Source organism: Salvelinus sp. IW2-2015, linkage group LG9 (genome assembly GCF_002910315.2).
Source record: "Salvelinus sp. IW2-2015 linkage group LG9, ASM291031v2, whole genome shotgun sequence".
NCBI lineage: Eukaryota > Metazoa > Chordata > Actinopteri > Salmoniformes > Salmonidae > Salvelinus > Salvelinus sp. IW2-2015.
This window is the reverse complement of record NC_036849.1, coordinates 15,800,265-15,872,353: the sequence shown is the minus strand read 5'-3', so window position 1 is coordinate 15,872,353 and position 72,089 is coordinate 15,800,265. Positions and strand designations below refer to the sequence as shown.

General features: G+C 42.5%; 3 protein-coding genes across 5 annotated transcripts in view; 2 read left to right on the top strand and 1 right to left on the bottom strand.

Moving 5' to 3' along the window:
* The window catches only part of pcnx4 (pecanex 4), an 8,184-nt gene extending 2,914 nt beyond the window's left edge, over window positions 1–5,270 (top strand). For both annotated transcript variants that reach the window (XM_023994440.3, XM_023994441.3), the window contains exons 6-11: window positions 60–182; window positions 395–755; window positions 2,392–2,495; window positions 2,591–3,699; window positions 3,842–4,028; window positions 4,214–5,270. In XM_023994440.3, the coding sequence (XP_023850208.1) occupies window positions 60–182; window positions 395–755; window positions 2,392–2,495; window positions 2,591–3,699; window positions 3,842–4,028; window positions 4,214–4,465 (2,136 nt within the window). In that variant the 3' untranslated portion in view covers window positions 4,466–5,270. The remainder of the gene's footprint in view (window positions 1–59; window positions 183–394; window positions 756–2,391; window positions 2,496–2,590; window positions 3,700–3,841; window positions 4,029–4,213) is intronic.
* Window positions 5,271–5,556: 286 nt separating this feature from the next.
* LOC111969007 (dehydrogenase/reductase SDR family member 7) lies at window positions 5,557–12,282 on the bottom strand. The gene is given in 9 exon segments (XM_070445271.1): window positions 5,557–5,598; window positions 6,501–6,611; window positions 7,308–7,430; window positions 7,696–7,778; window positions 7,781–7,805; window positions 7,884–7,912; window positions 7,915–8,104; window positions 11,150–11,274; window positions 12,096–12,282. Coding segments are annotated over 9 exon segments (915 nt in total).
* A 32,063-nt stretch (window positions 12,283–44,345) lies between these two features.
* On the top strand, window positions 44,346–69,827 carry ppm1aa (protein phosphatase, Mg2+/Mn2+ dependent, 1Aa). Of its 2 annotated transcripts, none has more exons than XM_023994438.3 (6): window positions 44,346–44,671; window positions 45,669–46,514; window positions 46,711–46,828; window positions 46,967–47,078; window positions 47,391–47,448; window positions 69,216–69,827. In XM_023994438.3, the coding sequence occupies exons 2-6, from the start codon at window positions 45,684–45,686 to the stop codon at window positions 69,243–69,245; spliced, it is 1,149 nt and encodes a 382-aa protein (XP_023850206.1). In that variant the 5' UTR covers window positions 44,346–44,671; window positions 45,669–45,683; the 3' UTR covers window positions 69,246–69,827. The 2 variants fall into 2 exon arrangements, with proteins under 2 accessions (XP_023850206.1, XP_023850205.1); XM_023994437.3 differs by lacking the exon at window positions 69,216–69,827 and adding an exon at window positions 52,230–52,402.
* Window positions 69,828–72,089: the final 2,262 nt, after the last annotated feature.

Sequence of the window (72,089 nt, the reverse complement as noted above, 5' to 3'; positions counted from 1 at the left end):
ACTGTTATTAATATGATTTAGGTCATGATGATTGAGTCGTGGGTCTCTGTGTTGTGCAGGTGTGGCAGAGCTCTGAAGATGCCCTGCTCCAGATGGTGGTGGTGGTGTCAGTGAGGCTGGCTGCAGGGGACACCAGACTGCCTGGGTGGGACAGCGTGGGCACAGGGGTCCAGCTCCTTCTAGTAATAACATATTCCATGACTTCTGGCATAGAGCTAGTTAGGCATGACATTTAGTAAGGTCACAGGTTAAACATTGTCATGCTTAAGTCATTGATTCATTGTCTAGTTGTTGTTTTCCCCAGAATGTTTTTCTCCACTGAAAATAAAATCAAAGCAGTACTACTGAGTCATGGTTCAATCACACTCTTTACATCCCTCTTTGCCCTACCCAGGTGGGCCTGCTGAGTGATAGGCTGCTCCAGTTCCTGTCCAAGCTGAAGTTTGCCCTGGCCGTGCTGGTGACCTCCTGGACAGAGAAGAAACAGCGGCGCCAGTCGGCCGGGACCCTCCTGGTCCTGAACGCCTCCCTGTGTCCTCTGCTGCTCTCTGTGGTGGTCCTGTCAGCCATGCTCTCTGCTCCTTTGCTGCCCCTCTTCACCCTGCCCATCTTTCTGGTGGGCTTCCCCAGGCCTCAGCGCAGTTGGCCTGGGCCCGTGGGCACCGCCTGCCCCTGTCCAGACTCCATCTACTACCAGCAGATGAGTGGGAGCCTGGCCTGTGCTCTGAGGAGCGCCTTTGCCAGGGGATCACTTGGTTAGTGGGTCTCACTCTTTAGTTTTCTCCCTCTTACTTTCTCACGGTCTGTTTTTCTTCTTGAAGGTTTTTCCCATTCATTGGTGCCGTTAAAGTGCTTTGATATAACTGTTTAATCATTTCTAGACATGGCTTTGTGTGTGTGAAAATAATGTAGCTTATCCAAGATTTTATCATTTTTTTTGCACAAAAAAAGAAAAAAACGGACATACGTTGGTGTTCTGTTCTTACTGCTAGTGGTTGGAAAATCCTTTTCCCAACAGTAGGGTAAAAGAGTAAACTGAAAAAACCTAACGCAGTATCTCAATTAAATGATCTATGCTTTATTGTGAAATGTAAACTATTTTCCATGTTACTGATAGTATACATTTCACAGTACAAAGCCTAGATCATTATATTGATATACATTATGTGTTGAGCGTATGTTCTCAAGGTGTTAATAGTGCTCAATCACAGTGACACTGAACTTTTAGATCAGCCGGACAGGGAATGTATGCAGATGAAATAGCTGGGTGGGGGAGCCTCTTATGGTTTCAGATGAGTCGCTCAGTAGAGCCGCCCGGTATAATGCAAGCTTGCAGGATCCAGTTGTGCTTCCCGTGAAGTGATCTGAAGAAAATCACTCTGATCTGTGTTAATTACATCAATGTTTCCACACCGTTAACCTCGTAATACTCTTAATACTCTTAACCTAACTGGAGCCACTTCAAACATGTTGTTCAGTGCTCTATTTTCTGTCAGGAAGGGGGCAAGGAAAAAACAGCAAGTACAAGCTTCATTATTTATGGATTGACGACTCAAAAGAGACAAACTGCTACAGGGATGTCATCACTCCATCTTATTGTTTTCTTGGCTAGCTGGGGGTGCCTGAGCTGTGATGTATAATTTAGGCTAAGCGCTTGTTGGGTCTTGATACACACAGTAGAAAGAGGAGGGTTTGGAGTGTAGTGTTCTCTTTTTTTCTTTGCCCCCTCTGTGACATTGGGGGCTGCGCATCAGTGAGCGGGAGCGGAAAACGCACAGCGTGTCACTTCCCATCACGAGGCGGCGTCTGACTATTCCGAGACGTCGCTATGGGATATGACATTATCCTTGAGCCATGAGAACACTAGTCAAACTTGAAACAAAGCAACCGTCGCTCTGCCACTACCATTTCACAAAAAACATAAGAAGAATGAATATTTAGAGACTAGTGGAAAGTCCAGGGCAGAGAAGGAATTCAATATTTAGATCTCTGTGCAGTCAGGCGGTTTAAACTGTATCATGACCTTCCTGTACAACTGAAATGGTAAGCATCAACCTGCAGCTCATCCGGCAGCCAAGTTATCCACAGAGTCAGCCGAGAGACTCACTACTGATGCTAAATGAAAGGGCTGTGTGACCAGGAGGCACTCGTCTATGTTGTATGGACTCCAAGCTTTATCATCTCCAGACCACAGAGGACATCATCTCTCTGACTGCATGACCTATAATAATAAATTACCACTGGGATGACTGGGACCAAATCTAACACCACTCAAAGGCTGTGATGAGAATATGCTATGAGTAGAGTCAGCCTTGTCAAAAAGCTTGGCTGGGGGTAAGTGTATGAAGAAGCTGATAGGCCTAAGCTTGTTTTCTTTCCTCCCCTCGTAAGGTGCTCTGACTCCTGGCTCCCATTTCCTGGGTCGCTTCCAGGACCGTGTGGTTTGGATCATGATCTTAGAGCGAGGATATGGCTACTGTACTGTCAACATCAAGGTAGTGGTTCTTTAAATGGTTGTTATTTGTTTGAATCACTAATTTGGGGTGAACAGGCAGTGTAGACAACAGATTTGACGGTTGTTTTGTTTCAGGGTCTGGAGCTGCAGGAGACCTCGTGCCACACGGTGGAGGCTCGGAGGGTGGATGAGGTGTTTGAGGGGGCCTTTGAGCGCCCTGAGCGGCTTGGCCTCAACCAGGGGATAAACCTGCACTGGGGTAACGCCCTCACCCCATGTGCTGCCCTGCCTGTGCGCGTCTACTCCGACGCCCGCAATGTGCTTTCGGGCATCATTGACTCGCATGACAACTTGAGGAAGCTCCAGGATGACTTCCTGAAGGCCCTGGTGTGGCTGCTGCTGAGGAACTGTGTCCAGAGACTAAAGGCATTCCCCTGGGGCACTGAGGAGGGGACAGAGGGCGGAGGCAGGAAGTCCCAGTCCTCCCAGCTTGGCCAATCGACTGTCACCCAGCCTGCGGAGGCTATCATGGTGGAGTCCAACATCTCCTCTCTCAAGTTTAGACGGGACAGCTCCAGTTTGACCTCCTTTGGGGACTGGTCAGATGAGGATGACCTGTTTGGGCCTCAGCCGGCCAGGCGGACAGTGGCGTTGGTGAGTACGGAGGCCCAGCTGGGACACACAGTGCTCCAGACAGGCCCCTCGCTGCCAGGCTCTGTGGAGATGGACAGTCTGTTTGAGAACATGGCCCTCTCTGCCCTTCAGCCCTTGCAACCTCTGGGTTTGGGTCTGGGTCTGCCAGCTGTGGACAAAGGCAGGAACCCTGAAGTCCCCCCCACAAAGTCCTCCGGCACCTTGGCCCATGAAAACTTCAGTTGCCCCCACTCTGAGCTGTTCAGCCTGCCCCCTGGGTGGAGGACAGCCCCCTTGTTACCATTCCGGTTACAGCAGCTCAGGCCTTTGTTCCCTGAGGAGTGGTTTCGGTTCACTTTGGGAAGGTTGGCGCTGGCCGTTCAGGACGACGCTTCGGAGGATGTGGTCAAAGCCCTGAAGGAGGATGGGGGGCTGAGGGACCTCCATGCCCAGGTGGCACTGTCATGCCTCATCTCCCTGGGGGCAGAGTCTGCCTTCACCAGCCCCAGCTATGTGTACAGGGTGTACAGTGGGGACGTGCCTTGGACAGAGGGGCTGAAGTGGCTCTCTGAAAACAAAGACCTTTACCAGCTTGCACTTAAGGCTTTCAGGTAAAGAGGGCAGGGGTGAAACATGGGTGTAGTTTGTGCCCAACTTAAAGAATCGAAAACTTGCAAACTGGATGTGTGTTATACATATTCAATGTTTATATCCAAAGCTTGTCCCTGTAACTCCTGATCTATTTGCTTTCAGGTACAGTTTCAAGCTGCTGTTTGATCAGGCGAGTCTGGGGCCCATGGAGAGTCTTGATGAGCTATTCAGCACCCTGGAGGAGTATGAGAGGGACTGGTACATCGGCCTGGTGGCTGAGAAAGGCTGGCAGGACAGTGTCCTACAGGAGAAACCTTTCCTCTTCTCACTGGGCCATGACCTCACCATGGTAACCTTACTGACCACACTGTTTTTCTTGTTACTAAGTAACTCACTATGGTAACCTAACAAACACATGTTCTTTGGATTAGCCATAAACTTGGTCTTTGTTGGTAGTATGTATTAAGTGGTCCTGTCTTTGGCAGTGGTCAGTACAGTAAGTGACCCCTACCTGCTTGTCTCCTCTCTCCACAGGGCACTTACACAGGGCGGGTTCTGTCCCTGCAGGAGCAGCTGGTTCAGGTAGGCCATCTGAACGGGGAGGGGGTGCGTGGCCAGTGGGCTAACCTGTCCTGGGAGCTGCTCTACGCCACCAACGACGACGAGGAGCGCTACAGCATCCAGGCCCACCCCATCATGCTGAGAAACCTCACTGTCCAGGCAGCCGACCCCCCTCTGGGGTACCCCATCTACTCCTCCGTCCCACTGCACCTCCCCTGCTTCTAACACCCAAACCTCGTCCTCTCCCTGGGACCTTCAGACTCCTCTGCTGGCCCCCTATAAACACCCTGTCTATGGTTTGCCCAGCTTTATCACTGGGTAGGCCCTATGTTGTGGCCTGTATGTGTAACCCGCCTATTTCACTAGGGTATCCTAGGAGGGCACCTATAAGGCAGATCCAAACAAATGGTTTCATTCACAGCACAATACTTATGTTCAAAATATTTACGTAACTTTTCTTGTACGAATTACCAAATGTGTGGTACTAGTTCAAACAATGAAATGTGAGTGTTCTGGGAAAAATCTATATTTACAAGGGATACGTTTGTTCTGAATTATCATTCACATACTCTGGAGCAAAGAGTTATCACTTGTCAATGAAATGTTTTCTTTTTGTACTGTAACTTTAGTTGCAAATGTTTTTTGTAGTTTGTTTTTATCCAACTTATCCGTTGTACTTAAAGTGATCAGATACAACCACCTTCCGCAGAAGAAGACCGCCAACACAGTGCTCCCAATTACATGATGAACTTATCTTAAATATTTTCCCTCAAATACTGCTATGTAATGCTCCCAAAGGCAAAAAGGGACAACGAATTCGCTTTTTCGAGGATGTGCCTTGGGTTGGACTTTGCAGTCTTTAATGTGGTTAGTAATTTTTGATGCCATCCTTTTGTTTACAGTTCACTTGTTTACAGTTGAAGACAAAATTGTATTTGTCATGTTCTCCTGTATATACTGTTTTCGTATACTGTGATTTGTGTATGGTGTGTAATTGTACATACATAAAATAGATTTTTTCCCCCCAAAAGAAACCTGATCTGTTTACTGGAGATTTATCAGTGCTATAGACATTCATTACAGATTTGTGGTTAGTGCATTACCTAATTATACTTCACCTTCCAAAAAAATATCTAGGACTAATTAGAATTAAGATTATTTTTCCGTCATCCCTATTCTTCTGCCTTGTAAATAGCGCTGCCAGCCTTTTAAAGCTTCCTAAAATATTTTCCTTTCACCAAAATAGAAGAGGCAATTAACCCATTTCAATGTGGAGCTCAAGCATTAGGAATGCAACAACATCATTGAAGTCCTCTTCAGGAAGTCTTGGGGTTTGTAAAGTAAGCAGAGTCTGCATCCTGTAAGAGAGTGCTTCATTTAAAAAAGAAAAAGATTTTTAAATGCAGATAGCCGCAGCGTTTTATGTCCTGGGAAGATACTGTCAATCAAGAAACAAGTTGAGGCTTTTGATAAAATATTAGATGGCATCTGCACACTAAACTTGTTAATTAAGTTGCCTTTGTGGAATGTTTAATGACACGTTTGACAGTGTGCATTTTCTTTCCATCTTATCTTTGCTTTATCTTGGCCAGGTCGCAGTTGTAAATGAGAACTTGTTCTCAACTGTCCTACCTGGTTAAATAAAGGTGAAATATATATATTTTTATAATTCTTAGACATACCCGTCTTGAGCATTTCTACAACACAACTGAACCAAAGGGTGACATTGTCCATCCAAACCCTGACACTAAAATGTCTGGTCAGTCAGAACATGACCTTTCTGCGTGGCCCTCAGCTGTCACTGTCTGGCAGAGGCCACCAGACGTAGTGGTCAGTAAGTCAGTTAGTGCCGCTGGGAAGCAGTCATGCTCACTGCTATACCCTGGGTAGTGCCCACCCCCTTCTCTTTATCACACTGAAGCAAGGTCAGTAACAGCTGAGCCCCCCAGCTGCTAAGAGACAGCTCTAAATAGTGTCTGCCACACTCTGCTTTCCTCAAGTATTTTCAGACTGTTCACACAGAGTCCCCCTATCCATGGCTTGGAGAGGCAAGGTACACCTTAGAAAATGTGACAGCAAGCCCATGTATGAACAATGCCTAGTGTGATTCACCCATTCTGTCAGTGCTGGTCCTCCGTGTAATACATTGAGCTCTGAGTTATAGTCATTCTATAAGCAAGACAAAAAATGTATAGTGTGCGACTCAAAAACCACATTTCTAATCGACATGTTGAGAGACCTACAATAAACCAATACAAACCAGGCCAACCTTGAAGTTCTGCACCCTCTTCCTGCCCAGTACATCAGTGATGAACCAGGCCCAGATGGGAGCATACTGCCACACATAGTTGAACAGCAGAACATATTTATGCTGCAGTAGTTTATGTGTCGGGGGGCTAGGGTCAGTTTGTTATATCTGGAGTACTTCTGTCTTATTCGGTGTCCTGTGTGAATTTAAGTATGCTCTCTCTAATTCTCTCTTTCTCTCTCTCTCTCGGAGGACCTGAGCCCTAGGACCATGCGTCAGGACTACCTGGCATGATGACTCCTTGCTGTCCCCAGTCCACCTGGCCGTGCTGCTGCTCCAGTTTCAACTGTTCTGCCTGCGGCTATGGAACCCTGACCTGTTCACCGGACGTGCTACCTGTCCCAGACCTGCTGTTTTCAACTCTCTAGAGACCGCAGGAGCGGTAGAGATACTCTTAATGATCGGCTATGAAAAGCCAACTGACATTTATTCCTGAGGTGCTGACTTGCTGCACCCTCGACAACTACTGTGATTATTATTATTTGACCATGCTGGTCATTTATGAACATTTGAACATCTTGGCCATGTTCTGTTATAATCTCCACCCGGCACAGCCAGAAGAGGACTGGCCACCCCTCAGCCTGGTTCCTCTCTAGGTTTCTTCCTAGGTTTTGGCCTTTCTAGGGAGTTTTTCCTAGCCACCGTGCTTCTACACCTGCATTGCTTGCTGTTTGGGGTTTTAGGCTGGGTTTCTGTACAGCACTTTGAGATATCAGCTGATGTAAGAAGGGCTATATAAATAAATTTGATTTGATTAACAGTCTACCAGGCGATACACATCTCCTTGGCGCCATTGGTTATACCCACCAGGATGAGACACACACAACGACTAGTAGACATCTTGTGTTGTTGGTCCCCAGCAGTGAGAATGGCCTTAGATAGGAAAGGGATGAGAAGTAAATTCATGTTAATTAAATTAACACTTTCACAAAAATGCATGGTCACCTGAATGACAATTATTTGAAGGACCATTGGCTTTCCAATGAATGTGTGTCTGTGACATCTTGACAAGAACAACATTTGTGATGCAATTGTAATGTGTCCAATGTCAATCAAACATTCAGTATGAATTCAGCAAAAATGTAATATGCGAGTTAAACCTTTTAATGAATTCTCACAAATTTGCAGTGAAACCCATCTTTCACACTTCCTCTGTGAAAGTGTTCTGGGCTATCTGTGACAGTACAGGCCCTGGACATACTGTGCTGATGAGTATCCTTGGGAAGTCAACTCTGGGCAAAGATAATTGAAGAAGCCCTGTGGACAGAAGTGATTATTATCTCATGTCTCACTCAATGTATGTGTCTAGATGGTGCAGCCCATGATTGAGCTCACTCGAAGAGCATGTTAACTGGTAGAGTATCACAGTTGCCAGGGGTGCTGCTTACAGTCACTACACTGCATGAGCCTCGCTGCATCATGTGGGGCAACACCTGCTTGGTGAATGACACTGTGCCCAGGAAGTTGTGTTCCATCAGGACCTGGTACACATCTACACTGGTCTCCAGGGACAGAGAATGCTGGCTGCGGCCACCATTGTTAATCAGGATGTCAATCTGAATGGGCATAGAGAGGGAGATAGGAACAAAGCAAGCCAGCGTAGACAGATGGGATGAGTCATGACTCATATCACCAATTATCTTTTTTCTTTTTTAAGGAATTAATTAAATGTATTCATTATACACAGGTAGGATATTCAAATACTGTCATGGGTATAACACAAAAAAAACACACCCAGAATAAGAGAATAAGAAAACACAGTCTATTTTCGGCTGGTGCTAAGGAGCCGCAAGTGTCAAACGCACATTTCTTTGCAATTTTGTCATGTAAAAACTGGCGCACTAGCATTTTCCACCCCTTACGCCAGGTTCGGCATTTTACCCATCTAACATCAGCTTGCTTGCTTTGTGGTGGGAGGGATGGAAATATTTGAGGTGTGTCCTTAAAAACATGCACCAATATGCCAATTTCAGTCAGAGCAACTGAAATATTGAGAATTTATTTGACCAAGAAAGATGCCTAAATCTCAGTTAAATCATCCAAGGGAGCTAAACAGCGCCTCTCTTTCTCAGTATGTGTACACCATGTATCTGATGCTGTCAGGACCAAATTATTATGGCATGTCATACTATTTCTGGCCAGACAGCATCAGATACATGGGCAACATATAGGCCGTGTCTAGACTTGACAGTTCATGCAGCTTTAGTATTCTGATTAGAGTTCTGATCACGGAATTCTGAACGTGTCATTCGTCTACACTTACTTTAACGTGTCATTCGTTTACACTTACACTTTAAATGTGTCTACCGTGTCCACAGTGTGTCCGGATAACCTTTTCCTCGGCTATATTAAAATCCCAGTATGCATCCTACAAGTGGTGGAATAGGCAAAATATAATAGTTTAGTTTATTAATTCGACCATTAAAAAAAAAAACAAGCACACATAAAACTTGAAAAATCCATACATACACATGAGTAAAATCATAGAAGATAACACACAATAAAGTCTGGGACTTATTCCATTGTGGTCCACTCTGAGGCTCCAGTATACAAGAAAGTACCTTTCCCAGCATTACTCCTGAACCTGTATAAGCACACATTAGCAACATCTGATCTGGTGCAGTGATTGTGTGTGTCCCTAACATCCTGAGCGCTCTGGAGCAGGATTTAATGAAGGATCTCTCTGTACTTTGCTCCGTTCACCTTTCCCTCGATTCTGACTAGTTTCCCAGTCCCTGCCACTGAAAAACATCCCCACAGCATGATGCTGCCACCACCATGCATCACCGTAGGGATGGTGCCAGGTTTCCTCCAGATGTGGCGCTTGGCATTCAGGCCAAAGCCTGGTTTCATCAGACCAGAGAATCTTGTTTCCCATGGTCAGAGTCCTTTAGATGCTTTTGGCAAACTCCAAGCGGGCTCCATGTGCCTTTTACTGAGGAGTGGTTTCCGTCTGGCCACTCTACCATAAAGGCCTAATTGGTGGAGCGCTGCAGAGATGGCTGTCCTTCTGGAGCTCTGTCAGAATGACCATCGGGTTCTTGGTCACCTCCCTGACCAAGGCCCTTCTCCCGATTGCCCAGTTTGGCTGGGAGGCCAGCTCTAGGAAGTCTTGGCGGTTCCAAACTTCATCCATTTAAGAATGATGGCGGCCACTGTGTTCTTGGGGACCTTCAATCCTGCAGAAATGTTTTGGTACCCTTTCCCAGATCTGTACTTTGACACAATCCTGTCTCGGAGCTCTACGGACAATTCCTTCAACCTCATGGCTTGGTTTTTGCTCTGACATGCACTGTCAACTGTGGGACCTTACATAGACAGGTGTGTGCATTTCCAAATCATGTCCAATCAATTGCATTTACCACAGATGGACTCCAATCAAGTTATAGAAACATCTCAAGGATGATCCATGGAAACAGGATGCACCTGAGCTCAATTTCGAGTCTCATAGCAAAGGGTCTGAATACTTATGTGAATAAGGTATGTTTTTTATTTTTAATACATTTTCAAAAATTTCTGAAAGCCTGTTTTTGCTTCGTCATTATGGGGTTTTGTACTTAGATTGATAAGGATTTTTTAAAATCAATTTTAGAATAAGGCTGTAAATAAAGTAATAAAATGTGGAAAAGGGAAGTGGTCTGAATACTTCCCGAATGCACTGTATACCACACACACATTGCTAAAGTAGACATTAACACTTTCTCTTTATATTGGATCTTTTTCAAGCTCCTGTGAAAAGTTTGGATGTGTGCAAAAACCCTCCATAGTCTATGTTGTCTTAGGCCTAATATTACACGCCCCCGGGGAGCAATTATGGTGCCTGTAACTGTATTTAGATTACTTTAAAATAAGTTGTTTTGTTGTATTAGACTTTGATTAGAATTATTCAGTGTCTTTTTAGATCTTATGAATAGTGAATTTAATCTTGATTATTGACACCGTTTGGTCTATGGCTCAGACATAATGCATTTTAGGCCTACTGTAGGCTTATGTCAGTGTAAATGCTATGTAAGAATATATTTCCATATTGAAGCCATGCATTTAATTAGAACAATGTGGACTGCAAACATGTTCAACATATTTAGCAAATATGGGATATCCTATATTTTGTTATTTTGTTTCTGTAGGCTATAATGGACTAATATTCTAATTGGAATTGATGACAACACAATACATAAAATACTAAATACACGGATTAAAGCAACCACATATTTAGCCATGGAGCACATAATTCTGGTTGTGAAAATAGCACAAATATTTCTGACACACCCCCAAACCTATATCACCTCCAGCACTAAGATTTACCATTGCGTTAGGCTTTGTAATATAGAGCCCTTAGAATAAGACAACACATCTAATAAGACTGAGCTGTACTGGACTTAGCCTTGAATTCCATTTTCATGTTGAGCATGTGCATTGAATACAATGTCTTGTCTTTTAAATAAGTAAGGCCAGTCTGGCCAGACTATTAAGTAAATGCTAAGAAACTATGTCCTACATGACTAATGCCTGGTTACTTCTTAAACCTTGATTGAGTGGTTAATCAATTGGAAATTGTCAGACACTAAATTGAGTTGAATTAAGCTTACTTAAAATCCCACTGAAATAAAGAGTGATAAGGGAGAGCTATAAATTGCCAAATTGCTGGATAACAGTTTTAGTTTTTGCCTCTCCAGCAAATCAAGTGGAAGTACAAGAATATGCTTCTCTTGTAAATTGGAGCGCTCTTGGGGAAGAAACATTTCAAATGTTGTTAACTGCTCAGGAATTGAGGGGCTAGGTGTATAAAATCACAATTACTACTGTGAATGTATTGAAGTGGTAGACTATGAAATGTTTCATTCTTAAGAGTAAAGTTAATTTTCTTGATTTATTTTATTTAACCTTTATTTAACTAGGCAAGTCAGTTAAGAACAAATTCTTATTTACAATGACGGCTTACCAAAAGACAAAAGGCCTCCTGCGGGGACGGGGGCCTGAGATTAAAATAAATAAATAAATACAATATAAATATAGAACAAAACAGACATCACAACAAGAGAGACACAACACTACATAAAGAGAGACCTAAGACAACAACATAACAGCAAAACATAACAACACAGCATGGTAGCAACACAACATGACAACAACATGGTAGCAACACAAAAACATGGTACAAACATTATTGGCCAAAGTCAACAACACAAAGGTCAAGATGGTAGAGACAACAATACATCATACAAAGCAGCCACAACTGTCAGTTAGAGTGTCCATGATTGAGTCTTTGAACGAAGAGATTGAGATAAAACTGTCCAGTTTGAGTGTTTGTTGCAGCTCGTTCCAGTCGCTAGCTGCAGCGAACTGAAAAGAGGAGCAACCCAGGGATGTGTGTGCTTTGGGGACCTTTAACAGAATGAGACTGGCAGAACAGGTATTGTATGTGGAGAATGAGAGCTGCAGTAGATATCTCAGATAGGGGGGAGTAAGGTCTAAGAGGGTTTAATCAAGCAATGGTGTGCAAGAGCATGTGTGGCCTTCATTAGACTGCAGAACCTTCTCACTCACCCAAACAGTGACGTTTCACCCGATCCAACTCATCCACACAGCGGGCTGATAGAATCAGACGAGACCCACATCCAGCTAGTTGGTAAGCCAGCTCCTCCCCTATACCACTGGAGGCTCCAGTGAAAAACACCACCAGTCCTTTCAACTTGGTCTCTAGATAGGCTACAGTAGGGTGTTCACTGTTCATTCACCATTCTATTTGAAGGGAAATAGAATGGTGAATGAAGAGATTAGGCTGGTTCCACCAAGCTAGGGTTCTTCAACCTCTGACCTGAAAATACTGAGAAACAATACCACAGACAAAGATTATGGATATACTGACAAGAAGATACATGTCTCTCTCTGCCCTAACAATGGGAGTTGTTGTCCACAAAGCGGCACTACGGGCTGTCTAGCTCCCGCCTACCCTTTCTTTTGATTGGTGGATACATCTCATTATTGTAATCCTTTTTTAAATATTTGATGAGAGAGATGCTATGCTACTAGCCTCAGTCGCTCTTCCTCTCTGCTACAGCCTTGTTTGAGGGTGCTGGTGGATGGTCATATTGTTTCATAGTACAGTTGTGGCTTTCATATGCCCTATTACCTGGCCTCATTTATCAATATTGCATGGAAACTATTCTAAAACACTACTTAAGAACTGAATTTAAAATGGTCAAAGCATAGAAAAAGTATGATTTATCAAACAATCCTATCAGTGTCTTACACACGCCGGTAGGAGAAAATAATAGATAAATACCAATTGTGCTCAGCCTCTTCTTCTTTGGTATTATGGCGGTCGGCAAACAAATATTATAGGTGCATGCCGCCACCTACTGTATTGGCTGTGTATCAGCCTACTATTCTGTAGTATGAATTAATTACACTTTGTGAAAAAATTGCCTTACCAACTAACCCTACACCCATTAAAACCTCATCACTACTCCACTACATTGGCCCTATCTGATCCTACACCAGGCCATCAGCCTGGGAGGATGGGACACCATTGTTCAAAACAGATTGTACTGCAGAAGAGTTACAATCTCGTACACCAGGTACTTTTCTACAGCTGCCACCACAACATCCATCCTCTGTGATTTACGTTCCATTCCTGCGGTACAGTTGACAACCATGGCCATGGAACCATCTTCCTCTACTACTCTCTTCACTGCCTCAGCATACGACACCTTATGCACTACTCTGATCCTGGCAACCTCAACCTGCTTTTCTCTCACCGGACACCTCTGATCTTCAGCACCATGAGTACTCATACAGTTTACACACACAACTTTTTCCACTGATACTACACATTCCTTTGTCTCATATCCTCCTGCATACTTCTCACATCTAGGAATCTCCCTCCTGCACCCTACTGCCACATGACAACAAAAGCTCTCCTGGGATAACTGACCCATCCTAACTTGACTTGATCTGGTAAAAACATTCAAACTCAGTAGTACAGGCAGTGTCTTCTCTGTTTCAGACACCGGGAATCTTCAACTTCAGTCGGTCCTTGTCAACACTTAACGCCACTCCAGGTATCACTCCTTTCAATGGCACCATGCTCCTGAGAGGAAAGCAAATCACAGTTCTTGTCTCCAGTCATGTGGTGCGAAGCGCATACTCCCTCTGGATGGCAGAAACACACAAAAAATCTACACAATTCCCCTTACAGTCACTTTCACCAACCTCTTCTCCATCCAACCTGACATCACATGTGGATCAGCCATAAGGCAAGGATCCATTCTCTCCAAAGAATCTCACACACTGGGCAAAAAAACATCTTTATTACCATTAGGAAGAGGCTCAAACTCTGTGATCTTCACCGCACCTGACACCGCAGTTAATTCATCCTCACTCTCATCATGTTCAATTTCCGACTTTTTACCGCCCTCAATGGGTTCCCCTGACTGCCATCTTGTCTCTCTCTTTTCAGCCTCAGTGCTAGTGCACAACCATGGCAGTTTTCATTTCGAAACGCCCCTAATTAACCAAATATTGTCAAAATCATCCCGGTACCATGATATACAAGGGCACAATCCAAAATAGTTAAGAAAAAAAACTTTACGAGACTGAAATAGAGGTGCTAGCGTCAGAGATTGAGTACAACCAAAATGTTTTATTTGGCTCGCTCAGTTGTGGCTTGACCAGTAAAAATAAAAAAGGACCATTAGGATAACTCAAGTTGCTTTAGCAATGGAAAATATACTTCAAATGAGTAAGCAACACTCACCAATAAGCCTTGCATACAAATCAAATCAAATTTATTTATATAGCCCTTCGTACATCAGCTGATATCTCAAAGTGCTGTACAGAAACCCAGCCTAAAACCCCAAACAGCAAGCAATGCAGGTGTAGAAGCACGGTGGTTAGGAAGAACTCCCTAGAAAGGCCAAAACCTAGGAAAAAACCTAGAGAGGAACCAGGCTATGAGGGGTGGCCAGTCCTCTTCTGGCTGTGCCGGGTGGAGATTATAACAGAACATGGCCAAGATGTTCAAATGTTCATAAATGACCAGGCATTGGTCAAATAATAATAATCACAGTAGTTGTCGAGGGTGCAGCAAGTCAGCACCTCAGGAGTAAATGTCAGTTGGCTTTTCATAGCCGATCATTAAGAGTATCTCTACCGCTCCTGCGTCTCTAGAGCATTGAAAACAGCAGGTCTGGGACAGGTAGCACATCCGGTGAACAGGTCAGGGTTCCATAGCCGCAGGCAGAACAGTTGAAACTGGAGCAGCAGCACGGCCAGGTGGACTGGGACAGCAAGGAGTCATCATGCCAGGTAGTCCTGACGCATGGTCCTAGGGCTCAGGTCCTCCGAGAGAGAGAAAAGAAAGAGAGAGAGAATTAGAGAGAGCATACTTAAATTCACACAGGACACCGGATAAGACAGGAGAAGTACTCCAGATATAACAAACTGACCCTAGCCCCCGACACATAAACTACTGCAGCATAAATACTGGAGGCTGAGACAGGAGAGGTCAGGAGACACTGTGGCCCCATTCGATGATACCCCGGACAGGGCCAAACAGGAAGGATATACCCCACCCACTTTGCCAAAGCACAGCCCCCACACAACTAGAGGGATATCTTCAACCACCAACTTACCATCCTGAGACAAGGCCGAGTATAGCCACAAAAGATCTCCGCCACGGCACAAACCAAGGGGGGGGGGGGGGGGGGGGGGGCGCCAACCCAGACATGAAGATCACGTCAGTGACTCAACCCACTCAAGTGATGCACCCCTCCTAGGGACGGCATGAAAGAGCACCAGTAAGCCAGTGACTCAGCCCCTGTAATAGTTTTAGAGGCAGAGAAACCCCAGTGGAGAGAGGGAACCGGCCAGGCAGAGACAGCAAGGGCGGTTCTGTTGCTCCAGAGCCTTTCCGTTCACCTTCACACTCCTGGGCCAGACTACACTCAATCATATGACCCACTGAAGAGATAAGTCTTCAGTAAAGACTTAAAGTTTGAGACCGAGTCTGCGTCTCTCACATGGGTAGGCAGACCATTCCATAAAAATTGAGATCTATAGAGAAAGCCCTGCCTCCAGCTTTAGCTTAGAAATTCTAGGGACAATTAGGAGGCCTGCGTCTTGTGACTGTAGCGTACGTGTAGGTACAGGTATGTACGGCAGGACCAAATCGGAAAGATAGGTAGGAGCAAGCCCATGTAACGCTTTGTAGGTTAACAGTAAAACCTTGAAATCAGCTCTTGCTTTAACAGGCAGCCAGTGTAGGGAGGCTAGCACTGGAGTAATATGATCACATTTTTTGGTTCTAGTCAGGATTTCTAGCAGCCGTATTTAGCACTAACTGAAGTTTATTTAGTGCTTTATCCGAGTAGCCGGAAAGTAGAACATTGCAGTAGTCTAACCTAGAAGTAACAAAAGCATGGATTAATCTTTCTGCATCATTTTTGGACAGACAAATTCGGATTTTTGCAATGTTACGTAGATGGAAAAAAGCTGTCCTTGAAACAGTCTTGATATGTTCGTCAAAAAAGAGATCAGGGTCCAGAGTAACGCCGAGGTCCTTCACAGTTTTATTTGAGACGACCTCACAACCATCAAGATTTATTGTCAGATTCAACAGAAGATCTCTTTGTTTCTTGGGACCTAGAACAAGCATCTCTGTTTTGTCCGAGTTTAAAAGTAGAATGTTTTCAGCCATCCACTTCCTTATATCTGAAACACAGGCTTCTAGCGAGGGCAATTTTTGGGGCTTCACCGTGTTTCATTGAAATGTACAGCTGTGTGTCATCCGCATAGCAGTGAAAGTTAATATATGTTTTCGAATGACATCCCCAAGAGGGTAAAATATATAGTGAAAACAATAGTGGTCCTCAAAACGGAACCTTGAGGAACACCGAAATGTACAGTAGATTTGTCAGAGGACAAACCATTCACAGAGAACAAACTTATATCTTTCCGACAGATAAGATCTAAACCAGGCCAGAACTTGTCCGTGTACGACCAATTTGGGTTTCCAATCTCTCCAAAAGAATGTGGTGATCGATGGTATCAAAGGCAGCACTAAGGTCTAGTAGCACTGTTATGCTGGTGAATGAGGACCCAAAAGCGACGTAATAGAAACAGAGTCTTTATTCCAGTATTAAACAAACAATGATTCTCCTGGATATTATCAAAGGTAAATCCCAAAACAGGAAACTGAAATCCTCTCGTCAGTAGAAGGAACGACTGGAGACGCGACCACAGACTGCAGGGTCGCTTCAGGAAGGCACAGGCCGTAGCTGACATAGACACCTGCTCACACGCAGATCTGAAGAAGGCAAAAACACGACAGGGCGGAACAAGGACACAGAACAGCAAACATCAAACAAGAATCCGACAAGGACAGAAGCGGAAAACAGAGGGAGAAATAGGACTCTAATCAGAGGGCAAAATAGGGGACAGGTGTGAAAGAGTAAATGAGGTCGTTAGGAGAATGAGAAACAGCTGGAGCAGGAACGGAACGATAGAGAGAGAGAGAGCGAGAGAGGGAGAGAGGGATGGGGAGAGAGAGGATAGAAAGAGGGAAAGAACCTAATAAGACCAGCAGAGGGAAGCACAAGGGACAAGACAGATGATATCAAAGACAAAACATGACAGTACCCCCCCACTCACCGAGCGCCTCCTGGCGCACTCGAGGAGGAACCCTGCGGCAAACGAAGAAATCATCAATCAACGAACGGTCCAGCACGTCCCGAGATGGAACCCAACTCCCTCTCTCAGGACCGTAACCTCCCAATCCACTAAGTACTGGTGACCACGTCCCCGAGAACGCATGTCCATGATCTTCCGTACCTTGTAAATAGGTGCGCCCCTCGACAAGGACGGGGGGGGAGGGGAAGACGAACGGGGGCGCGAAGAAAAGGCTTGACACAGGAGACATGGAAGACAGGGTGGACGCGACGAAGATGTCGCGGAAGAAGCAGTCGCACAGCGACAGGATGACGACCTGAGAGACACGGAACGGACAATGAACCGCGGAGTCAACTTGCGAGAAGCTGTCGTAAGGGGAAGGTTACGAGTGGAAAGCCACACTCTCTGACCGCGCACAATACCTAGGACTCTTAATCCTACGTTTATTGGCGGCTCTCACAGTCTGCGCCCTGTAACGGCAAAGTGCAGACCTGACCCTCCTCCAGGTGCGCTCACAACGTTGGACAAAAGCCTGAGCGGAGGGAACGCTGGACTCGGCAAGCTGGGACGAGAACAGAGGAGCTGGTACCCAAGACTACTCTGAAACGGAGATAGCCCCCAAAACAGTATTCTGGTAACCAACAGTGGAGACCCATTTTCCGTTTTTTGATTTTTCCGTTCACCTTCTTTACACCTGTTGTTTTGTGGTTCATCCCCTGGTTTAAGTAGGTCTAATGCCTTCTATGTTAAATTTGGTCTTCCTCAGGATAGAAGATTTTACATCCTATTCCTGGAACAGTGTTTCTTGTCATGGTTCGGAGTAGGTTAGTGATTGGTCGTGCTCTATTTCGCCTTCCTTGGATACTTCTCTAGCCTGTTTCCCCTCTACTCAGGCGAGTGAACCCTGGGTGATTTGGACAGAGTGCCGCGAGGGAAGATATTCACTGATCTGCGTCCCCAGGTTCTTCAAAGTCGGGTCCAGAAGCCTCCAAACTCTCGTATATCCTTCGCACTCACCGGTCGTAGTGAAATGATTCTTTATTGATCCTCTGTACCGGGGAGAGCGAGACCACCATCCCTCTCGGGGGGTATGGATCTTATAACTCTCAGTGTCGGGGGGCTCCCCGAAGGAGTGAAAAACGTAGATGGAGTGGCGTCTACCGAAGAGATGTACGTACTGGTTTCATGTTTGGTCCTCCTCCTTTGCTCTGGGACGCTCGTTTACTCAGGATGCGTGTGGGCCGTACTTTGAATAACTCTGCAATTGATCCCGGCCGGGAGCGGGGTTTTTTCCTTGATTGTTGACAATGAACGGAGAAGGGGGAACGTATACTCTTGCGCCACACTCATATTGCGACTAGATTAACCTCGCAGAGGGGGCTGAATCGAGGCATAAACCACTCCAAAACTGTGTGACGATGAAATAGAATGGCGTTTATGGCCTCTGCCTCCTGGTATTACACCACGGTGTATTCGGGTCGTCAGTCCTGCTACCATTCCGCGGGGATTCTGCAGGGAGCCAGGTTCTTTACCTAAAGTTTGGACCTTCGGCAACGTTACCATCTCGTTGCGGCAATCAGAGAGGGGGGCACGGAAGAGGCCAATGATATTACGGCTGAACACTGACTTCTCATGAATGATTGTGTGCCGGTACGCGTCGTTCATACATAGCGAGCTACCGATTAGGGCAAGTTTCCTGTAGACTTACCGGAGGTTCTGGCCGGTGATCAGTGAATATATTTCCTTCCTGCTCCGCATGGGGCTCCAAGGCTGTCTTTTCCTATGGCATTTGAGAAAGTAATCCCTATTCGAAAACCGTTAGTAGAACACCAGTTCTTCCCTCGCTAAGATCGAATGGAGCATGAGAACCAGGTAAATATTAAAGTCTAAGGCGATGTTGTAGGAACCAGCTGGAGTCGAGAAGGTAAACTGAGGAAGCGTCTGTAGTGTCGTTTACCGGGTCGTCTAGCGTTAACCTTGGCGAATATTCTCATTTTTTCCATTAACGCCACGGGATGCATTCTGCTTTGGACAGAATTTTCACTGACTTTAGTGGTCTCAGCCGTTCGGCGCGGCGACGTGTCCCTTCCAAGGACTCGCGGAACAACATGCCGTCTAGAGAATCGATCTCTACGTGAAAAGGCGCTGCGAGGAAGGATAGTGCGGGGCCTTTTCAATTGTCCTTTCCCCGTGCTCCTGCCGTTGAGTGCTAGAGACCCACCCAAAACCCTTGTTGCCGCCAGATTTAGAACTGCGTATAAGCTTGTACTCCGAACCCCGGCTGGAGAGTAGGCCAGGGCCATATTACCATTGGAGCAGTGGCGATGTTGCAGCCCCGGCTCACTGCATAAGAACAAGGCGTACGGCAGAGCGCGTAGTCAAGAGGACGAAGTGATGGCCCACGAAACATGAGTTACTAGGCCATCAAGTGCACGTGCGTGCCCGCAGACCGGTGTGGCGACCGCTAGTCGTGTGCAGCAGCTGGGACTTTCCCTCGGTTTCGCTAATTTTCGTAGTTCGGCGTTTGACTCTATACCGTCCTAGTCACTCAATTCCGGTCCAGACAGGTTAACAAGGCCGATCAACCACGTCCCTCTCTACAGCAAGACGCTCTGACATCCTCTTTGCTGGGGGCATACACTTGGTTCATATTTAAGTGGTCCCGGATTCAGACGAAGAACCCTAAAGCAAGGGAGCGGGGACTTTAATTTGATCTGCGTCCAGATACAGAGAGCGCTTGGCTTATCCATTCCTCCTGCCACCTATCTCTCCCGTGGTACGTCCTGACGTCTAGAGAGACTAAACACAGAACACTCGAAACAGTATCGCAGATAATAAGCTCCCAACGGCCCAACCGAGGTTCGTTTGACAGCGTCAGAGCATTAAGTCGGCTGGTGGCGCTAGGGAGACGGAATTCGCTATCGTCCCAGCCGCTTCTTATCCAAGATTCAGCTACCGAATAAAGAGTCGCATACCTATAGCGGCGCGTTACTTTCTACATCGGTCCCGTCTGTCCGCTCCAACAACCACTTGCTCGAGAGACGCACATTCACTGATGTGCTGTATGGCGTAAAACGCTGAACTGCTCGGCCATCCGCCTTTAGCCATAGGATGGCGAGCAGTTCGCGGCCAGGGCTTACCCACATCATAGTTTGCGTGTCCGGCGAAAATGGCGGCCGACAGTGTGGACATGGCATGGGGGCGCGGGAACCGTCCCTCGTTGTTCTTTGAGGCGACAGGCCTGGACCCATAAGAGAACCCTGGAGAGAACAATAACAGGTCATAGGCGCACACTCAAAGGATGGACCTTATCGTCAGAATGGAAGCGCTGGGACAGAATGGCTCCCACGCCACCTCTGAAGCGTCAACCTCGACAATGAATTGTTTAGTGACGTCAGAAGTAACAAGGATAGGGGCGGATGTAAAACGCTTCTGAGGAGAGGTAGCATCAAAAAGCTCCCGTCGGGCGGAACCGGACCACTTAAAGCAAGTCTTGACAGAAGTCAGAGCTGTGAGAGGGGCAGCACTTGACCGAAATTACGAATGAAACGCCGATAGAAATTAGCGAAACCGAGAAAGCGCTGCAACTCGACACGTGACTTAGGGACGGGCAATCGCTGACAGCCTGGACCTAGCGGGATCCATCTGAATGCCTTCAGCGGAAAATAACAGAACGAGAAATGTGACAGAGGAGACATGAAAGGCGCACTTCTCAGCCTTCACGTAGAGACAATTCTCTAAAAGGCGCTGGAGTACACGTCGAACGTGCTGAACATGAATCTCGAGAGACGGTGAAAAAATCAGGATATCCCAAGGTAACGAAAACAAAGATGTTCAGCATGTCTCTCAGTACATCATTAACTAATGCCTGAAAGACAGCTGGAGCATTAGCGAGACCGAACGGCAGAACCCGGTATTCAAAATGCCCTAACGGAGTGTTAAACGCCGTTTTCCACTCGTCCCCTCTCTGATGCGCACGAGATGGTAAGCGTTGCGAAGGTCCAACTTAGTAAAGAACCTGGCTCCCTGCAGAATCTCGAAGGCTGACGACATAAGGGGAAGCGGATAACGATTCTTAACCGTTATGTCATTCAGCCCTCGATAATCCACGCAGGGCGCACGCAGAGTACCGTCCTTCTTCTTAAACAAAAGAAACCCCGCTCCGGCGGAGAGAGGAGAAGGCACCACGGTACCGGCGTCGAGAGAAACAGACAGATAATCCTCGAGAGCCTTACGTTCGGGAGCCGACAGAGAGTATAGTCTACCCCGAGGGGAGTGGTCCCCGGAAGGAGATCAATACAACAATCATACGACCGGTGAGGAGGAAGAGAGTTGGCTCTGGACCGACTGAAGACCGTGCGCAGATCATGATATTCCTCCGGCACTCCTGTCAAATCACCAGGTTCCTCCTGAGTAGAGGGGACAGAAGAAACAGGAGGAATAGCAGACATTAAACACTTCACATGACAAGAAACGTTCCAGGATAGGATAGAATTACTAGACCAATTAATAGAAGGATTATGACATACTAGCCAGGGATGACCCAAAACAACAGGTGTAAAAGGTGAACGAAAAATCAAAAAGGAAATGGTCTCACTGTGGTTACCAGATACTGTGAGGGTTAAAGGTAGTGTCTCACATCTGATACTGGGGAGAAGACTACCATCTAAGGCGAACATGGGCGTGGGCTTCCCTAACTGTCTGAGAGGAATCTCATGTTTCCGAGCCCATGCTTCGTCCATAAAAAACAACCTCAGCCCCAGAGTCTATCAAGGCACTGCAGGAAGCAGCCGAACCGGTCCAGCGTGATGGACCGACAAGGTAGTACAGGATCTTGATGGAGAGACTTGAGTAGTAGCGCTCACCAGTAGCCTCCGCTTACTGATGAGCTCTGGCTTTTACTGGACATGACATGACAAAATGTCCAGCAGAACCGCAATAGAGGCAAAGGCGGTTGGTGAATCTCCGTTCCCTCTCCTTAGTCGAGATGCGAATACCTCCAGCTGCATGGGCTCAGTCTCTGAGCCGGTGGAGGAGATGGTTGAGAAGCGGAGAGGGGAAACACCGTTAACGCGGAGCTCTCTTCCACGAGCTCGGTGACGAAGATCTACCCGTCGTTCTATGCGGATGGCGAGTGCAATCAAAGAGTCCACGCTGGAAGGAACCTCCCGGGAGAGAATCTCATCCTTAACCTCAGCGTGGAGTCCCTCCAGAAAACGAGCGAAGCAACGCCGGCTCGTTCCAGTCACTGGAGGCAGCAAGAGTGCGAAACTCTATAGAGTAATCCGTTATGGATCGATCACCTTGACATAGGGAAGCCAGGGCCTGGAAGCCTCCTTCCCAAAAACTGAACGATCAAAAACCCGTATCATCTCCTCTTTAAAGTTCTGATAATCTTAGAACACTCAGCCCTTGCCTCCCAGATAGCTGTGCCCCACTCCCGAGCCCGACCAGTAAGGAGTGATATGACGTAACGATCCAGCTCTCTCTCTTGAGTACGTGTTGGGCTGGAGAGAGAACACAAATCACACTGGGTGAGAAAGGAGCGACACTCAGTGGGCTGCCCAGAGTAACATGGTGGGTTATTAACCCTAGGTTCCGGAGACTCGGAAGACCAGGAAGTAGCTGGTGGCACGAGACGAAGACTCTGAAACTGTCCAGAGAGATCGGAGACCTGAGCGGCCAGGGTCTCAACGGCATGACGAGCAGCAAACAATTCCTGCTCGTGTCTGCCGACATTGCTCCCTGGAACTCGACGGCAGTGTTGAGAGAATCCATAGTCGCTGGGTCCATCTTGGTCGGATTCTTCTGTTATGCTGGTGAATGAGGACCCAAAAGCGACGTAATAGAAACAGAGTCTTTATTCCAGTATTAAACAAACAATGATTCTCCTGGATATTATCAAAGGTAAATCCCAAAACAGAAACTGAAATCCTCTCGTCAGTAGAGAGGAACGACTGGAGACGCGACCACAGACTGCAGGTCGCTTCAGGAAGGCACAGGCCGTAGCTGACATAGACACCTGCTCACACGCAGCATCTGAAGAAGGCAAAAACACGACAGGGCGGAACAAGGACACAGAACAGCAAACATCAAACAAGAATCCGACAAGACAGAAGCGGAAAACAGAGGGAGAAATAGGGACTCTAATCAGAGGGCAAAATAGGGACAGGTGTGAAAGAGTAAATTGAGGTCGTTAGAGAATTGGAGAAACAGCTGGGAGCAGGAACGGAACGATAGAGAGAGAGAGCGAGAGAGGGAGAGAGGGGGGCGGAGAGAGAGGGATAGAAAGAGGGAAAGAACCTAATAAGACCAGCAGAGGGAAGCACAGGGACAAGACATGATGATCAAAGACAAAACATGACAAGCACGAGGACAGATACAGACCCTCGGTCTGACGCCATTAAAAGGTCATTTACCACCTTCACAAGTGTAGTCTCAGTGCTATGATGGGGTCTAAAACCAGACTGAAGCATTTCGTATACATTGTTTGTCTTCAGGAAGGCAGTGAGTTGCTGCGCAACAGCTTTTTCAAAACATTTTGAGAGGAATGCAAGATTCGATATAGGCCGATAGTTTTTTATATTTTCTGGGTCAAGGTTTGGCTTTTTCAAGAGAGGCTTTATTACTGCCACTTTTAGTGAGTTTGGTACACATCCGGTGGATAGAGAGCCGTTTATTATGTTCAACATAGGAGGGCCAAGCACATGAAGCAGCTCTTTAAGTAGTTTAGTTGGAATAGGGTCCAGTATGCAGCTTGAAGGTTTAGAGGCCATGATTATTTTCATCATTGTGTCAAGAGATATAGTACTAAAACACTTAAGTGTCTCTCTTGATCCTAGGTCCTGGCAGAGTTGTGCAGACTCAGGACAGCTAAGCTTTGGAGGAATACCAGATTTAAAGAGGAGTCCGTAATTTGCTTTCTAATGATCATGATCTTTTCCTCAAAGAAGTTCATGAATTTATTACTGCTGAAATTAAAGCAACCCTCACTTGGGGAATGCTGCTTTTTAGTTAGCTTTGCGACAGTATCAAAAATACATTTTGGATTGTTCTTATTTTCCTCAATTAAGTTGGAAAAATAGGATGATCGAGCAGCAGTGAGGACTCTTCGATACTGCACGGTACTGTCTTTCCAAGCTAGTCGGAAGACTTCCAGTTTGGTGTGGCGCCATTTCCGTTCCAATTTTCTGGAAGCTTGCTTCAGAGCTCGGGTATTTTCTGTATACCAGGGAGCTAGTTTCYTATGASAAATGTTTTTMGTTTTTAGGGGTGCAACTGCATCTAGGGTATTGCGCAAGGTTACATTGAGTTCCTCAGTTAGGTGGTTAACTGATTTTTGTCCTCTGACGTCCTTGGGTAGGCAGAAGGAGTCTGGAAGGGCATCAAGGAATCTTTGTGTTGTCAGAGAATTTATAGCACGACTTTTGATGCTCCTTGGTTGGGGTCTGAGCAGATTATTTGTTGCGATTGCAAACGTAATACACAACAGCTTCCTCCTGTAGGCATATAGGCCAACATTGCTGTTCTAAAGAATGAACTAACTAGTTGTGCGTTCCACCTGGCCACCTTGCTACCACATTCAGCTTTTGAGCATCACATAACGTATCACCTACACATAAAGAGTGGAAGCCTTTTCTGTTCACATAGTTTGAAATCGTTTTGGGATGGTGATTTTATGGCGATGTGCCTTCTGTTGCTCCGTTTGTGTTTGGGAACCCATTGATGGCATCATGGCAACAAAAAAATGTCATGACTTTAACCCATTGTTGTGTTGTATGGAAATTATAGCCTGTGTTACTGTTAGTTTTGCTGATGATTGCTTCCAAAACATTGGCTTGTTGCAGCCTGGCCTCATAGACTAGACATAACATAGTAAATGTAAATCCGGGACACTAAAATTAGTATGATATTTACGTTTGGTATGGTTAATTATAGGGTGGATTGGATGGGCATATCACGCGAACGTCTAGCAACCCAAAGGTTGTGAGCTCGAATCCCATCACAGACAACTTTAGCTAATTAGCAACTTCTCAACTACTTACTATACTGAACAAAAATATAAAATCCAACAGTTAAAGTGTTGGTCCCAGGTTTCATTAGCTGAAATAAAAGATCCCAGAATATTTTGTTCACAAATTTGTTTACATCACTGTTAGTTGAGCATTTCTCCTTTGCCAAGATAATCCATCCACCTGACAGGTGTCGCATATCAAGAAGCTGATTAAACAGCGTGATCATTACACAGGTGTAGCTTGTGCTGGGTAGAATAAAAGGCCACTCTTAAATGTGCAGTTTTGTCACACAACACAATGCCACCGATGTCTACATTTTGAGGGAGCATGCAATTGGCATGCTGACTGCAGGAATGTCCACCAGAGTTGTTGCCAGATCATTTAACGTTCATTTCTCTACCATAAACTGCTTCCAACGTCGTTTTAGAGAATTTGGCAGTACGTCCAACCGGCCTCAAAACCGCAGACCACATAAAACCACGCCAGCCCAGGACCTCCACATCCGGCTTCTTCACCTGCGGGATCATCTGAGACCAGACACCGGGACAGCTGATGAAACTGAGGAGTATTTATGTTTGTCATAAAGCCCTTTTGTGGGGAAAAACAAATTCTGAGTGGCTGGGCCGAGCTCCCCAATGGGTGGCTGTGCCCCTGGCCAGTCATTTGAAATCCATAGATTAGGACCTAATAAATGTATTTCAATTGACTGATTTCCTTATATGAACTGTAACTCAGTAAAATCGTTGACATTGTTGCATGTTGCGTTCATATTTTTGTTCAGTATACTTTTTACATTTACATTTAACTCCTTAGCATGTTAGCTAACACTTCCCCTAACCCTTTTTAGATAACCCTAACTCCTACACTTAACCCTTACCTTAATCCTAACCCCTAGCCTAGCTAACATTAGCCAGCTAGCTAAATCTAGCCACCTAGCTAGAATTCATAACATATCAAACATTTTGCAAATTCGTAATATATTGTACTTTTGCAAATTTGTTACATATTGTATGTTTTGCAAATTCATAACATATTAATACGAATTGTAATTCGTAACATATCATATGAAATGGGGATGATGGACATCCACAAATGAATACATACCAAATTAAATGTAATTATATCATACTAAATGGAGTGTCTCGGATTTTCGTACAGAATAATACGAAATTCGTGTTATGCTCGTGGAGGACTGTGACATGCAGATCGGCAAACTCCAACTAATAAGTGCTTGTTTGGGCACTGGAATGGCATGCGTTTGCCTTTTTAAAGTAGGTCTTAAATCCTCTCAAAAATCGGCTCATCAGATATCGTTTCCCAAAACCAACTGTACTTTCTGCAGATAAAGTCCCACCTGTCTCTAAAATCGTGCTCTATGAGAAATGCAGCGTGTACAATATCTTCAAACAGAGCAAGATCAGACATCTTTCATTCGATTTCCCATTATCTCAGTCTTTTATAGTATTTCAACAATGGTTTCACAAGTACCTCTACTTTAACAAAATACTTTACTTTATATGAATTATTATCATAACAAATGCACTGATGTGGTGAAATTATATAGCACTACCGTTCAAAAGTTTGGGGTCACTTAGAAATTCCATTAAAATAACATCAAATTGATCAGAAATACAATGTAGACATTGTTAATGTTGTAAATGACTATTGTAGCTGGAAATTTATGATTTTTTATGGAATATCTACATAGGCGTACAGAGGCCCATTATCAGCAACCATCACTCCTGTGTTCCAATGGCACGTTGTGTTAGCTAATCCAAATTGATCATTAGAAAACCCTTTTGCAATTATGTTAACACAGATGAAAACTGTTGTTCTGATTTAAAGAAGCAATACAACTGGCCTTCTTTAGACTAGTTGAGTGTCTGGAGCATCAGCATTTGGTGGGTTCGATTACAGGCTCAAAATGGTCAGAAACAAAGAACTTTCTTCTGCAACTCGTCATTCTATTCTTGTACTGAGAAATGAAGGCTATTCCATGCGAGAAATTGCCAAGAAACTGAAGATCTCGTACAATGCTGTGTACTACTCCCTTCACAGAATAGCGCAAACTGGCTTTCACCAGAATAGAAAGAGGAGTGGGAGGCCCCGGTGCACAACTGAGCAAGAGGACAAGTACAATAGAGTGTCTAGTTTGAGAAACAGATGCCTCACAAGTCCTCAACTGGCAGCTTCATTAAATAGTACCCACAAAACAGCAGTGTCAACGTCAACAGTGAAGAGGCGACTCTGGGATACTGACCTTCTAGGCAGAGTTGCAAAGAAAAAGTGTTATGGACAGACGAATCTAAGTTTGAGGTGTTCGGACCACAAAGAAGAACATTCGTGAGACGCAGAAAAAATGAAAAGATGCTGGAGTAGTGCTTGACGCCATCTTTCAAGCATGGTGGAGGCAATGTGATGGTCTGGGGGTGCTTTGGTGGTGGTAAAGTTGGAGATTTGTACAGGGTAAAAGGGATCTTGAAGAAGGAAGGCTATCACTCCATTTTGCAACGCGATGCCATACCCTGTGGACGGCGCTTAATTGGAGCCAATTTCCTCCTACAACAGGACAATGACCCAAAGCACAGCTCCAAACTATGCAAGAACTATTTAAGGAAGAAGCAGTCAGCTGGTATTCTGTCTATAATGGATTGGCCAGCACAGACACCAGATTTCAACCCTATTGAGCTGTTGTGGGAGCAGCTTGACCGTATGATACGTAACAAGTGCCCATCAAGCCAATCCAATTTGTGGGAGGTGCTTCAGGAAGCATGGGGTGAAATATCTTCAGATTGCCTCAACAAATTGACAACTAGTATGTGAAAGGTCTGCAAGGCTGTAATTGCTGCAAATGGAGGATTTTTTGACGAAAACAATCTTTGAAGGACACAATTATTATTTCAATTAAAAATCATTATTTATAACCTTGTCAATGTCTTGACTATATTTCCTATTCATTTTGCAAGTAATTTCATGTAAACTCAGCAAAAAAAGAAACGTCCTTTTTTCAGGACCCTGTCTTTCAAAAAGAATTCTTCAAAATCCAAATAACTTCACAGATCTTCATTCTGAAGGGTTTAAACACTGTTTCCCATGCTTGTTCAATGAACCATAAACAATTAAAGAACATGCACCTGTGGAACGGTCGTTAAGACACTAACAGCTTACAGACGGTAGGCAATTAAGGTCACAGTTATGAAAACTTAGGCCACTAAAGAGGCCTTTCTACTGACTATGAAAAACACCAATTGAAAGATGCCCAGGGTCCCTGCTCATCTGTGTGAACGTGCCTTAGGCATGCTGCAAGGAGGCATGAGGACTGCAGATGAGGCAAGGGCAATAAATTGTAATGTTCGTACTGTGAGATGCCTAAGACAGCGCTACAGGGAGACAGGGCAGACAGCTGATCGTCCTCGCAGTGGCAGACCCCGTGTAACAACACCTGCACAGGATCGATACATCCGAACATCACACCTGCGGGACAGGTACATGATGGTAACAACAACTGCCCGAGTTACACCAGGAACGCACAATCCCTCCATCAGTGCTCAGACTGTCCGCAATAGGCTGAGAGAGGCTGGACTGAGGGCTTGTAGGCATGTTGTAAGGCAAGTCCTCACCAGACATCACCGGCAACAACATTGCCTATGGGCACAAACCCACCGTCGCTGGACCAGACAGGACTGGCAAAAAGTGCTCTTCACTGATGAGTCGCGGTTTTGTCTCACCAGGGGTGATGGTCGGATTCGCGTTTATCTTCGAAGGAATGAGAGTTACACCGAGGCCTGTACTTTGGAGCAGGATCGATTTGGAGATGGAGGGTCCGTCATGGTCTGGGGCGATGTGTCACAGCATCATCGGACTGAGGTTGCTGTCATTGTAGGCAATCTCAACGCTGTGCGTTACAGGGAAGACATCCTCCTCCCTCATGTGGTACCCTTCCTGCAGGCTCATCCTGACATATGCCACCAGCCATACTACTCGTTCTGTGTGTGATTTCCTGCAAGACAGGAATGTCAGTGTTCTGCCATGGCCAGTGAAGAGCCCGGATCTCAATCCCATTGAGCACGTCTGGGACCTGTTGGATCGGAGGGTGAGGGCTAGGGCCATTCCCCCCAGAAACGTCTGGGAACTTGCAGGTGCCTTGGTGGAAGAGTGGGGTAACATTTCAAAGCAAGAACAGGCAAATCTGGTGCAGTCCATGAGGAGGATATGCACTGCAGTACTTAATGCAGCTGGTGACCACACCAGATACTGACTGTTACTTTTTATTTTGACCCCCCCTTTGTTCAGGGACACATTTATTTAATTTCTGTTAGTCACATGTCTGTGGAACTTGTTCAGTTTATATGTCTGTTGTTGAATCTTGTTATGTTCATACAAATATTTATACATGTTAAGTTTGCTGAAAATAAACGCAGTTGACAGTGAGAGGACTTTTTTTTTTTGCTGAGTTTATGTTTTCATGAAAAACAAGGACATTTCTAAGTGACCCCAAACTTTTGAACGGTAGTGTATGTTGCATGAATTAACAATGGAAATACAATGCTTGAATTATTACTCACACAATTTCAACATACACTACACTAAATATTTGGACACCTGCTCTTCGAAGATCTCATTCCAAAATCATAGGCTTTAAAATGGAGTTGGTCCCCCCTTTGCTGCTATAACAGCCTCCACTCTTCTGGGAAGGCTTTCCACTAGATGTTGGAACATTTCTGCGGGGACTTGCTTCCATTCAGCCACAATAGCATTTGTGAGGTTGGGCACTGATATTGGACAATTAGGCCTGGCACGCAGTTGGCGTTCCAATTCATCCCAAAGGTGTTCTATGGGGTTGATGTCAGGGCTCTCTGCAGTTCAGTCAAGTTCTTCCACACCGATCTCGACAAAACATTGTGTGGACCTTTGTTTACGGGGGCATTGTTATGCTGAAACAGGAAAGGGCCTTCCCCAAACTGTTTCCACAAAGTTGGAAGCACAGAATCGTCAAGAATGTCACTGTTACGATTCCCCTTCACTGAAACTAAGGGGCCTAGCCCGAACCATGAAAAACAGCCCCAGACCATTATTCCTCCTCCACCAAACTTTACAGTTGGCACTATGCAGTCGAGCAGGTGTCATTCTCCTGGCCTCCGCCAAACCCAGATTCGTCTGTCGGACTGCCAGATGGTGACGAGTGATACATCACTCCGGAGAACGCGTTTCCACTGCGCCAGAGTCCAATGGCGGCAAGCTTTACACCACTTCAGCCAACGCTTGACATTACGCATGGGGATCTTAAGCTTGTGTGATACTTGGCCATGGAAACCCATTTCATGACGCTCCCTATGAACAGTTATTATACTGACGATGACATTGCTTCCAGAGGCAGTTTGGAACTTGGTAGTGAATGTTGCAACCGAAGACAGACAATTTTTACACGCTCCGTGCTTCAGCGGTCCCGTTCTGTCAGATTGTGTGGCCTACCACTTTGTTGATCCTAGACGTTTCCACTTCCCAATAACAGCACTTACAATTGACCGGGGCAGCCCTAGCAGGACAGAAATTTGACAAACTCACTTGTTGGAAAGGTGGCATCCTATGATGGTGCCATGTTGAAAGTCCCTGAGCTCTTCAGTAAGGCCATTCTATTGCCAATGTTTGTCTATGGAGATTGCATAGCTGTGTGCTCAATTTTTTTACACCTGTCAGCAATGGGTGTGACTGAAATAGTCATATCGACTCATTTGTAAGGGTATCCATATACTTTTGTATAAAAAGTGTATATTTTCCCCATTACAGGCTTGACAAGCAGTTACCTTATTCCACCACTTGGCACTGTGGATAATTACGCATTGTGATGGCTGTGTGTAAAGTTACGCACACTCAAGCAAAAAAATCTCACACTGTGCGTGGAAATGATCCCACACAGGAAATCATTGTGCCTACGCATGATTGATAAATGAGCCCCAAAGTCCCTACACCTTGTTGTAATTGGCCCCTCTTGAACCTTGAGGGTAAGCAACCAAGGTAAAGGTTGTTTTGATTACATGTTCTGAAGTCTGAGCACCGTAACCAAACTTTGACATCCTGGGATCTCCTTCAGATTTGCCATTTCATTGTGTGGACATTGCTGTTCTAGTTCTAGGACTAGTCCTGGATTCTCCAACATGCAACTGGCTCTGCTCTAAAACTGAAACAATGTAGCAATTGAAGGGAGAGCAACAAGTTACAATCAGTAGAGGTCCGTGTGTAAAATCATTGGGGAAGCCAAGCAGACAGACTTCTCACTAATCTTAGCTACTGTTGTATCAATATGTTTTGACCATGACAGTTTACAATCCAGACTTACTCCATGCAGTTTAGTCACCTCAACTTTCTAAATTTCCACATTATTTATTCCAAGATTTAGTTGAGGTTTAGGGTTTATTGAAAGATTTGTCCCAAATACAATGCTTTTAGTTTTAGAAATATTTACGACTAACTTATTCCTTGCCACCCACTCTGAAACTAACTGCAACTCTTTGTTAAGTGTTGCAATCATTTCAGTCGCTGTAGTAGCGGACATGTATGCGGATGTTGCATACATAGACACACTGGCTTTACTCAGCCAGTGGCATGTCATTAGTAAAGATTGAAAAAAGTAATGGGCCTAGACAGCTGCCCTGGGGAAAACAGCCCCCACAATTTTTATCATCAATTTCTCTCAGCCAATCATCTGTTATTTCTGTAAGTGCTGTGCATGTTGAATGTCCTTCCCTATAAGCATTCTGAACATTTGATGTCAATTTGTTTACTGTGAAATAGCATTGTATTTGGTCAAACACAATTTTTTCTAAAAGTTTACTAAGGGTTGGTAACAGGCTGATTGGTCGGCTATTTGAGCCAGTAAAGGGGCTTTACTATTCTTAGGTAGCGGAATAACTTTTGCTTCCCTCCAAGCCTGGGGACACACTTTCTAGTAGGCTTAAATTGAAAATATGGCAAATAGGAATGGCAACATCGTCCGCTATTATCATCAGTAATTTTCCATCCAAGTTGTCAGACCCCGGTGGCTTGTCATTTTTGATAGACAACAATCATTTTTTCACCTCTTCCACACTCACTTTATGGAATTCAAAATTACAATGCTTGTCTTTCATAATTTGGTCAGATATACTTGGTTGTGTAGTGTCAGCGTTTGTTGCTGTTATGTCATGCCTAAGTTTGCTAATCTTGCCAATGAAAAAAATCATTAAAGTAGTTGGCAATATCAGTTGCTTTTGTGATGAATGAGCCATCTGATTAAATGAAAGATAGAGCAGAGATTGCTTTTTTCTCAATTTCATTTAAGGTGCTCCAAAGATTTTTACTATCATTCTTTGTCATTTATCTTTGTTTCATTTTGTAGTTTCTTCTTCCTTCTATTCAGTTTAGTCACATGATTTCTCAACTTGCAATACGTTTGCCAATCGGTTGTGCAGCCAGACTTATTTGCCATTCCTTTTTCCTCATCCCTCTCAACCATACAATTTTTCAATTCCTCATCAATCCACAGGGATTTAACAGTTTTACAGTCATTTTCTTAATAGGTGCATGCTTATTAGTAACTGGAATAATGTTCCTCATTAGACACCACGGACCAACAAATATTCTTTACATCAACAACATAGGAATCACTACAAAACGTATTGTATGACCTCTTATAGACTATATTAGGCCCAGCCTTTGAAACTGGGGTTTTCCTAGATATGGCTACTATATTGTGATCACTACATCCGATGGATCTGGATACTGCTTTCAAGCAAATCTCTGCAGGATTAGAAAAGATGTGATCAATACATGTTGATGATTTCATTCCTGTGCTGTTTGTAACTACACTGGTAGGTTGACTGGTTACAATTTGAAACTTTTTCTTGAGTGGGCAGCTTGATGAAAGCCAGTCAATATTGAAATCATCCAGAAAATATACCTCTCTGTTGATGTCACATACATCAGGCATTTCACCCATGTTATCCAGATACAGACTGTTAGCTCTTGGTGGTATATAGCAGTTTCACACCAGAATGGACTTTAGGTGAGGCAGATGAACCTGTAGCCATATTACTTCAACAGTATTTAACATGATAGCCTCTCTAAGCTTTACAGGGATGTGGTTCTGAATATAAACAGCAACACATCCACCACTGGCATTTCTGATATTATCTTATTGGGTTTCAGAGATAGTCAGAATATGAATGTCATCTGTTACTGGCAAATTATTGATTTCATGAACCTTGTTTCATATGTTAACGTGGGCTATTTTGAGCACTTTTCTTCTGGGATGCTTACTTGTTTGTATTGCTTTACTGGGAAGCTTAGCAGAAGTAGATATGCTCATGCTATTTATGTTAGTGCAGGGTGAACTGCACACAATGAACTTCCTCCTAGGGCACACCGCCTCAGTGATAACAGTATAAATCTGGTTATAGGCACATGATTACTGCATACTATTGCTGTAGGATCAGCAGAGGCATTCAGGACAGTTAGAGGGACATAAATTAGGTTACTTACATTGTGTCTGCCAACGCCCCTGGTGTAATGTACATTTGCTGAAGCATTATGACAACTCTGCGTCACAATGGTAGGGATTAGCTGAGCTGGGCTATGGTCAGTGACAACTAAAAGATACCAAAAACAATGTAGTCCAATCAACATAAGCTAAATATGATGTGGCTTTCCATGGTTCTGATTTATGTTTGCGTGTGTGAGTTCGTACAAGTAGAAAAATATGTTGACTCACCCTACTAAACTGTAAAGACAGTTTCAGGTTGGATATTCACCTGTAGTTTTCCTTACGTCCACCAACAGCAGTTAGGGACCGTCAACATAGTGACAAATCTAATTTTAAAAATGTCAATAGCTCTTTAACCATTACTCCTAAAACTTTCAAAACTGATTGTAGCTAATCCGATGGCATAGACACACTGTTTGTCGATTTACATCTCGCACTATTTTAAATGATTTATTTACATTTTTGAATTTCAATAGCTCTTTGGTCATATGACCTACTGACTTCAAACAAGGTTCAGAATGTAAACTCAGTGGGCCTACACATTGCACACTCTTCAGTTTGTCCATTTTCATCTCACACGTTTTTACATGCATTTTTCAAACTTTAAAATTTCAATAGCTCCTTGGTCATGTGACCTACTGACTTTAAACAAGGTTCAGAATGTCCATTGACTACCCTTATATAGTCAGTGGACTATACACTACCTGGTTAAATAAAGGTGAAATAAAAATAAAATAAATCATTAAATAGTTATTCCATTGTACTGGATCTAATACATATTAGCATTTTACATACATTCATAAGTGTAATCATTTTTTATGACATACTGTGAAAAACTCTCTTGGCTGCTGGCTCTGTCACTTTCAGACATGCGCAGAGCAGACTGAAAAGGGAAGGGTAGCTCTTGACTTGAACCACAGGGGTTCTCTGTAAAGAGAGAGTAATCCAAAAGGCACAGACACACCCCTTGACTTTCAATTGGCAACCTTGACCTGTATGTATTCTCTCCTGATTGGTCTCCGTGGTGATTAGTCAATGGGAACTCAGTTGCCGGCCCCATCATAAAGTTTTTACACAGTCTGGCAGTCTGGAGGTATGAGGAGAGACATCCTCATTTGTATTTATAGGAACAAATATGTCCTAACACTTTGGATCCTATTCTTTGATAGTTAGAAGACACAATGCAAAACTTTTTTTTTTTTACTAATTACTGTCCATGAGTAACCTCAACTCTGTGGGTCTGTGGGTGTTTGGGCCAATAAAGTGCCAACTCAATTCTACCACTGACTAATCTCTCATGAACGGGGACACAGGGCAAACGTTTTTAATCTAAACCAGACCTTTTTTACTGGAGTACACTAACCCCTAATTGGGGCTCTTTTCTTGACACACAGTAGCAGTTTACCAGATAAGAAGTCAAGAAGATCAAAAAGTAGATTGTTGTAAGGGTGTATTACGTCCTGTGCTGGCCCATTATCATATCCATTCTGAATTATGAGTGGTAAAATCATATCTGAAAAATTCCTCTATGTATGTGTATACTGTATGTGTCCTATGTCCACCCTACATGTAGTGTTGGTACATGGAATATTCCTCAACTGCATTATCATAAATTGCTATTGTAAATAGAAGTATTATGTTCATCAACTAACATTTTCAGATATTATTTTGACAAACACACTTTAACACACTTTGATGCTTACAATTCATTCTCTATTGTCATAGACTTGATGGGCACTGTCTCCTTGCCTGCATCCGTATTGGGTCTGCGGTCAAACGACCACCCCTCATCACTGTCAAACGCTCCCTAAAACACTTCAGCGAGCAGGCCTTTCTAATCGACCTGGCTGGGGTATCCTGGAATGATATTAACCTCATCCCGTCAGTAGAGGATGCCTGGTTATTCTTTGAAAGTGCCTTCCTCACCATCTTAAATAAGCATGCTCCATTCAAAAAATGTAGAACCAGGAACAGATATAGCCATTGGTTCACTCAAGACCTGACTGCCCTTGACCAGCACAAAAACATCCTGTGGTGTACTGCATTAGCATCGAATAGCCCCCGCGATATGCAACTTTTCAGGGAAGTTAGGAACCAATATACACAGGCAGTTAGGAAAGCTAAGGCTAGTTTTTTCAAACAGAAATTTGCATCCTGTAGCACAAACTCAAAAAAGTTCTGGGACACTGTAAAGTCCATGGAGAATAAGAGCACCTCCTCCCAGCTGCCCACTGCACGGAGGCTAGGAAACACTGTCACCACCGATAAATCCACTATAATTGAGAATTTCAATAAGCATTTTTCTACGGCTGGCCATGCTTTCCACCTGGCTACCCCTACCCCGGTCAACTGCCCGGCACCCCCCACAGTAACTCGCCCAAGCCTCCCCCATTTCTCCTTCACCCAAATCCAGATAGCTGATGTTCTGAAAAAGCGGCAAAATCTGGACCCATACAAATCAGCCGGGCTAGACAATCTGGACCCTCTCTTTCTAAAATTATCTGCCGAAGTTGTTGCAACCCCTATTACTAGCCTGTTCAACCTCTCTTTCGTATTGTCAAAGATTCCCAAAGATTGGAAAGCTGCCGCGATCATCCCCCTCTTCAAAGGGGAAGACACTCTAGACCCAAACTGCTACAGACCTATGTCTATCCTACCCTGCCTTTCTAAGGTCTTCGAAAGCCAACAAACAGATTACCGACCATTTCGAATCCCACCGTACTTTCTCCGCTATGCAATCTGGTTTCAGAGCTGGTCATGGGTGCACCTCAGCCACGCTCAAGGTCCTAAACGATATCATAACCGCCATCGATAAGAGACATTACTGTGCAGCCGTATTCATCGACCTGGCCAAGGCTTTCGACTCTGTCAATCACCACATTCTTATCGGCAGACTAAACAGCCTTGGTTTCTCAAATGACTGCCTCGCCTGGTTCACCAACTACTTCTCTGATAGAGTTCAGTGTGTCAAATCGGAGGGCCTGTTGTCTGGACCTCTGGCAGTCTCTATGGGTGTGCCACTGGGTTCAATTCTCAGGCCTACTCTCTTCTCTGTATACATCAATGATGTTGCTCTTGCTGCTGGTGATTCTCTGATCCACCTCTATGCAGACGACACCATTCTGTATACCTCTGGCCCTTCATTGGACACTGTGTTAACTAACCAGACGAGCTTCAATGCCATACAACTCTCCTTCCGTTGCCTCCAACTGCTCTTAAATGCAAGTAAAACTAAATGTATGCTCTTCAACTGATCACTGCCAGCACCTGCCCACCCGTCCAGCATCACTGACTTAGAATATGTGGACAACTACAAATACCTAGGTGTCTGGTTAGACTGTAAACTCTCCTTCCAGACTCACATTAAGCATCTCCAATCCAAAATTAAATCTAGCATCGGCTTCCTATTTCGCAACAAAGCATCCTTCACTCATGCTGCCAAACATACCCTCATAAAACTGACCATCCTACCGATCCTCGACTTCGGCGATGTCATTTACAAAATTGCCTCCAACACTCTACTCAACAAATTGGATGCAGTCTATCACAGTGCCATCTGTTTTGTCACCAAAGCCCCATATACTACCCACCATTGCGACCTTTACACTCTCGTTGGCTGGCCCTCGCTTCATACTCGTCGCCAAACCCACTGGCTCCAGGTCATCTACAAGTCTCTGCTTGGTAAAGCCCCGCCTTTTCTCAGCTCACTGGTCACCATAGCAGCACCCACCCGTAGCACACGCTCCAGCAGGTATATCTCACTAGTCACCCCCAAAGCCAATTCCTCCTTTGGCCGCCTTTCCTTCCAGTTCTCTGCTGCCAATGACTGGAACGAACTGCAAAAATCACTGAAGCTGGAGACTCATATCTCCCTCACTAGCTTTAAGCACCAGCTGTCAGAGCAGCTCACAGATCACTGCACCTGTACATAGCCCATCTGTAAATAGCCCATCCAACTACCTCATCCCCATACTGTATTTATTTATTTATCTTGCTCCTTTGCACCCCAGTATCTCTACTTCTGCACATCAATCACTCCAGTGTTTAATTGGCATATTGTAATCACTTCGCCACCATGGCCAATTTATTCCCTTGCCTCCCTTATCTTACCTCATTTGCACACACTGTATATAGACTTTTTCCTACTGTATTATTGATTGTATGTTTGTTTATTCCATGTGTAACTGTGTTGTTGTATGTGTCGAACTGCTTTGCTTTATTCTTGGCCAGGTTGCAGTTGCAAATGAGAACTTGTTCTCAACTAGCCTAAATGGTTAAATAAAGTTGAAATATATATATATATATTTTTTTTTAAACTGTCATCTGTGATCTTTGTGATATGACTTTAAGCACGTACTGATGAATCTGTCATTTAATATTTTTTTCTTAAAGTCTACAAACGCTCTACATTTATTCACTCTGTGATAGGGTTGGATCCTATATGCTACTTTTATTATTGTCCTGTAAATGGTTCAGTGCCTATAATTTAGGCTGTGTGTAGAATGGGGCATAAAGGAAATTACCTCTATTAGATTATAGTGATAAGGAAATCAGCATACAGTTTTTGCCTGTGTATTCATTTGCCGATAATTAATCAGAATTCCATTATGTTTACATAAAAAAAGAGAATACTTCAACATGAGAAAATCCTGCCACGGAAAAGATGACTGGGTGGACATAAAGTGGAAAGGAGGGGAAATATCTCACACCATGCAGCAGGACACCTTCAGCTGCTGGGTCTTTGTAATGCAGGTTCGATAGTTATATTTTCAATAATGAATGATTAGCTGTTATGTGACAATTAGGTTAAAAACTCTATTTTATTTTTTGGTGTAGATGGCCAAGGAAGTTGCACAGAACTTCGCCAACATCCCCTCCCAAATTGATATAGAACCTTCACAAAAACACATGGAGCAACTGCGAAAAGAAATGGCTAAGGGTATACTAAAACTGTCTGGTATGTAATGACATTTAATTCAAAGTAAATGTCAATTCTTTATTTTCATGTAGTTGTGAGGGACAGCCATATGTTCAGTTCATGTCTATGATTTCAGAGTTCAACAAAGCCAACAACTGCTTCATGTGTGCCACTGATAAAGAACCTGGATGTGGCCCAAAGACTGACTGGGTTAGTAACTTTATTTAACATGTATATAATCTTTTGACAACACTGACGGCATGTAAGACAATTTATGGTATAACACAATGGATGGCTAATTCGTCATACTGCATTGATATTTGATATTATTTATAACGTGTTACGCTTTGTTTTGTTTTAGATTGAATGTTTTGCATGCCAACGGTGGTTCCATGTGCTGTGCCTAGAAATGAAGACAAAAGAGTTCAGAGTGAAGAACACAAACTGGAAGTGCTGTCTTTGTTGTTGAAAATGTATGCTATACCCCATCCACACTGAAGAGGCTCTGAATGTACATCAACCAGGGATAAAGAGAAAGTTTACACTGAAATGTTTTGCACTTATTTGAAGTAACGTGTCTGTTGACATGTTGGAAAAGATTAAAGGTCTACAATTTCTGTTTAATTTGACAAAATTAAATTTTTATTCATTGATTGTCTGGCCACCATTACTGTGGTTACATGTTCAGTATATGTATTGCCCAGCAAACCCACTGCAGCCTACCTTACTAGCTCACTCTCCATCCCTGCTTTGGACAATTAATAACATGACTCTCGTACTTTGCCCTTTTCCTTTATGGTTGATATTAACGACGAAAGGAGATATTATCTGTCTCTCTCCTATTGTGTACCGCTGTTAAATACTGTGGAAAAATCGAAAACAGGGAAAATAAGTACTTAGAACTACCAATTATTGTAGATAAATATTAAAGAAAAGGGTAAACACAACACTGGACTGAACCCCCTAATTGTCAAACTAATATTAATGTACAACAATATAGAGGATACATGACTAGAGGTTATGCAATATGGGTGTATATCCACGGCACACTTCTTAGGTGTGTAATTGACATGACCAAGGAGCTATTGAAATTTAAAACGATGAAAAATGTATATGTTACACTGTGTGATTTTACAGTACACAAAGAGTGTGCAATGTATAAGGCAAGTCCGTGACATTCCGAAGTTTGTTTGAGTCCAGTAGGTCACATGAAAAATTCATGTAAAATCGAGTGAGATGAAAATGGACAAACTAAAGGGTGTGCAATATATAAGGTTAGTCAGTGTACATTCTGCAACTTGTTTGAAGTCATTAGGTCACATAACTAAGGAGCTATTGAAATTTGACATTTTGAAAAATGCATGTAAAAACGTGTGAGATGAAAATTGACAAAATAAAGGGTGTGCAATGTGTAGGCCCACTGAGTGTACATTCTGAACCTTGTTTGAAGTCAGTAGGTCACATGACCAAGGAGCTATTGATATTGGAAAGTTTAAAAAATGTATGTAATAACGTGTGAGAAGAAAATGGGCAAACCAAAGGGTGTGCAATATAGAAGGGTAGTCAGTGGACATCCTGAACCTTGTTTGAGTCAAGTAGGTCACATGATCAAGGAGCTATTGAAATTTGAATGTATAAAAAGTTTGTACTTTGTTTACGCTCCCTAACTAATTCAATTAGGAATACAAAATGTTGCTCACATTTCCACATGTTTATTAGCTTTGGAAAGCGAATTAATGCCCAAATCGTGAAAATAATACCTCTGCAATGTTGTGCACAATTTTTCCAACATCATGACACTTATTTGGAGTCTGTGGCTCAAGTGGTTTGAAAGCGCAAATATCCAAGTTGAAATGGTCTTTACCTCGGTTAGAGAAACGCCTATGCATCCTCCTCTCTTTCATGTTGAAGGAACAGTCTATCACTCTGTCATACCGTACACGCTTTGACTTTTTGTTGTCCTAAATTACCTGGCCAAAATGCTTGCTCGCTCGTCTAACTTCCATTCATCGGCAACGTTTGCTAGTTAACATTAGCCTTCTACATCTAGTTAATGTACATATTGAACTAACATCCTCTCAGACCAGGGGCACAACAATGGCAATGTATGAATTAATGGTTGGATCAGAATCAACATATTAATCACTGGCCAGTACGAAAAAATAAGTAAAACCACAAGTCCAACTCCCTACCTCCATCCATGGCTAATTTAGTCCAATTTTAGCTAGCCACCAGAGGACAAGAACACAACGAGATGCAACAATTCAAGTTGTTTCTGTTAATGACATATCCTCTCAACGCGATTTGATAGGAGAGACCCCAAATCCAAGCTGGCTTCCCTTGACACTGCTTTTTCTTCACCAGGACCATTCACTGTTAAACTCGCTCAGTTTAGCTCAACACTGATTGGCTAATTTGTTATACTTTTTTTGTCAAGGGAGGCCAAATCAAAGATTATTATTACTAAGATAGACCAGAGCCTGTTGTTTCCAATGGGAACAAATAAATCATAGCGGGCAGAACAAGCAAGGAGGTGGGCAGAGCCAAGTACAAACTAGCAAGATCATTTTGATGCGTTCTAGTATTCGTTTGCATATTTCTGTTAGGGAACGCCTACTCCATGAAGTGCGCGTGTGCAATAACTCAATTCGCCTTTACACTCCTTCTAAACAACGCAATTTAAAAAAAAACTTTGACGAAGGGTAAAGTCTACTTTGTTCAGCACAGATTCTAGTTTTGGGAACAGAAAACTGTATTGAGATAAAATGTTTTATTGATGAGAAAATGTGCAGAATGTCGGCCAAAATCCATCTCGTTACGTATTCTCCCACTGCAGGCCAATTGGCTTTCTCTCACTACCATATTTGGGAGTGAGTGGAAACGCCAAGCGGATGCTTCACATTTATACGTCCAGTGAAATATCTATGTCATTGTTCTATTTGTGGCCAAATGCTCACTAGCTTCCCTTGCATTCAATGCTACGGGCTGCAACAATGTCATACTCGTTCGGGCCAGACAGTATCAAATAGATGGCCTACACGCAGAGAGACAGAGGGGCACTGTTTCGCTCGCCCGGGTGCTTTCTTCTGTCAGATACTTTCAGCCTCTTGCGAATTGAAGGAACATTTTACAAAACACAACGAGATGAAAGATACATTATTTAATGTTATTTTTGGGGGGAAGCCTGGCTTCCCTTAGCGTCCATGAATACAGGCCACTGCTTACAGTGCATCTATATTGAAAAACTCATCATACAATGATACCAGTGGCAACTGCCTGGAGTTCTTGATCAATACAATTAAGGGACTGGTGCTGATACCCGGCTTGATCCCTAACAAAGTTGCCCATACTAAGGTAAAGTCAGAGTCTGCAAATATGAAGTGCACGAACTGTACAAGTGAAGTCATGTTACAGTCCATATTCTTCTGGCTGGTGTGAAAATGTTATGAAAGACAGTCACAATACAAGAACAATGGTCATATGCAGCCCTTGTGACCACTGAGCTTTAGAGAGGAAGAGGTGAAGAGAGAGGCCCAACTCGGTGGAAAATCTGTCTCCCTCCAGCAGTTGGCATTTTTTTGTTTTTATATGGAGGTCATATAAAACGTTTTGATAACCGTATAATCTCTCTTGGACAATGTGACTTTTATCAATATATTTGCCTGTATTTAACCCCAACAAATTAAATGCTAATTAACTACTAATGTGGCTATCATAAACAACTACAAAAATGCCACGATGATCTGGAGGAGGCTGCCGAATTGAGACAAAGGTAAGAATCTCTTGATTAACTATCTAATGTTAGCTAAATTGGCAAAAATATTTTTATATGTACCTGTTAACAAAGGTGGCAGCTGGAGATGACGTGCAGGGGTTTGTAGTCTTGCATGATGTCTACTTTGATGCTAATTAGCATTTTCGAATCTGAGACTAAATAGAGCCTAATATATTGATAACAGTCACCTTGTCCGAGAGATGTACATGGTTATCAAAAGGTCATGCCAGGATAAGCCTACACGAAATACAGCCCTTTATGTTTTCTAAAATCCTCTATGGGGAAAAACTATTGGAACCAATTAACTGTTTGATCACTTGGTTTTATGGGTATTATGACACCTCCACTGTGGGGCTCTATACTTAGGTTGTTATGAGTGTACTGATATAAGTAGGATGTGGCATCCCCACAACTTTGAGATTTTTTTTAAATATCAGAGTTGTTTCGAGATGGCTATGCATATTCAAGGTATGAGGCTAGTAACATAGCATATTTTTCCTTTGACTACAGGCGGTTGACCCCAACAACCCTCATTGAATATTTAAAAACGGATTACAATAATGAGATGTATAAGGCGGGAGCTTGACAGCCCGCTGTGCGGCTTTGTGGACATTGAACAACTACTCCTATTGTTGGGGCGGAGAGACATGTATCTTCTTGTTAGTTGTGTCGTGCATAAGAACACACCACAACTGGTGTGGTATATTGGCCATATACCACACCCTCTCGGGCCTTATTGCGTAAATAACGCATGGTATATTTGCACCATAGAATTGAATGGCTATCGTTCCTTTTTACATGTTTTCTTTGAGCTGCTTTTGAATGCAACATTTTAATTGAAAACCGCATTGGTATTGTTGAATTCAATTTTCATATTAGCAAACTAGGACAGATGGTTTGGTTAGCTGTTTGGTTACCACGGCAACTACTGTAGTCATCTAGAACACTTGCTGGCTACTTCAGTGGATGTTGAACACATTTCTAGTGGCTAATGTGTTAAATTATAGCCATTGTATAAAAGGGTTAACTCGGGGCTCTATGCTTTCTATGGAAAATAACGCAACACCGTGGACGGTCAGTTCCACTCTGTTGGCGCGTCGTGGAACACACCTTTACGTCGTTCATTATTTTCCAGATAACGCATATGCCGCGTTCAAAACAATTGGGAACTGTGAACTCTGAAATCTCCGAGTCCGACTTCAGTGCCTTCAAAACCACTGAGAACTCGACTGGGTAAAATCGATTTGAACGGTCATCCAACTCGGGAAATCGGGCCTCTTCTGGAGTTCCGACCTGAAGATCACTGACGTCATGATTCGACCTTGTATATATCCGAGTTCCCAGTTGTTTTGAACGCGGCAGCAGCCCTCCCACTTTTAGGGCGGAGAGAAAAGTATCTTATCAGTATTTTAATCATATTTGGCTTTAGCTGAAAATAATTTATCTCAATAACCCGGAAGCGACTATTAGATATACAAACACTTCTGGTTACAGTTTACTCTTATAGAAAAAATATTATCTCGAATTTTAAAATATTTTTCAGTATGAATAGACACGATTAATGCTGATATTTGGCGCACTGTGCCACTTTAATAGAGACGGAGAGTGATACAAATTGTGACTGAAATAAATGCATACTGAGAACATTTTGAATCGCCACAGCCCACAGATATTTCCTTACGAAATGTGTTAATATGCGTGCTCGCCTTTACAATGTTGAATCCATAGAATTAGGAATTAAAATACTAATAATAGCAGTAATGTATGTAACTAGTAATTTAATAGGATCTATATGGTTGAATCAATGTATGGGCTTTTGTGTTGATTACCAACAGCCTCATAGGAATGATGTAATGCTTTCAAGCACGCAACCTGCAACATCCGGGTATTTTCTGAGTCCAGTGTTTGGTTTAGCTAGTTTGCAGGCTGTGTCAAATTCAAGTGAATAGGCTGGGGCTTGACACTAATTTGGCCATAACAGCTCCGGCCTAAAACTTCAAAGGAGGGACATTTTAATGATACTTACCGTCGCCAAATGATAAAGTAATGCATCCCTGGTTTAGTCAGAACAGGGAGTTCCGCACTTTCACAAATTGATGCACTGTAAGGTGATTGCTAACTAGCTAACGTTACCCGCAAGCTCCCTCCATCTCGTCGGTGTTTCGGTCACAGCACATCTGCTCTGTTGCTGTTTTTACAACTTCAAAACAGGTCTTGCGGATTTTGGTAAGTCACGGTGGTTTGTGCCTGTAAGAAATCTCTGATTGTCTACCAGGCTAGTCTGTTAGCATTACTGATTAGCTATACACAGCGGGTGTTTCGCGACGAGGATAGGCCGTGGGGCAGTGTAACTAAGGCCTGCCAAAGCTATGGGGCAAAGGCCCACAACGACGCAGCTGTTTGTTTATTTTGGTTTTCATATTATTGCGACGGGAGGATTTAAGCTAACTAGTTAGCTACCATAGCCAGCCAGCTAGTTAACGTTGTTGAAAACATTGTTGTTCATAATTTTGTGATCATTAAAAATGTGACTTGTTATTTGAATTTAAGTAGCCCTGGCTCTGTCATTGACATAGTTGGACGATGTCTACAGTAACTAGCTAGTAGGGATAGGAGGCTATTTGACGTAACTACCATTAGTTAGGTAAGATTACCTACGAACTAAGTTACTTCATTGATGGCTAACATAACTAAAACGCTAAACTAAATAGCTAACTACACTGTATTCTAGCTAGTTACAAAACAATAACACGTAGCTAGCTAACGTTGGCTTGGGCGTAAGGAAAGCGGAAAATAGCAAGCGGGAGGATATTGTTTTACAATTTGGGTAGTTAACGTTAACTATTTGCAGTACTGACTTTATTGTTGAACTCACACAATCAATGGCCAACACCTACAAAATAGGTTATTTAGCTAGCAGCTAACGTTAGTAATTCATTGATAGATGTTTCTAACTAACGTTAGCTAGTGTTTAAAATATGTATCTACAGTACTCACCTATTTTTAGACTAGAGGGTGCAACGTATGAGTGCAGCCCAATGTGCTATCTAATCTTTTTGCCATAAAAGGATTGTATCTGTGTCATCTGCTTCGAAATCATCCATATCTTAACTAATTATATTTGGCAAATATTTGGGCGTTTAATTAGTAAACATGTAGCCGAGTTTAGCAGAATAACAAGTTAACATATTATATTATCCTTTGTTTTATTCCTGTTTTGAAGGTTTTAAGAGCTACAATGGGGGCGTTTTTGGACAAGCCAAAGATGGAGAAGCACAATGCTCATGGTGAGGGGAACAGTCTGACCTATGGCCTGAGCAGCATGCAGGGCTGGAGGGTGGAGATGGAGGATGCGCACACGGCAGTCATTGGCATGCCTCATGGGCTCGACCCTTGGTCCTTCTTTGCTGTCTATGATGGGCATGCTGGCTCCCAGGTGGCCAAATACTGCTGTGAGCACCTGCTGGAGCACATCACCAGCAACCCAGACTTCCAGAGTGGTCTGGAGCCCAACGTAGAGAGTGTGAAGACCGGCATCCGCACAGGTTTCCTGCAGATTGACGAGCACATGCGGAACATCTCAGAGAAGAAGCACGGTGTGGACCGCAGTGGCTCAACTGCGGTGGGGGTCATGATTTCCCCAGGCCACATCTACTTCATCAACTGTGGAGACTCCCGGGGTCTTCTGAGCCGTGGAGGAGCTGTGCACTTCTTCACACAGGACCACAAGCCCAGCAACCCACTGGAGAAGGAGAGGATTCAAAACGCCGGAGGCTCTGTCATGATCCAGAGAGTGAACGGCTCTCTGGCCGTGTCCCGGGCCCTGGGAGACTTCGACTACAAGTGTGTGCATGGCAAGGGCCCCACGGAGCAGCTGGTTTCACCAGAGCCTGAGGTGTATGCCATTGAAAGGTCTGAGGTGGAAGATGAGTTTATTGTCCTAGCCTGCGATGGCATCTGGGATGTCATGGCCAATGAGGAACTGTGTGACTTTGTCAGGTCCAGGCTAGAGGTGACCGATGACCTTGAGAGAGTCTGCAATGAAATTGTTGACACTTGCTTGTACAAGGTGAGACCTGTCAATTTATTGTTCACAGAATCAGTAACAGTTAAGCATTTGCATGTACCTGGATGTTACCACAGCATTTTGTCACATGAGTAGGCTTCATAGATGCCTTTTGGATTACTTGAATATGCTAAAGCAAATGTAAATGTTTTCCTTTTTAACTCTGTCTGTATTGCTCTTGCTTTCTCCCTTTGAACAGGGGAGTCGGGACAATATGAGCGTTGTGCTGATCTGCCTCCCAGGGGCTCCAAAGGTGACTGCAGATGCCGTGAAAAGGGAAGCAGAGCTGGATAAGTTCCTGGAGAGCAGAGTAGAAGGTGCAGCATCTAAATATGCCATATAGAAACCTAGATAATATAAAAACATTGTCATGAATTTGATGTGGTTGAAGCTCACTTCACCCAGTGTGATATTGTTTTCTACTCACAGAGAATGTGGTTCTGCTATTCCCACAGAGATCATAAAGAAGCAGGGAAACGAAGGGGTTCCAGACTTGGTCCACGTGATGCGGACGTTGGCATCAGAGAGCATCCCTAACCTCCCTCCTGGAGGTGAACTGGCCAGCAAGTGAGTGAGCTCTTTTAACTGGACCTCAGCCAACTCAAAGTTTTTGAGGTCGATTAAGTACTAGGGAAATAGTACCATGCTTTGCAGGGTAAGGTTTAATGACTTTTCACTAAAGTGGTTTTGATAGTTTGGACTAGCGTGGAAGTTTGGGCTGTTAGTTGGGCTAATTGAATTTTGCCCTTCAATTCCAGCCTTGTATGCTCAGCATTTAGCTTTTCTGTATAAACTGTTTTTTTTTTATTGGGCTTATATACATTGGTATTTTTATTGCTTGCTAAGCTAAACCTGCATGTTAACTTTTATGTGTCCTAGGCGAAACGTTGTTGAAGCAGTGTACAACAAACTCAACCCATACCGAAGTGATGACACAGTAAGTATCTCCTGACGACTGCTATCCACTCACAAAAGCTTGTTTATTTGAATGTATGTAGATACATGTTTGTATCAAATAGTGTGTTTGTGCAGATCCGTTTGTATTTCGAGGGCAAAATACAATTACATGAATATTTTTGTGTTCGTTTTCTAACTTTCATCAACTCAATTTGTAACATTCAACATATCAATAACCATATCTGTTTTTAAAGATGAATCATGGGGAGGCAATATATGGATTTCTGTATGTTTTAGTTTATTGTCGCACTCATATTTTGAGTATCATCCTTGTTTGTAATTCGCTTTTGATTTGCTCTGTAATCCACTTTACTCGTTACCATACCATACCATCACAGAACTCATTTAGTTCTTCCCACAGTTAACAGCTGTTTCAGGAGTGAACTAAACTACACATAATGAATTAACACTGCAGCCAATATCACAGAACAGTTAACACATCGAGGCTGTGTTTACACAGGCAGCACAATTCTGATCTTTTGCCACAAATTGGTCTTTTGACCAATCACATCAGGTCTTTTGCCAATGATTGGGCTGACTGGGCTGCCTGTGTAAACACGGCCAATTCAAATCGTCAATGTACTTGTCAAGATAGAGCGCTACATTGTTGCTGGTCCCATCAGATAACCTGGCACAGGTTAGCCCAATGCTAACCTCACCAGCTGACAGTGAATATTTCCTGCAACAAATTCCACATCAGCCTATCAAAGATCTTAAACTTTATCCACTAATCAATGGCATTTCTTAAAATACAGTACCAGTCAAAAGTTTGGACACGCCTATACATTCCTTTATTTTTACTATTTTCTACATTGTAGAATAATAGTGAAGACATCAAAACTATGAAATAATACATATGGAATCATATAGTAACCAAAAAAGTGTTAAACAAATCAAAATATATTTTATATTTGAGATTCTTCAAAGTAGCCACCTTTTTTGCCTTGATGACAGCTTTGAGACGCAGTGTCGGGAACCATCCACAACGGATGATTCTAAGAAGTGGCAAAGTGTGGCTCCGGCAGCTCTACACCCCTGTATAGCAGTAGTCTCAGTCTGCAAGAGGGACTCAAATAAGCTCCTCATTAAATATATTTGTAATCTTCATTTACAAGGTTTTGGCTATACCCTTCGCAACACACTAACATAATAAACGTAATTATACATTTCCCAAAGGAAAAAAACAATCTCACCTGGGATTTGAATTTCCCATGAAAAAACCCCCAAAAAACTCTCGCAATACTGTGAGCTATATGTCCAATTTTAACTTTTGTGCGTGTTTTAGTAACTTTGATTAGAAGATGGTGCCATATGACTTCTGTTCACCTGTTAAATGTAATGTAAAATTGTAGATTTCCACCTAAATAGACATACCCAAAAGCAATTATTTATCATGAGAGTCATAAACAATACCTAGTGATGCTTATACTGCCAAAAAATATTAAAATCTTACCTTTCTGTTTTAAAAAAATACAGAATATTTGCTTAGGTGTATTCATAAAGTATTCAGACCCCTTGACTTTTTCCACATTTTGTTAAGTTAGCCTTATTCTAAAATGGATTAAATACATTTTCCCTCATCAATCTACACACACTACCCCATAATGACAGTGAAAACAGGATTTATTTATTTTTAGCTAATTTATAAAATATTAAAAAACACCTTATTTACCTAAGTATTCAGACCCTTTGCTATGAGACTCGAAATTGAGCTCAGGTGCATCCTGTTTCCATTTATCATCCTTGATGTTGCTACTACTTGATTGGAGTCCACCTGTGGTAAATTCAATTGATTGGACATGATTTGGAAAACACACGCCTGTCTATATAAGATCCCACAGTTGACAGTGCATGTCAGAGCAAAAACCAAGCCATGAGGTCGAAGGAGCGTGAGAGAGGATTGTGTCGAGTCACAGATCTGGGGAAGGGTACCAAAAATGTTCTGCAGCATTGAAGGACCCCAACAACACAGTGGCCTACATAATTCTTAAATGGAAGACGTTTGGAACCACCAAGACTCTTCCTAGAGCTGGTCGTCCGGCCAAACTGAGCAATCGGGGGAGAAGGGCCTTGGTCAGGGAGGTGACCAAGAACCAGATGGTCACTCTGACAGAGCTCCAGAGTTCCTCTGTGGAGATGGTTGTCCTTCTGGAAGGTTCTCAAATCTCTGCAGCACTCCACCAATCAGGCCTTTATGGCAGAGTGGCCAGACGGAAGCCACTCCCAAAAGGCATCTAAAGGACTCAGACCATGAGAAACAAGATTCTCTGCTCTGATGAAACCAAGAATGAAGTCTTTGGCCTGAATGCCAAGCGTCACATCTGGAGGAAACCTGGCACCATCCCTACGGTGAAGCATGGTGGTGGCAGCATCATGCTGTGTGTATGTTTTTCAGCTGAAGGGACTGGGAGACTAGTCAGGATTGAGGGAAAGATGAACGGCGCATAGTACAGAGATCCTTGATTAAAACCTGCTCCAGAGCGCTCAGGACTTCAGACTGGGGTGAAGGTTCACCTTCCAAGAGGACACTGACCCTAAGCACACAGCCAAGACAACGCTGGAATGGCCTCAGGACAAGTCTCTGAATGTCCTTGAGTGGCCCGGCCAGAGCCCGGACTTGAACCCGATTGAACATCTCTGGAGAGACCTAAAACTAGCTGTGCAGCGACGCTCTCCATCCAACCTGACAGAGCTTGAGAGGATCTGCAGAGAAGAATAGGTGAAACTCCCCAAATACAGATATGACAAGCATATAACATCATACCCAAGAAGACTCAAGGCTGTAATCGCTGCCAAAGGTGCTTCAACAAAGAATTGAGGAAAGGGTCTGAATATTTATGTAAATGTATAATTTTGTTTATAAATTAACAAACATTTCTAAACCTGTTTTTGCTTTGTAATTATGAGGTGTGTGTGTGTGTGGGTGGGGGGGGGGGGGGGGGACAATTGAATCCATTTTCGAATAAGGCTGTAAGGTAAAAAAATTGGGAAAAGTCGAGGGGTCTGATTGCTTTCCAAATGTACTGTAAGCTCAAGTGTAATGAACATATGAACAAAATCTTCTTTTTTCTTCTATTCAACAAAAGTCGGGGAATAGGTCTTGAAAGGATTGAAATGCTTGTTATGTATATGACATATCAAATGATTATTTCACTTTTTAACTGTAAAATAAATATTATCGTACTCGGTGACAATACAAAATTGGTACCATTTCAAATTATTGACAGCATTTTCTGCCCAGTGTCTTCTGAGCGACGTGCAGAAGCCATTCAAATGTCTGCTAACTTGTACAACTTGAGCTATAAACACGGGTGATTTAATCTTGTTTCAATTCTACGGAATGATTTTTGCATCCAACCATCTGACATCACAGCGAGATTAGACTGTGTTTGCTGCAATCGCTAGTCTCCCATTTCATATGCCTTATTTTAAGCGGAGCTGCAAATTTCAGACGGTAGTTCGATCCTTTGTCTGGATAAACCAGAAAATGTGATGCGTCGCCCCTTGTGCAAATTAGGAATCAGATTTTATATACTGCATCTCGGATGAGAGTGTAGAACGGCATGCGAAACGGGACAACCAGAGCTGTTACGTAGTGCACAGCAATCGATGTTGCACCGTTCACAGATCGCTCTCTAAACAATAAAGTTTGTCGGAACCGGTCTAGAACCGCTCAGTCCCCTAAATGGGGGACTTAACTTTTAGGACGCTGTCAAGAAAAAGTGACATCAACATTTGTAATTGGTTGATATAGAATTTGTTACAGGAAATAATCACATCCAGCTGGTTGTGTTAGCATAGGGGTACGTATGCCAGGTTCCCTATGCTATCTGATGGGGAAAAGCTAACAAGTAGTGTTCTATCACGTGCAACCTCGTCAACAATTTTAATTGGCTGATGTGGATTTTGAGACGGAGAAACTATTTTAATTTAAACTGTTTCTAATGTTTCAAGTATGGCCCTCCCAGTGTTTTGAAGGCCAAATATGCTTTCTGATCTATGCGGGCAGGATTGTAGTAGCAGTGACAGCTGGCAGAGCAATCTTAGACCATTATTTAGGCTGCAATTATTTGATATCAATCTTGTGTACTTGCTCCCTAAAGTTCCATCAATGGGGATAATATTCAAGATTCTTCAAATGGGAGGATCTTACAAATAGTTTAACAAGCAATATATTCATTGACACAATCATTCATAACAACCATTCATAAAGCAGTCATTCCTATACAAACATTCTCATGGTTACGTGAATGAGATGTTGTGCTTCTTTATTCTGACATCGCTTTCTCGGCTGGAAACAGGAAATTTTATCACAGAAAATATAAGAGTGCAATTCAAACAAACCAGGAATACAATACTGTTCCTAATCTGTGAAAATGCATTTTCTGGATTAGGAATAGCATCATTTGGGTTTGTTTGATCAGCCTTAAATTACCTTGTATCACTATCAAATGACAAATAAAATCCCCTTATTTTACAGTCCAGAACTGGAAAAATGTAATTGGTTAAAGTGAAGACTTCAAGATATTGCTGTTTAATACCAGGGATCTCAATCTCAATTGCCGGAAAGCTCTGCTCACTTATCCGTACTCTTTCTTGAACAATGTCTTATTCCTGTCCAAGTTCGTAACTAGTGTAGGACAAAATTAACCTCATGGGTGGAAAGATCAGCCCTCTTGCACGTCTCCAGGAGTTGAAATCGAGACCCCTTGGATGTAGACCCAGTGTCTGAAGGGTTTTTCCTTCCTTCCCTCCTTCAAGGACTCAGCGTCCACAGACGACATGTGGTAACACAACCCCTACCACTAACACAGCACAGAGTTTACAACCCGCTACCCTCTCAAGACCCACAGCAGCTCCGTTCAGCAGTCTGTCTCCCCACCACTCTGAGCGTTACATTTTTAAGAAGGGAATATGATGGGAGGACGAGGAGATGCAAACAGACCTCTACACCCCGGATTGTGCAGCACCAGTCCGCTCTGAAGTTCAGGATTCCCTCCATTTTGTCTCACCTTTTATTCCCCCCCTAACATTACCCATAACTAGCGAGTCCAGCAGGTTCTTAAAAAAAAAAACAGCTGAAACAATTCATTTTTTTGCTGTAATTAGTTTGATTCACATTTCCTTGTGTGTTTTGTATATTTCTGTTTTTGTGAAGTGCAATTGTCGTGTACAAACAGCCTGTATTTAATGCAGCTTGAGTTCAAGTAAAACAATGAAAGAAGTGAGAAAGAGAACCTTTTATGCACTATCTGCCTTTTTCCTGCTCTTCTGGAGTTCCAACAAATGTCTATTCAGTGAATATTACTGTTTGTCCTCCAGGTGATATTATCCTCCTGCTCTTGTTCTTTTTTAGTTTAAGTCTTTGCTCATTAAAGAAACGGGTAAATTGTATAGGTTCACAGCACAGTAAGCTCTCTAAAACTAACCATATAAATCCTAATATTTACATGTTCAATTTTAATTATTTTTCATATACTTTTTTCTTTATACGCTGTAGTAACTATGGTAAAGTGTTACACAGTCCTTCATTGTGTTCCTGTCTTTTGGAGAGAAAGGATATTGTTGCTCTCCTGTAAACACAACAAAGCAGTTCCAAGATGCAAGTGAAGATTATCCCACCTGACACCTTTTAACACTTGCTGTGTTGGATTCCGTGTATGTGTGTGTGCGTGCGTATACTGGCAAGCGTGGCTGGGTGCTTGTGTGTATGTGTAGAGGTAGTTCTCTATCTGCAGCGCTGTAGCTACCAGCTAATGTTTGCTATGGTGGTGCTGATGTCAGAACCACATGGGCTGGAGATTTAGGCGCCATTACTCCTACATACCTCTTCTGCACCTCATCAGTCTTTCATATCAGCACAATACAATCTCTCACTACCCCTCACTCAGATAACACTTTATTTGACAGTGGAAGGATTAAGTTGACAAATTGCTATTTGAACTTCAAAATGACATCTGCCACAACCACTTTGTAATTGTCAGTGAAGTCCGTGACACAGTTAACCTGTCTAATGACATAGTGATAATTTTTTTTTTTTTAAATCTATATATTTTAGTCTGAACCTTGACTAGTTGACACGTTTTCATGTCATGAGTGTTAGATTATTTACTTTGAATAAACTACATGAGGTTGGTGGCACCTTAATTGGGGAGGATGGGCTCGTGGTACTGGCTAGAGTGGAAAAGTATCAAACGCATGTGTTTGATGCCATTCCATTTACTTCGTTCCAGACATTATTATGAGCCGTCCTCCCATCTGCAGCCTCCACTGGAATAAACATAATATGTCACAGATGCCCACCATACAGGTGCCACGTGGTCTATGATAGCATAGGTCAGCTTTATGACAGCCCATGCGATGTGAAGTTTTCTAAGTTTCAGAGAGGAGTTCAAATCACAACATTTATCTGATTTTACAAGTGTTTAAGTGCTGATTTGTTAGAAACCCTAGTTACCACCACCAGTCTAAGTGAACATTCAATCTTCTGTTTCCAATTTCCAAGTGGTGTTTTTTCTAAAGAAGCAATCTCCAGTTGTTACATCAATTTTTGGATTTGTAAATTAATGGTATGTTCACATTTGTTTCTTGAAGAATATAACTTATAAATGCCTCGAGCTTAGAACTGCCGTACCCCATCAGAACCCAAAATATACACTTGTTTTACTCAAATTCTTGTAAACCAGGTAAATGTGAAAAACGCTAGCCTAAAAATATGGATAACTATCATTTTGATATCATGGATGGTCAGTCTTTGCATGCATAGCTCTATGAATTTGATTGGTTACATTTCTCCAGCCTCAACCCTTAGGTTTTTACAGAAACAGGGGTGTTATAGTTTCAACTGCTGATTGCTGCTTTAAATGTTGCTATATTCAACTATACAACCAAGAACAAATCCACTAAATGCATTGAGCTCTCCTAGAGCACCTTGTATTTACTGTGTGGTTTGGGGTGCTCTTAGTGTAGAGACCTCCGCCACTGTACCAGGAGCTAGAGCACGGTATGCTGCTAAAGTGTATGATTGATTGATTTGCAGTTAATTTTTTACTTTTAAGAAAAGTGTATAGTATGTATTTTGTGGAGAGATGGTTTTATTTAAATGTATTTTCTTCCATTGTTTAAAATGCATTGTTGCATATGTATGTAATATACAGTTTATTAGGTACATCCATCTAGAACTGGGTCGGATCCCGCTTTGCCTCCAGCCTGAATTATTCAGGGCATTCTACATGGTGTCGGAAACATTCCACAGGGATGTTGGTTCATGCTGACGCGATGGCGTCGTGCAGTTGCTGCAGATTAGACGGTGGTACATTCATTCTGCGAACAGCCCGTTCTATCTTATCCCAAAAATGCTCTATTGGGTTGAGGTCTGGGGACTACGCAGGCCACTCAAGTAAGCTGAACTCACTGTCATGTTCCAGGCAATGTTTTTCCACTCCTCAATTGTCCAGTGTTGGTGATCGCGTGCCCATTGGAGACGCTTCTTCTTGTTTTTAGCTGATAGGAGTGGAACCCGGTGTGGTCATTTGCTACAATAGCCCATCCGTGACATGGATCAACGAGTTGTGCGTTCCCAGATGCCGTTCTGCACACACCACTGTTGTACTGCACCGTTATTTGTCTGTTTGAAGCCCGCCTGGTAGCTTGCATGATTCTTGCCATTCTCATTCGACCTCCCTCATCAACGAGCTGTATATGACCTCCCTCATCAACGAGCTGTTTTCACCCACAGGACTGCCACTGATTGGATGTTTTATTGTTTGTCGCACCATTCTCGGTAAACCCTAGACACTGTCGTGTGTGAAAAGCCCAGGAGGGCGGCCGTTTCTGAGATACTGGATCTGGCGCGCCTGGCACTGACCATCATACCACGCTCAAAAGTCGCTTTGGACACTCGTTTTGCCCATTCTTACGTTCAATCAACCCGTAATTGAAGGCTTCGATACCTGTCTGCCTGCTTTATATAGCAAGCCATGGCCACGTGACTCACTGTAGGAGCGATCCATTTTCGTGAATGGAGTGGTGTACCTAATAAACTGTCCACAGTTTATTAGGTTAGATAAGTGGTGAGCAAGATGCTCTTGTTTTGTTTGTTGATGTTTAATCAATTAGAATGGAGCACTGTAGGTTAAGGTGCTCTTCTAATCCCGTGGGCTCTGCTCAGGGTTGGGACACTATCCTGTTTGTCTGACACACAGGGTAACATACTGAATTTGAAATTCTCTCTCTTTAACCAACTGACAATCTAATGATGTAGGCTAACTTCAGGCAACAAACTACCACGTTGTCTCCTGAACTTGACCCCTATATATTGTTCAACATTATGAGGTCACTTAGAAATGTCCTTGTTTTTGAAAGAAAAGCAACATTTTTTTTGTCCATTTTTAAAATAACATCAAATTGATCAGAAATACAGTGTGGACACTGTTAATGTTGTAAATGACTATTGTAGCTGGAGACGGCTGATTTTTAATTGAATATCTATATAGGTGTACAGAGGCCCATTATCAGCAACCCTCACGCCTGTGTTCCAATGGCACGTTGTGTTAGCTAATCCAAGTTTATCATTTTAAAAAGCTAATTGATCATTAGAAAACCCTTTTGCAATTATGTTAGCACAGCTGAAAACTGTTGTCCTGATTTAAAGAAGCAATAAATATGGCCTCCTTTAGACTAGTTGAGTATCTGGAGCATCAGCGTTTGTGGGTTCGATTACAGGCTCAAAATGTCCAGTAACAAAGCACCTTCTTTTGAAACTCGTCAGTCTATTATTGTACTGAGAAATGAAGGCTATTCCATGCGAGAAATTGCCAAGAAACTGAAGATCTCGTACAACGCTGTGTACTACTCCCTTCACAGAACAGTGCAAACGGTCTCTAACCAGAATAGAAAGAGTGGGAGGCCCCGGTGCACAACTGAGCAAGAGGACAAGTACATTAGAGTGTCTAGTTTGAGAACAGACGCCTCACAAGTCCTCAACTGGCAGCTTCATTAAATAGTACCCACAAAACACCAGTCTCAACATCAACAGTGAAGAGGCAACTCCGGGATGCTGTTCTTCTAGGCAGAGTTGCAAAGAAAAAGCCATATCTCAGACTGGCCAATAAGAAAAAAAGATTAATATGGGCAAAAGAACACAGGCACTGGAGAGAGGAACTCTGCCAAGAAGGCCAGCATCCCGGAGTCGCTTCTTCACTGTTGATGTTGAGACTCAGTTGTGCACCGTGGCCTCCCACTCATGTTGATGCTGATGCTCCAGATACTCAACTAGTCTAAAGAAGGCCAGTTGTATTGCTTCTTTAATCAGAATAACAGTTTTCAGCTGTGCTAACATAATTTCAAAAGGGTTTTCTAATGATCAATTAGCCTTTTAAAAGGATAAACTTGGATTAGCTAACACAACATGCCATTGGAACATTTGAGTGATGGTTGCTGATAATGGGCCTCTGTACGCCAATGTAGATATTCCATTAAAAATCTGCCGTTTCCAGCTACAATAGTCATTTACAACTTTAACAATGTCTACAACTGTATTTCTGATCAAATTTGTTATTTTAATGACAAAAAAAGTTTTTTTCTTTCAAAAACAAGGACATTTCTAAGTGACCCCAAACTTTTGAACGGTAGTGTGTATGTGTGTATATAAAATATATTATATTACACACACACACACACACCGTTTAGAGATGGTTTGATATGCCACTCTTTTGTTACTGTATTTTATGCGTACTTGCAGTCGTTTAGAAAGTAAACCATTTAAAGTATGTCTCAGATTAACGCTTAAATATGTTTGTCCATGAATGAGGGACTTGGACCCAGGTTCTTTTTTGTTGTGAACTTGATATACGGACAGTTGATGTACCCTTAAACTGCTGAAATGTCAATCACACAAACACTTATTGTTCAATTGTATACTTAAGTCAAACAATGCCTTCATAATTATTACACAGCATTTGCGATCTTAGAAAAAAACATTAAGTGACTGAATGAATCAGCTACCCAAGTCACTTTTTAAAAATGAGAAATGTGGTTATATTGGTAAACGTTTAAAAAAAATAAAAAATAAAAAATAAAAAAGTTGTATTTCCCCACTGTGGTTTTGTGGAAGGAAACCAACTTTTAGGAGCACAGAGCGGGTCAGCAGTAACACACAAGCCCTAGCTGTTTTAGCGCCTGCATAGGCGTTTGGATCTTCTCCTGAGGAGTGCAAACATTCATTGTCCTTATACTCAAGTATTTTCTCCAGAAATACTGCAGTATGTATATAATTTTCAAGTACCTAAATGAAGTCAAAGGAAAATCTGTCTTAACCTGTTTTAAACTTGCAGGTTACTCATTTACTGTCAATGTTTTTATAAGGCTAGACTGGAAATAAATACATTTTATTTCAGAAATGCATTACTTTTATCTTTAGGTTTAGGTTATTTTTCAGTCATCTGTACAGCTTGACAGTGATTTTGTGCTGCGGCGCTTTTGTTTTTAAAGAGTTTTGGATAGTAGGTTAGTGTTCTGTTGTCGACACACCAGTTTGAATGCGGACTACTTGCATATATACTGTAAGACTTGCATAGTGACTAAGGTGTTAGAGATGGGGTCTTACATGAACATGTCATGTAATTATGTGAGCCTCATAAGGAACGTATGTACAGTGCCTTCAAAGTATCCATACCCTTTGGCTTATTCCACATTTGTTACAGCCTGAATATAAAATGTAAAAAATAGTTGTTTTCCCTCACCCATCTACTACACACAACACCCTATAATGACAAAATGAGAATGTTTTTCTACATTTTTCTAATTTATTGAAAATTAAATCCAGATATAATTTACCTAAGTATTCACACCCACGGGTCAATAGTTTTTAGAAGCACCTTTGCTGGCGATTACAGCTTTGAGTCGTCTTGGGTATATCTGTATCAGCTTTGCACATCTAGATTTGTGATTTCCCCCCCCCCCCCCCCCTTCCTTGCATATTTTCTCAAGCTCTTAAGTTAGATGGGGAGCGGTGGTGAACAGATATCTTCAAGTCTTTCCACAGATTTAATGGGATTCAAGTCTGGGCTTTGGCTGGGACACTCAAGGACTTGCACATTCTTGTTCTGAAGCCATTCCAGCGTTGCTTTATGCTTGAGGTCATTGTCCTGTTGGAAGGTAAATCTTTGCCTCAGTCTAAGGTCATTTGCACTCTGCACGCAGGTTCTCATCAAGGATTTGCCTGTATTTGGCTCCATTCATTGTTCCCTCTATCCTTACCAGTCTCCCAGTCCCTGCCGCTGATGGTAGGGATGGTGTTAGATTGGTGATGAGCTGTTCCTGGTTTTCTTCAGACATAGCGCTTTGCATTCAGGCCAAAGAATTACATTTTTGTCTCATCAGACCACAATCCTTTTTGCAAGCTCCAGGTGTGCTGTCATATGCCTTTTTCTCAAGAGTGGCTTCCGTCTGGCCACTCTCCCATAAAGCCCAGATTGGTGAAGTGCTGTAGAGACCGTTGTCCTTCTGGCAGGTTCTCCCATCTCACCCAAGGAGTTCTGTAGTTCTGTCAGTGGTTATTGGGTTCTTAGTCACCTCCCTGATTTAAGGTCCTTCTTGCTCAGTGTGGTCAGACCGCCAGCTCCAGGCAGAGTCTGGGTAGTTCAATTATTATTATTTTTTTTTCAAAGTTCGAGACCACTGTGCTCTTGGAAACTTTCAGGACTCTAGAAATTGTTTTATACCCTTCCCTAGGTATATTCTTTCTTGGCGATCTATGGACAGTTCCTTAGACTTCATGGTATAGTTTCTGCTCTGACATGCACTGTCAACTGTGGGACCTTTTTATATAGACAGGTGTATGTCTTTCTAAATCATGTCCAAACAATTGAATTGGCCACAGGTCACTACAACTTGGAGTCCACATCTCAAGGACGATCAAAGGAAATTGGATGCACCTGAGCTCAATTTGGAGTGTCTTAGCAAAAGGGTGTGAATACTTATGTAAATGAGATTTCTGTATTTAGTTTTCAATAAATGTGCTAAAATCTCAAAGTACGTTTTCACTGTAATTATGGGGTTGTGTGTGTGTGGGGCTGGAAAAGGAAAAAAATGTATTCAATCCATTTTGAATTCAGGCTGTAACACAACAAAATGTGGGGGGTATGAATACTTTTCTGAAGGCACTTTTATACTTTTCTGAAGGCACTTTCAAAATTCAGAGTCCATATCCTGATCTTAGATCCATTCACCATGCTTGAACCTTTATGTAAATCTTTCTTTGCCTCCCATTTGAAATAGGATATGGCTCTAAAAGAATGGTCAATTAGGGTGTATTTTAAAAAATATATATATTTGACTTTTGACTGGTACCATACAAGACTGACCTAATTGTTCAAAAGTGTAGCACTTACTAAGCATCCAATGTATTATTTTTTCTTATATACCATAAAACTACAGTACCTCATAAGTTCATAGAAAACCTATTTGTCTAGTATTGGTTGTTGTTCTAGACCCCCTCTGTAGTTTTGCTTTGAAAACAGCCATCATACACTTGGCTGTTCTGTCAGAATCTGTGGAATGTCAGACTGAGTTGTCATGGAGTCGGGCAAACCCATTGTTCATGTATTTGACTGAAATGTGCAAATTTGAAATATTGATATCTATAATGTATCTACTGCAAATGCTAGTTTATTTTATTAACTAGTAAAATCATTGACCTTATACGAAAAAGAATGGCCTCAAACCCTTGCTTGTGTAATTTCACTAACTTGTTTCGCTTTTGTGATATTCAAATAGTTCAGAGATCTAGAATTGTAACAATGTTCAGGGTTCTAGAAATGTAAGATGTGTGAGAGGTATTTGGTGTAATTAATGACAATGGTTAAATATGCACTGATAGTCTTTCTTATCAGCTTTTTCACAAAAAAGTATTGTTCTAGAAAAAACTATAAAGCTATTTACAGGTTGTCCCTTTGCTCCCCTGGAACTAGTTCTGTTAGGTTCAGAGGTATATCTGGCTGGAGTAAAATAGATTTGAATGCTCGTTCCCATATTGTCCATATTGATGTACCTCAGTTGTGACGTTGCTGTGTGACCCTTAGCAGTGGTGGGTTGTGTCCCCTTAAACAGGGGACCTGAACCCCATGTTGCTGACCTTTTCAGCTCACTAATAAGCTCACCGATTTGCCTTACCCAATCTAACCCTATCACTTAAGTACTTGTTTATTGGAACACTTCAAGGAGAGATGTAGACATTACTTTCTTGTAACTGAGAAATAAATTAAATCAAGTGTTTCCATGTTAGGGTGCTTCTCTTCAAAGTGGCATACTATGTTGGTAGTCACATGGTACACATTTTCAACCGTTTCTGGTTTGTATACTTTTTTTTCTCTCTTCATGTTACCTTGTTGAATCTTGAAAGCTTATTTAATTGCTCACTCCTGCAGATGATGTAATACTTTAAGCAAATGCAAGTGTATAACAATTGGGTAACCTTGTAAGCATTAGAAATGTGCATACATACATTCATGTCTGCTATATTTATAAATACATTCAAGAATGGCTTTAGACTGCTGTAGATAATAAGTATTGTCTATGTTAATTCAACTGCTTCTCAGAGGCCTCTGTGATAGACTTTGCAAAGTTCAATAACTGTATATTTTGTATTATGTCCCATCTCCAAAGGAAAGACCGAAAATAAAATGTTAAAAAGCTTTGTTCCCTGAACTAAATTGTACTACTTGTGTTGAGTCGATTGAACAAATTGCATTCCTTGCTTGTGAATTTGTGTTTTTTCTCTTCTTTCCCTGAATTTCCTCGCCGCCTTTCCGTCCTTATTTCTTTCATTTTTTTTAGCCTTTGAAGTTTGAAATAAAATGTATAGTTTGCCGAATGTATCACTAAATAAATGGGTTGTTACCTTGCATAGCTCTTCTCATTTCCTGTCTTGATCTGTTCAATTCGTTGTCACATTTAAATAATTATATAAAATTTAACTCAATGTCAGATTCCTGCATAAAATACCAATGTTTTCATTAACACAGTATACTGAAAGACCCACCAACTCACTAAGTACTGATTCATGTTTTGACGATACAAAAAGTGCATCTCCCCTGGTTTGGAATAAAGGTGATCTCTAAAACTCGGGTACTTAAATACTATTTGAGAAGGTCCGGTGACACACACTTCCTAGGTGGCAAAGGTCTCCGGATGAATGTTATTTTATCGGTGTAGTAAGAAACCCCTACCTCGTAACCAATTCAACCCCCAAACTGTCCACACCCCTCTTGTTGGCAGAGAGAGAAATTAGCAGTTTTACATTGTGTTTCCTTTAATTCTACACATTATGCCAGGGCGCTAAAGAAACATTTTGCAATTAAAAAACACATTTCATTGCAATTCCACACATTTTCCATGTCTAATGTGCATGTGCTCATATGATACCAGAAGTTGAATCCCAACCGAATTTTAAAATAAAATAAATTTGTATTTAAGTTGACCCTCAGTCTGTATTGACCCACTTCTGTGTCTGGATCCGGCCTAATGTCTGCCTGTTGAGTATGGCTGCTCTAAAAGATACATTGTAACTAATTGATCCTAGCCAACAGATCTGACCTTTTTAGCAGTGAATCCTCTTTTTGGACTGTGCTGCTGTATGCAGCAGTATAACATTATCCAGTCATGCATGGACAACAGAGGAGTGGAGTCAATGCCAAATGGGTGTAATTGAAGCACTGAGCTTTGTGGGGTGTTTTACCCTGAGGTGGCGGATGTTGTAGTATTGTGTAGTACAGTAGACTGGTGATGACTTGTGGGGTTTATTTCTGCTTTTATTGAGTGCTACACATTCACATGTACTGTTGAAGTCGGAAGTTTACATACACTTAGGTTGGAGTCATTAAAACTAGTTTTTGAAATCACTCCACAAATTTCTTGTTAACAAACTATAGTTTTGGCAAGTCGGTTAGGACATCTACTTTGTGCATGACACAAGTCATTTTTCTAACAATTGTTTACAGACAGATTATTTCACTTATAATTCACTGGATCACAATTCCAGTGGGTCAGAAGTTTACATACACTAAGTTGACTGTGCCTTTAAACAGCTTGGATAATTCTAGAACATGATGTCATGGCTTTAGAAGCTTCTGATAGGCTAATTGACATAATTTGAGTCAATTGGAGGTGTACCTGTGGATCTATTTCAAGGCCTACCTTCAAACTCAGTGCCTCTTTGCTTGACATCATGGGAAAATCAAAACAAATCAGCCAAGACCTCAGAAAAAAATGTGTAAGTCTGGTTCATCCTTAGGAGCAATTTCCAAACATCTGAAGGTACCACGTTCATCTGTACAAACAATAGTACGCAAGTACAAACACCATGGGACCACGCAGCCGTCATACCGCTCAGGAAGGAGACGCATTCTGTCTTCTAGAGATGAACGTACTTTGGTGCGAAAAGTGCAAATCAATCCCAGAAAAACAGCAAAAGACCTTGTGAAGATGCTGGAGGAAACTGGTACATAAGTATCTATATCCACAGTAAAACAAATCCTATATCGACATAACCTGAAAGGCCGCTCAGCAAGGAAGAAGCCACTGCTCCAAAACCGCCATAAAAAAGCCAGACTATGGTTTGAAACTGCACATAGGGACAAAGATTGTACTTTTTGGAGAAATGTCCTCTGGTCTGATGAAACAAAAATCGAACTGTTTGTCCATAATGAACATAGTTATGTTAGGAGGAGAAAGGGGGAGGCTTGCAAGCCGAAGAACACCATCCCAACCGTGAAGCACGGGGGTGGCAGCATCATGTTGTGGGGGTGCTTTGCAGCACGAGGGACTGGTGCACTTCACAAAATAGATGGCATCATGAGGAAGGGAAATGATGTGGATATATTAAAGCAACATCTCAAGACATCAGTCAGGAAGTTAAAGCTTGGTCGCAAATGGGTCTTCCAAATGGACAATGACCCCAAGCATACTTCCAAAGTTGTGGCAAAATGGCTTAAGGACAACAAAGTCAAAGTATTGGAGTGGCCATCACAAAACCCTGACCTCAATCACATAGAATATTTGTGGGCAGAACTGAAAAGGCGTGTGCGAGCAAGGAGGCCTACAAACTTGACTCCGTTACACCAGCTCTGTCAGTAGGAATGGGCCAAAATTCACCCAATGTATTGTGGGAAGCTTGTGGAAATCTACCCAAAACATTTGACCCAAGTTAAACAATTTAAAGGCAATGCTACCAAATACGAATTGAGTGTATGTAAACTTTTTACTTTGATTAAATGTCAGAAATGGTGAAAAACTGAGTTTAAATGTATTTGGCTATGGTGTATTTAAACTTCCGACTTCAACTGTATGTATGTATTCACAAATACTGTGGTGTTCATACCCCTTGACGTATTCCACATTTTTGTTGTTGCAGCCTGAAATCAAAATTGATGAAGTAAATAAAAAAATATCACCCATCTACACACAATACCACATAATCACATTGAAAATGTTTTTAGAAATTAGTGCAAATGAAATACAGAAATAACTCGTTTACATAAGTATTCACGACACTGAGTCATTACATGTTAGAATCTCCTTTGGCAGCAATGACAGTTGTGAATCTTTCTTCAAGCTTCAAGCTGATCATTGCTAGACAGCCATTTTCAAGTTTTGCCATAGATTTTCTAGCTGATTTAAGTTAGAACTGTAAGTAGGCCACTCAGGAACATTCAATTTCGTCTTGGTAAGCAACTCCAGTGTATGTTTGGCATTGTGTTTTAGGTCATTGTCTTACTGAAAGGTGAATTTGTCTCCCAGTGTCTGTTGGAAAGCAGACTGAACCAGGTTTTTCTCTAGGATTTTGACTGTGCTTGTGTATCTTTGTTCAGGTACTTTTTATTCTACAAAAAACTCCCTTGTCCTTGCCGATGACAATGATGTTTGAAAATATAAAGAGTGTTACTCTGCAATGTGTTGTGTTGGATTTGCCCCAAACATAATGCTTTGTTTTCAGGACATACAGTTAAATTCTTTGCCATATTTTTTGCAGTATTACTTTAGTGTGTTGTTGCAAGCAGTATTACTTTAGTGTGTTGTTGCAAGCAGGATGCATGTTTTGGAATATTTTATTCTGTACAGGCTTTCTTATTTTCCCTCTGTCATTTAGGTTAGTATTAGGGAGTAACTACAATGTTGTTGATCCATCATCAGTTTTCTCCTATCACAGCCATTAAAATCTGTAATTGTTTTAAAGTCACCATTGGCCTCATGGTGAAATCCCTGAGCGGTTTCCTTCCTTTCCGGCAACTGAGTTAGGAAGGACGCCTGTATCTTTGTCGTGACTGGGTGTATTGATACACCATCCAAAGTGTAATTAATAACGGCACCATGCTCAAAGGGATATTCAATCTGTTTTTTTATTTTTTATTTTTTTAACCCATCTACCAATAGGCACCCTTCTTTGCTAGGCATTGGAAAATCTCCCTGGTCTTTGTGGTTGACTGTGTTTGCAATTCACTCCTTGTCACGTTCATGTAGACGGACCAAGGCGCAGCGAAATGTAGAGTTCCACATAATTTATTATAAAGTGAAACTTAGCAAAACAAACAATAAACGAACAACAAACCGTGACTACAGAGGTGCAACGTGCACTACTCAAAACAATATCCCATAACACACAGGTGGAAAAATGCTACTTAAGTATGATCCCCAATTAGAGACAACGATAGCCAGCTGCCTCTAATTGGGAATCATACCAAAACACCAACATAGAAAAAACAAACTAGAACCCCACATAGAAAATATAAACTAGACTAAATCCCTAGTCACACCCTGACCTACTCTACCATAGAAAATAAAGGCTTCCTATGGTCAGGACGTGACGCTCATCGACTGAGGGACCTTACAGATCATTGTATGTGTGGGGTACAGAGATGAGGCAGTCATTCAAAAATCATGTTAAACACTATTATTGCATACAGAGTGAGTCCATGCAACTTATTATGTGACTTAAGCACATTTTTACTCCTGAACTTTTTTTAAGACTTACCATAAAAAAGGGGTTGAATACATATTGACTCAAGACATTTCAGCTTTTCATTTTTAATTTGTAAAAATGTCTAAACATAATTCCACTTTGACATCATGGGGTATTGTGTGTAGGCCAGTGACACAAAATCTCAATTTAATCCATTTTAAATTCAGGCTTCAACACAACAACGTGGAAAAAGTCAAGGGGTGTGAATCATTTGGGAAGGCATTGTAGCTCATATTAGGTTGAGAAGGTAGGGTGCAATATCCCTCTCTTTTACACAACAATGAACACATTTCATATTATATACCGATAATAGACATGAACATTGATTCCCATGCCTGCATGTATGTCTGCATTTGTCCCATAACCCGAGTGTGGTTGCACATGTGGGCTCTAGCTTAGCGTGGAATCATTAGCCCTGCCATGGATATTGCTTGTCTCTGACTGCCTGTCTGCATCCATGGCGTAGTTGCAGCTCAGGGGATGGTCCAGGGCCATCTACAGTGACTGAGATTAGGAACCGTGGGAGGGATTACTTGAAATGTCAACATAATGTCATGAGCCGTGTTAAAAGGTCAAACGTTCAAACGGTGCTCAGTGCCAAGCCGTTGATAGATCAGGTATAATTTGGATTGTTATGATCCCCTGAATGGTCTGGTTGGGGGACGGGGAGCAGAGCAATGATCTTTAATCCCTGATTTAGTCAAGACCTCAAATCTTATTTGTCACATGCGCCGAATACAACAGTGAAATGCTTACTTACAAGCCCTTAACCAACAATGCAGTGTTTAGAAAAATACCTCAAAAATAAGAAATAAAAGTAACATAATTGAAGTGCAGCAGTCAAATAACAGTAGCGCGGCTATATACATGGGATACCGGTACAGAGTCAGTGTGCAGGGGCACGGGTTAGTCGAGGTAATCGAGGTAATATGTACATGTATGTAGAGTTATTAAAGTGACTATGCATAGATAATAACAGAGAGTAGTATCAGCATTTAAATGTAAAGCATGCACTCTGTTATATAGTCCGGTTTGTTTTCAGAAGAATAGAGTAAGTGTATCCGATTCAAAGTAACATAATACTGTAAATTAATTAATAGTTTAGTCCAAGGATTTTTTGTGACGCTATTTGTCTTTTTCTTTAACAATCATCTGTAAATGGCACTGTAGTTATCCGTTTATAGACAGTCGTCCTATGTGCATCTCCGTTTCTGGAAATAAAATTGGATAAAGGTATTTTTCTTCAGCCCCCTCCTCCTTTTCCTGCATCACCTCTTCCTATTCAGATCTGTGAATGTGACTGGAGGAATGAGCAAAGTCACAGTTACTGGTAGATCTGCATGAAGCCAGCCAGCCAGAGGGTGGCAGTGTTATTAACTGTGTCAATTAGAGTTGTGTGGAAACACATTCTCACTGACAAAACAGTAGTGGACAGTGAGCAGACATTCCACTAAAGTTATTGATCAGTGTTTTCAGAGTGGTGTCTGAATTATTTGATGACACAGTTCTCAAAGACCATGTCAAGTACTTATTCCCATATTTGAGCTTTTGCTTAAATTCCAGATGAGACCATAACTCACCATTGGGTGAATTTATCAATGTTACATTTCCTGTAGTTATTTTTTTCTATTTGCATTTTGAGATGTGTGTAATGTGGATGACTCATTAGGTCTGCGGCCAGCTGCGTCTCATACTGATTTACGCTGCCCTGATATTTTTCCACATCAAAAAGCGTCCGCATCAGCGGCGGCCATCATCAAATGGAGCTGGCCTGTCATCCGCCTGGCGTTGTTTAGTGCATGTCATGCTCTGTTTCTCATGGCAGAAACCCATTTGAGCCTTACTAATGCAGACACAGCAGAAAGAGGCGGAGGCGGCGGGGCTCAATGCATACTCTGCATTTGGGTTTTATAAACTGAGGTCACTGATTCCTGTAGTTGTTAGTTAGCTTTCTCTTAGTAGCCCAGTGAAAAAGACCTGACACTGAATGCCATCCCTTTAGAGGATAGGCATTTCTCCTGGATGGTATATAGAGTGTTCATGAGCCTTAGCTCATTGATAATGATTGAAGTGGGCCATACAGTAGCTCCTAGAAATGCAAGTTCAAAGCCAACAACACTTAATGGAAATATTGTGGTGAATCAACATTCAAACTTTTTGAGGACTTGCATGGCTTGTCATCTCCTTTTTCTCTTGTTTGCTTCTAACCCTGTCTCTCTCATCTTGCTCTCTCTCGCTCTTGCTCTGTCTACCTCACCGTTTCCTCTATCCGTGAGTGTACTTGTTGCCCGGGGTCAGTTTGTAACAGAGAGCCAAGCTTTTCTTTCTTGGTCACAGCAATTCAATGATGGGTACAAACAAACGTATCAGGCAGGGATGACATCTAGCTGTTCTTTCCCCTCCTCCTCTCGCCCTTTCCCCCTCTCACAGACACACTGTATCTCTCTCACATACTCACACTCTCTCTCCCTCCCCCTTTTTCTATCACACTCTCTCTCACACACACGCATTGTGGGAGTTTGTGTCCCCCTTTTGAGGTGGGTTACACAACCCCCTGCCCTGGGAATCCCAGCCCAGCTCATTATCCTGCACCCCTGAGACGCGGATCACTGTGAATTAGGACACCAAACGAGACGGCCTCATTAAGGGCTCACGGATGCACTCATTAGCATCAGCACCTTTCCTCGTTAGGCCCTGTATCAGCATTCTCTCTCTCTCTCCCACCAAATCGTGTCCTGTCATTCCTCCACACTGACTGGAAGGTTTAGGATTAATGTCAGATATGGCCCACAGGTCACTACTGTTGTTTTTGTCCAGTTATGGGACTGATTGATTTATGTCAGCTTGAAACTTTGATATGTGACCCCCAGCCACCCTCCCTCCCTTCCTCCTACAAATATCACTGCAGGGAAATAAATCCATTGTTAGGATCCCCCTTGTTTTGATATAGCATGACAGTCGAGTTGCGTCAGAGATTCATTATGTGATGGGGCATGGAAACCATCTTCTTGTCACCTCTCCTGTGTTCATTCAAAGTTCACAGCTTTTTTCTGCCTTGTACACAGCCTGGTCCTTAATTCCAGCTTCATGCTTGCCTATTGTATCAAAAGTATTATTTTGACTTTTACTTGATGTAAATTGCACCGTTCAACCATCTGCTTATTACAACTTTAATAATATGCTATCACATTCTGCTTCCCTTCGACTGGAAACTGACCTTGCGTGTTCAGCATAATTTCAAGCTCTACCTGATGATCTGTTCATTCCTTTCTCTCCCCAAGATCAAGTATACTATTTGTTCTTATTTAAATGTGTTGATGAATACATGGCTGTCTGCTTTTTCTCTGTAGCTGACTACTGAAGCACCTGTTCTAACTAAGCATGGTCCGTGTCTGTCTGTCTGTCAGCTTGTGCTTTCTGCTTTGTGGACTGTGCTGTAGTGAGGTGGAAGTGTTTATCTCCCTCTCTTTGAAATGTTTAATTGCCTCTGCCTCTGGCCTTCAGTCAGTGGTTGTTTTCTTTCTCGGAATGCAATGTGGAAGTCAGTTTTTCCTTTGTACCTCTGAGAAGGTAGTGAGTCACTTTTCTGTCCCTCTGCATACAGACAGTTCTCAGGTTTTTGCATCTCTTTTTAGCATGTAGTCAGTAATTTTTGGTATCCATGTCCCTGCATGCTGTTAGTTACTCTATTTCTCCATCCTTCACCTACATCCTCCCCTTTTCCTCCCCAGGACATCCTCTTCTTCCGGGGTTTCAGCTAAAACAGGAACTAAACCGATGATCTCCACCCACCTTTCCCCCTGAGTGTTTGCTGTTGTCTATTGTCAGATCTTGAAGTGTTTGAATTATTATTTTCTCACACATATTTTATGAATTAGAATACACCGGCCCCCTTCCTCCCAAAGAGGCTGAGAATAGTCTGATAATCTATCAGTGATTATCTGCACCCTCTTTGGCAAAACTGAATATTTTTCCACACACCTCACCTGTCTGAATCGATCACATAACATCCTTCCAACCAAAGGTGCGGATCTGAGAGATAAACCGGTACCTCAAAGATGTTAAATCTCTTCCTATGACCACACAGTCTATGGGCTAGCACTTACTAGTCTAAATGGTTCTCTCTTTATGATGTACTGTATTTTGACAAGAGTGCTTTGAAAGTATATTTCATTTTGTTTGGGTAAAGGACATCAATGTAGAAAGAGATTAGGGCTTCCTCAGCCTTGGAACCACACACATAACACGCTCAGTGATTCTCTGTTTGATGTTTAGTGCCCAACACCTTGTCAAGAGCGACATGAATAAAGACTCATGTGAGCAGATGACGCTCTTTCTCGAAATCTCTTCTTGTGTGGTTGGTTGGTTTGGAGGTGTGTGGTTGGTTGGTTTCTAGGTGTGTGGTTGGTCGTTGTGATACCCATGCTAATTGGTATTCATAGTGGGTAAGTATCTGGGGGGGGAAAGGTCACTTTTCACCCTTTCACTGACACTGAGGGGTCAAGCATCCTCATTGTGTAGGCTATACATTCACAAAGACACACAGACCAGTACACTATATTGAACCTCTGATTTGGTTATTACAAGCAGTATGTACAGTTGAAGTCGGAAGTTTTCATACACTTAGGTTGGAGTCATTAAACTCTTTTTTCAACCACTCCACAAATGTCTTGCTAACAAACTACAGTTTTGGGAAGTCGGTTAGGACATCGACTTTGTGCATGACACAAGTAATTTTTCCAACAATTGTTTACAGACAGATTATTTCACTGTATCACAATTCCAGTGGGTCAGAAGTTTACATACACTAAGTTGACTGTGCCTTTAAAGAGCTTGGATAATTCCAGAACATGATGTCATGGCTTTAGAAGCTTCTGATAGGCTAATTGACATAATTTGAGTCAATTGGAGGTGTACCTGTGGATGTATTTCAAGGCCTACCTTGAACTCAGTGCCTCTTTGCTTGACATCATGGGAAAATCAAAAGAAATCAGCCAAGACCTCAGAAAAAAATTGTAGACCTCCGCAAGTCTGGTTTATCCTTGGGAGCAATTTCCAAATGCCTGAAGGTACCACGTTCATCTGTACAAACAACAGTACGCAAGTATAAACACCATGGGACCACGCAGCCGTCATACCGCTCAGGAAGGAGATGCATTCTGTCTTCTAGAGATGAACGTACTTTGGTGCGAAAAGTGCAAATCAATCCCAGAAAAACAGCAAAGGACCTTGTGAAGATGCTGGAGGAAACTGGTACAGAAGTATTTATATCCACAGTAAAACGAGTCCTATATCGACATAACCTGGAAGGCCGCTCAGCAAGGAAGAAGCCACTGCTCCAAAAACCGCCATAAAAAAGCCAGATTACGGTTTGCAACTGCACATGGGGACAAAGATTGTATTTTTTGAGAAATTTCCTCTGGTCTGATAAAACAAAAATAGAACTGTTTGGCCATAAAGACCATCGTTATGTTCGGAGGAAAAAGGGGAATGCTTGCAAGCCGAAGAACACCATCCCCAACCGTGAAGCACGAGGGTGGCAGCATCATGTTATGGGGGTGCTTTGCTGCAGGAGGGATTGGTGCACTTCACAAAATAGATGGCATCATGAGGAAGAAAAATTATGGGGATATATTGAAGCAACCTTTCAAGACATCAGTCAGGAAGTTAAAGCTTGGTCGCAAATGGGTCTTCCAAATGGACAATGACCCCAAGCTTACTTCCAAAGTTGTGGCAAAATGGCTTAAGGACAACAAAGTCAAGGTATTGGAGTGGCCATCACAAAGCCCTGACCTCAATCCTATAGAATATTTGTGGGCAAAACTGAAAAAGCGTGTGCGAGCAAGGAGGCCTACAACCCTGACTCAGTTACACCAGCTCTGTCAGGAGGAATGGGCCAAAATTCACCCAACTTTTTGTGGGAAGTTTGTGGGAGGCTACCTGAAATGTTTGACCCAAGTTAAACAATTTAAAGGCAATGCTACCAAATACTCATTGAGTGTATGTAAACTTCTGACCCACTGGGAATGTGATGAAAGAAATAAAAGCTAAAAGAAATAATTCTCTCTACTATTATTCTGACATTTCACATTCTTAAAAGAAAGTGGTGATCCTAACTGACCTAAGACAATTTTTACTAGGATTAAATGTCCTAGTATTGTCCTAATTGTGAAAAACTGAGTTTAACTGTATTTGGCTAAGGTGTATGTAAACTTCCGACTTCAACTGTATACTGTATATGCAGTTTGTATACTGTATGTAGAAATATGATGAAGTGGCTAAGAAAGCATGGATAGGAATCCAGTAGGAATATCAACCCAACACTTTTTCACTGTTCTCCTATTTGTGCTATATAATTACCAGGTCTGTGGCCATTTCCCTGTCACAGTGTAGTGTTCTGCGTTTCCTAGTTTAATTACATATCATAGACACAAACCGTGATTAGGTGACAACTTCCATTAGCCTAAGTGTGATTATGAGAATTGGAGGTTGGAAGGTTACTTCCGTTTGCATTCATCATAACAGGCAGTTGTTGAGTATGAGGCAGTTATTTTGCTACATCCCCTGTAGTGTTCTCAGTATAGAACCGCTTCAAGCAAGATAAA

Coding starts and splice junctions, on each gene's coding strand:
- ppm1aa (XM_023994438.3), top strand. CDS start 45,684: ATGGGGGCGTTTTTGGACAAGCCAAAGATGGAGAAGCACAATGCTCAT. Junction 46,829..46,966: donor CCTGGAGAGCAGAGTAGAAG/GTGCAGCATCTA, acceptor CTATTCCCACAG/AGATCATAAAGAAGCAGGGA. Junction 47,079..47,390: donor GGAGGTGAACTGGCCAGCAA/GTGAGTGAGCTC, acceptor TATGTGTCCTAG/GCGAAACGTTGTTGAAGCAG.